Genomic DNA, 60,948 nt, shown 5'->3' on the forward strand with positions numbered 1-60,948 from the left:
CAGGCACACCCTGAGAGCTGCTGTTCTACACACCAAGGAGTCACTAGGGCAGGCACAGCCTGAGAGCTGCTGTACTACACACCATGGAGAAACTAGGGCAGGCACAGCCTGAGGACTGCTGTTCCACACACCATAAAGTCACTAGGGCAGGCACAGCCTGAGAGCTGCTGTTCTACACACCATGGAGTCACTAGGGCAGGAGCAGCCTGAGAGCTGCTGTTCTACACACCATGGAGTCACTAGGGCAGGCACAGCCTGAGGACTGCTGTTCCACACACCATAAAGTCACTAGGGCAGGCACAGCCTGAGAGCTGCTGTTCTACACACCATGGAGTCACTAGGGCAGGAGCAGCCTGAGAGCTGCTGTCCTACACACCATGGAGTCACTAGGGCAGGCACAGCCTGAGAGTTGCTATTCTACACACCATGGAGTCACTAGGGCAGGCACAGCCTGAGAGCTGCTGTTCTACACACCATGGAGTCACTAGGACAGGCACAGCCTGAGAGTTGCTATTCTACACACCATGGAGTCACTCAGGGCAGGCACAGCCTGAGGACTGCTGTTCTACACACCATGGAGTCACTAGGGCAGGCACATCCTGAGAGCTGCTGTTCTACACACCATGGAGTCACTAGGGCAGGCACAGCCTGAGGACTGCTGTTCTACACACCATAGAGTCACTAGGGCAGGAACAGCCTGAGAGTTGCTATTCTACACACCATGGAGTCACTAGGGCAGGTGCAGCCTGAGGACTGCTGTTCTACACACCATAGAGTCACTAGGGCAGGCACAGCCTGAGGACTGCTGTTCTACAAACCATGGAGTCACTCAGGGCAGGCACAGTCTGAGAGCTGCTGTTCTACACACCATGGAGTCACTAGGGCAGGTGCAGCCTGAGAGTTGCTATTCTACACACCATGGAGTCACTAGGGCAGGCACAGCCTGAGGACTGCTGTTCCACACACCATGGAGTCACTAGGGCAGGCACATCCTGAGAGCTGCTGTTCTACACACCATGGAGTCACTAGGGCAGGCACAGCCTGAGGACTGCTGTTCTACACACCATAGAGTCACTAGGACAGGCACAGCCTGAGAGTTGCTATTCTACACACCATGGAGTCACTAGGGCAGGCACATCCTGAGAGCTGCTGTTCTACACACCATGGAGTCACTAGGGCAGACACAGCCTGAGGACTGCTGTTCTACACACCATAGAGTCACTAGGGCAGGTGCAGCCTGAGGACTGCTGTTCTACACACCATAGAGTCACTAGGGCAGGCACAGCCTGAGGACTGCTGTTCTACAAACCATGGAGTCACTCAGGGCAGGCACAGTCTGAGAGCTGCTGTTCTACACACCATGGAGTCACTAGGGCAGGTGCAGCCTGAGGACTGCTGTTCTACACACCATGGAGTCACTCAGGGCAGGCACAGCCTGAGAGCTGCTGTTCCACACACCATGGAGTCACTAGGGGAGGCACAGCCTGAGAGCTGCTGTCCTACACACCATGGAGTCACTAGGGCAGGCACAGCCTGAGAGCTGCTGTCCTACACACCATGGAGTCACTAGGGCAGGCACAGCCTGAGAGTTGCTGTTCTACACACCATGGAGTCACTAGGGCAGGCACAGCCTGAAAGTTGCTGTTCTACACACCATGGAGTCACTCAGGGCAGGCACAGTCTGAGAGCTGCTGTTCCACACACCATGGAGTCACTCAGGGCAGGGACAGCCTGAGAGCTGCTGTTCTACACACCATGGAGTCACTAGGGCAGGCACAGCCTGAGAGCTGCTGTCCTACACACCATGGAGTCACCAGGGCAGGCACAGCCTGAGAGCTGCTGTTCTACACACCATGGAGTCACTAGGGCAGGCACAGCCTGAGAGCTGCTGTTCTACACACCACAGAGTCACTAGGGCAGGCACAGCCTGAGAGCTGCTATTCTACACACCATGGAGTCACTAGGGCAGGTGCAGCCTGAGAGCTGCTGTCCTACACACCATGGAGTCACTCAGGACAGGTGCAGCCTGACGACTGCTGTCCTACATACCATGGAGTCACTAGGGCAGGCACAGCCTGAGAGCTGCTGTTCTACACACCATGGAGTCACTAGGACAGGCACAGCCTAAGAACTGCTGTTCTACACACCATGGAGTCACCAGGGCAGGCACAGCCTGAGAGCTGCTGTTCTACACACCATGGAGTCACTAGGGCAGGTGCAGCCTGAGAACTGCTGTCCTACACACCATGGAGTCACTAGGGCAGGCACAGCCTGAGAGCTGCTGTCCTACACACCATGGAGTCACTCAGGACAGTTGCAGCCTGAGAGCTGCTGTTGTACACACCATGGAGTCACTAGGGCAGGAGCAGCCTGAGAGCTGCTGTTCTACACACCATGGAGTCACTAGGGCAGGAGCAGCCTGAGAGCTGCTGTCCTACACACCATGGAGTCACTAGGGCAGGTGCAGCCTGAGAGCTGCTGTTCTACACACCATGGAGTCACTAGGGCAGGTGCAGCCTGAGAGCTGCTGTTCTACACACCATGGAGTCACTAGGGCAGGTGCAGCCTGAGAACTGCTGTTCTACACACCATGGAGTCACTAGGGCAGGCACAGCCTGAGAGCTGCTATTCTACACACCATGGAGTCACTAGGGCAGGTGCAGACTGAGGACTGCTGTTCCACACACCATGGAGTCACTAGGGCAGGTGCAGCCTGAGAGCTGCTGTCCTACACACCATGGAGTCACTAGGGCAGGAGCAGCCTGAGAGCTGCTGTTCCACACACCATGGAGTCACTAGGGGAGGCACAGCCTGAGAGCTGCTGTCCTACACACCATGGAGTCACTAGGGCAGGCACAGCCTGAGAGCTGCTGTCCTACACACCATGGAGTCACTAGGGCAGGCACAGCCTGAGAGTTGCTGTTCTACACACCATGGAGTCACTAGGGCAGGCACAGCCTGAAAGTTGCTGTTCTACACACCATGGAGTCACTCAGGGCAGGCACAGTCTGAGAGCTGCTGTTCCACACACCATGGAGTCACTCAGGGCAGGGACAGCCTGAGAGCTGCTGTTCTACACACCATGGAGTCACTAGGGCAGGCACAGCCTGAGAGCTGCTGTCCTACACACCATGGAGTCACCAGGGCAGGCACAGCCTGAGAGCTGCTGTTCTACACACCATGGAGTCACTAGGGCAGGCACAGCCTGAGAGCTGCTGTTCTACACACCACAGAGTCACTAGGGCAGGCACAGCCTGAGAGCTGCTATTCTACACACCATGGAGTCACTAGGGCAGGTGCAGCCTGAGAGCTGCTGTCCTACACACCATGGAGTCACTCAGGACAGGTGCAGCCTGACGACTGCTGTCCTACATACCATGGAGTCACTAGGGCAGGCACAGCCTGAGAGCTGCTGTTCTACACACCATGGAGTCACTAGGACAGGCACAGCCTAAGAACTGCTGTTCTACACACCATGGAGTCACCAGGGCAGGCACAGCCTGAGAGCTGCTGTTCTACACACCATGGAGTCACTAGGGCAGGTGCAGCCTGAGAACTGCTGTCCTACACACCATGGAGTCACTAGGGCAGGCACAGCCTGAGAGCTGCTGTCCTACACACCATGGAGTCACTCAGGACAGTTGCAGCCTGAGAGCTGCTGTTGTACACACCATGGAGTCACTAGGGCAGGAGCAGCCTGAGAGCTGCTGTTCTACACACCATGGAGTCACTAGGGCAGGAGCAGCCTGAGAGCTGCTGTCCTACACACCATGGAGTCACTAGGGCAGGTGCAGCCTGAGAGCTGCTGTTCTACACACCATGGAGTCACTAGGGCAGGTGCAGCCTGAGAGCTGCTATTCTACACACCATGGAGTCACTAGGGCAGGTGCAGCCTGAGAACTGCTGTTCTACACACCATGGAGTCACTAGGGCAGGCACAGCCTGAGAGCTGCTATTCTACACACCATGGAGTCACTAGGGCAGGTGCAGACTGAGGACTGCTGTTCCACACACCATGGAGTCACTAGGGCAGGTGCAGCCTGAGAGCTGCTGTCCTACACACCATGGAGTCACTAGGGCAGGAGCAGCCTGAGAGCTGCTGTTCTACACACCATGGAGTCACCAGGGCAGGCACAGCCTGAGAGCTGCTGTCCTACACACCATGGAGTCACCAGGGCAGGCACAGCCTGAGAGTTGCTATTCTACACACCATGGAGTCACTCAGGACAGGTGCAGCCTGAGAGCTGCTGTCCTACACACCATGGAGTCACCAGGGCAGGCACAGCCTGAGGACTGCTGTTCTACACACCATGGAGTCACTAGGGCAGGAGCAGCCTGAGGACTGCTGTTCTACACACCATGGAGTCACCAGGGCAGGCACAGCCTGAGGACTGCTGTCCTACACACCATGGAGTCACTCAGGACAGGTGCAGCTTGAGAGCTGCTGTCCTACACACCATGGAGTCACTAGGGCAGGAGCAGCCTGAGAGCTGCTGTTCTACACACCATGGAGTCACTCAGGACAGGTGCAGCCTGAGGACTGCTGTCCTACACACCATGGAGTCACTAGGGCAGGCACAGCCTGAGAGTTGCTGTTCTACACACCATGGAGTCACTCAGGACAGGTGCAGCCTGAGAGCTGATGTCCTACACACCATGGAGTCACTAGGGCAGGCACAGCCCGAGGACTGCTGTCCCACACACCATGGAGTCACCAGGGCAGAGGTGCACAGCTCTATCCCCACATGCCCCACCTGGTCTCCTCTCCATATGAACATCCCCTCATGGATGCCCCCACATGAACTTCCCTCATGTTGGCTCTGGTCCTCAGGAATCTGGAGTAAGTTCCCCTGAGAGGAGTAGGACAGGGGCAGGCTTTTCCCAAGCACCCAAGGTGGAATGACACCGAAGCCCTGAACTCTGGAGCCTGGTGGTGAAGTGTGGCCCAGGTTCATTCTGCTGGACACAGGCTGGGTGTGGTACAGTCAGGCATCTGGTGCTGCCCGAGGCAAGGCCTGTATCCAGAGGGAGTTTGCAACCCACCCTGGCCTAGCCTTCCACCAGCCAGGGCTCAGCTCAGTGCCAGTGGGTGGTGAGGACACAGAAATGGCAGATCCCCTCCCCTCCAGGAGGAGGCAGTGCCACCAGCAGGCATGTGCCCACATTCCGTGGTCTGCTGCAGGGCAGTAGTACTGGTCCGAGGAGAGTGGGGGTGCTGGCAGCACTCTGCTGAGGCCCCTCCAGGAGGAAGCACACGGGCACTTTTCCGCACACGCCTGGCCACAGCTTGACAAATCAGGGGCCTGCCCATCGCCTGCTGGGCCCTGGTTCTCCCAGCCAAGCTTCTCTGAGCCTGGATGGATTGAGTTGTCCAAATTTTATCCCCATGCGAACTCATTTCATCCGAATGCAAATTTTAACGGATGATATTCCTTAACAGTGACTTTTAGCCTTTCTTAATGAGAAAAAGATATTTTCTTGCCTTGTAATGTTCTAAAATTTACTCATGAGACATTTTTAGAGCCCACAGAATCTAGGAGGCTGGAAGAAGCTGGTCCATCATCCTGTCCAGGGACCAAGACTGGATTATCACCTGTCCAGTGCCCAAAGCTAGATCGTGACCTTGTCCAGTGCCCCACTGGTTACACAAGGTCCACTCCCCTCCCTCACCCACCTCCCAGAGCACTCCCTTCCCCTGCCCACCTCCAGGATCACGCCCCTCCCTTGCCTCCCCACCTCCACTCCAGGCCGGGCTATCACCCTGTCCAGTACCCTGGACATCACCCATCCAAGGCCCTAGACTAGGCACCCAGAAGTTCCACACCTCACTCACCTCCTGGAGCCCTCCCCTCCCTCCCCTCCCCTGCCCCTCCCACCTCTTGGAGCACTCCCCTCCCTCCCCTCCCCTCCACCTCTGCCTCCTGGAGCACTCCCCTCCCTCCTCTCCCCCTCTCATCTCCTGGAGCACTCCCCTCCCTCAACACCCCACAGCCAGGAGCACTCTCCTCCCTTGCCCCTCACCTCCCAGAGCACTCCCCTCCCTCGCCCACCTCCCAGAGCACTCCCCTCCCTCACCCACCTCCCAGAGCACTCCCCTCCCTCACCCACCTCCCAAACCACTCCCCTCCCTCACCCATCTCCTAGAGCACTCCCCTCCCCTTCCCCTCCCACCTCCCAGAGCCCTTCCCTCCCTCACCCACCTCCCAGAGCACTCCCCTCCCTCACCCACCTCCCAAACCACTCCCCTCCCTCACCCATCTCCTAGAGCACTCCCCTCCCTCCCCTTCCCCTCCAACCTCCCAGAGCCCTTCCCTCCCTCACCCACCTCCCAGAGCCCTCCCCTCCCTCACCCACCTCCTAGAGCCCTCCCCTCCCTCACCCACCTCCCAGAGCACTCCCCTCCCTCACCCATCTCCTAGAGCACTCCCCTCCCCTTCCCCTCCCACCTCCCAGAGCCCTTCCCTCCCTCACCCACCTCCCAGAGCACTCCCCTCCCTCACCCACCTCCCAAACCACTCCCCTCCCTCACCCATCTCCTAGAGCACTCCCCTCCCTCCCCTTCCCCTCCCACCTCCCAGAGCCCTTCCCTCCCTCGCCCACCTCCCAGAGCCCTCCCCTCCCTCACCCACCTCCCAGAGCACTCCCCTCCCTCACCCATCTCCTAGAGCACTCCCCTCCCCTTCCCCTCCCACCTCCCAGAGCCCTTCCCTCCCTCACCCACCTCCCAGAGCACTCCCCTCCCTCGCCCACCTCCCAGAGCCCTTCCCTCCCTCGCCCACCTCCCAGAGCCCTCCCCTCCCTCACCCACCTCCCAGAGCACTCCCCTCCCTCACCCATGTCCTAGAGCACTCCCCTCCCCTTCCCCTCCCACCTCCCAGAGCCCTTCCCTCCCTCGCCCACCTCCCAGAGCCCTCCCCTCCCTCGCCCACCTCCCAGAGCCCTTCCCTCCCTCGCCCACCTCCCAGAGCACTCCCCTCCCTGGGCCCCCTCACCCACCTGCTGGAGTATCCCCTAGTGATTCCTGGTGCTTCCTCAGGTCTTATCTCACCTGCATCTCAGGATGCAATCTGTGCAGGCCTCTTTCTGAGCAGGTCCTGATTCATTGCTGCAGTGTGAGCTGGTGGAAGCATGTTAGTGATTGGTAAGGACATCACTGTCCATCATCCCTCCTCTGGGAGGCCTATGGCTAGCAGCAGCAGGTGTGTTTCGAGCTCTCAGAGATGGCCTCAGTGGCCTTGGTGGCCTCCATGGGCTCCACAGGTGCTGAGCTGTGGTGCTGAGTCATGGCCCAGTTGTGGCCATGCAACAGGAGACTCAGCTCCAGCTCTGAGATCATGGAAGCCCCAGCTGGGGCACAGGGCTCTTCCTGCCTGTCCCTGCAGGCATTGACCGGCCTAGCTGCCCTGCACCTGCCACTGGTTCCATCTAGAGTTTTCTAATTGCAGGTGAATGATCCAGAGGCCACTGGGAAAGTGTCAACAAGAGGGAGGGAGGTACCAGCTGGGGAGCTTCTTATTCCAATTCTGAGAATCGCTTTCATGCCGGCATAGTCTGGGTACGTATTTTCATGCGTCCTTGGTGATCTGTCCCCCTGTTCCTGGTGCTGTGCTTCAGGGCTCAGAGACAGGTCTCCTACAAGCTCAGAGGCACTCGGGATCCCCATGTGGTCAGCAGCTGCCAGGAGCCTGCGCAGCACCCAAGCCCCACGGATACCCCCAGAAGGGCCACTGGCCCTAGGCTGGCAGCAAGAGCCTTGCCTCAAAGGATGGCCAGGCTCAAGTTGGATCTCTCCACCCAGAAGCTGCAGCTGCAGGGGCACCTCAAGGACACTGACCACCACAGACCTGCCCAAACCAACCCGCCCTCACACCCTGCTCTGAGACATGTCCATTGGCCTTCTCTGCCCTTTGTTAACTTGTGCTCTCTCCAGTTCAGAAGGCCAAGGAGAGGCAGCCGTCCTCTGGGGCTGCTCTGGGAACCAGGCCCCCCCCCTCCTCTTGGCCTGCAGTTCCTGCCCAGGGCTGGGGGCAAGGAGGGCTTGACCAGGACTTCACTGCAGACCCTGGCCTTTCCACAGCCCACAACCTCACTCCTGCCCTACCCCACACCCCACCCAGGCAGGGACCAGCAAGTTTGGCCAGTATTCCCAGCCCAGTCCCTCCCAGAGTCCACTGCCCACAGTCCTGAAGCCATGGAACCTGAGCCATTGGGGTCTGACACCAGGAGGGACACAGCCCCATTTCCCCCTAGTTTCTCTCAACTGCAGGACTCCCATGTTGCTCTAACAGCACAGATCCAGTCTCTTGATTCCCCTGAGCCAGGACTGCAGCGCCCTGCTCCTCCTGGGCCAGGGGACAGCATTCAAGATGGCTCTGATGTCCACTGCCTCTTCATTGCTCATGGTGTGGCCAGGGTCAGCCACACCCACTGGCCGTGTGGCAGTCTCAGTGACCACATGCTGATGGCCACTGGTCCCTGGGGGTGGCTGATGGTCTGGTCCTGAAGCTCATCACACAGGAGGAGCTGAGGCCCCTTGAGCCCTGTAGCCCTGAAGAAGCAGCTGGATGCCAGGTTCCTGCAGGAAGAAAGTGGCAGGAAGGGGCACTGCCACACACTGCTGCCTCCCTGCACAGAGGGGCAGGCTCTGTGATAGCCGGTCAACAGCTGATGGAAGGTGACCGTGCGTCCTGTCGGGAGCTGAAGGACGAGCTGCAGGTGATGCCAGGCCCCTCACGCAGCTGGACGTGTCTGAGGGCCCCACCTGCCACCTCTGAGGCAAGAGTACCACCTGGACATCCTCCTGGCCCCTCTGTAGACTGCCATCCCTAAGGACACCACAAAGCAAAGCACAGGGGAACAAGGGGACAGTGGGTAACACAGAATGGCAGACAAAAAACAGCCAGTCGATGCAGTCTTTGGCCACTCAGGCCAACAGTACTCACCTTTCAGGTCCCCAGGGCTCAGCATGGGGCCAGGGCCGCGGCTCTGGGTGCACAGGTGGGAACCCTCAGGCTGCCTGAGCAGGCAGGACACAGGCTGCAGGAGGAGCAGGCACCTAGAACCCAGCCCAGAAGGACTGCCTCTGTGGCCAGGCTGGGGAGCATCAACCTGCCCTCACCTGTGCTGGGGCAGGGACCAGCTCCTCCCTGGCCTGATTTCCAGAGGGCAAAGCGGCAGGTTAGAAAGTCACCTAACTGCAGGGTGGGCACATTTTCAGGGAATGTCAGGCTCACTCAGCACGACTGCTCTCCACCCTCCCTGTGCTATAGTGGGGTCAAGAAACAGGGTTGCCTCCACCAAGGCCCTCCCGTCACAATCCAGCCACCAGGCCTGAAGTCACCGTGGGTGCACAGGCAGTCTTCCCGGCAAACACCCGCCAAGCAGAGAACCAGGAGCAACGACGTACCCAGCAGCCAACGTTGCAGGCCAGCCCCGCTCAGCGGAGCCTCAGGCTCCCAGGTACCAGGATGGGCCCGGCACGACCAGGCACCAGGCAGCCGTCTGCACACAGTCGACGTGGTGCATTAGCATGGTTGACAGGGCCAAGCGCTGGAGACTCAGGTGATTTCATTGTGGCCACACTGGACTTTCCTACAAAGGCCTAGGAAGCCCAAGGCACCTGGGTGCCTAGGGCTCAGGGCTGTACCCGGAACCCCACCCACCTGAGCTGCTCCCACCTCTGGGAAGTCCTCCCTGACCACAACACCATCACCCAAGGCAGCAGGACTGAGGACAGTGCAATCTCCTCAGGGAGCCGCCCCTAAGAGCTGGGGATCCCAGGCTGATGCCCCACACTCCAGTGTCCATGCCAGGCTGCTGCTTCTTGGGGAAGAGGTCACATCTAGGGCACAGTGCCTGAGCCCTGACTCACTCACGGGGTCATCCACAGCAGGTCAGGTAGGCACCTGTCACCCTCTGTCCTGCCACACACCTGAGTATGTGTCCCATCCCTGAGGGTCTAAGCCCAGAACTGCCGTCCCCTACACCCAGCTGGGTAACTCCCTGCTCAGGGATCAGGTCAAGCTTCTGCCAGGATCTCACAGCACCTGCCCTTACCTGTCGGCAGCAGAGCCTCGGCCCTCCAGGCCTGCACTAATCTTCCTCTTGCCTGCACAAGGGGTGGATGTCTGTGATTCAGATGTTCTGCATGGTTGATAGGACAGTGTCTGGAGCCCAAGGGAAGAAAAGCTCTCTGAGAGACGAGGCCTGGGTCACTGCAGCTAGAGTGAACACAGGCCCCCATCAGGAGGCCAGTCACTTCTAAAGGTTAAATATGATGGTGCCTGAAAAATCATTCTGGCTGCTCAGATTTAGGGCACTGAAAAAAGTACAAAGAATGTTCCGGGCAAGAGGCAGGCAGCACCTCCCTTGATGGTGAAGCAGGTGCTCTGGCCACTCCCACTCCCCCTGGGGAGGCTGGATGCAAAGACACGGTTCCAACTGAGGGGTGCCTAGCCCCCGACTCACACCATCAGCAGGCAGACGTCCCTGATGGCAAGCACAACCTGGACCAGCCTGGGAGGCTCCTGACCACTGTCTGCCTCCCGCTGCTTCCTCTCTGCCTTCTGAACTGACCATTTCTTGCCCAGGACCCCATCTGGGGAAAGGTGCCTGGTCCTCATTTGGAGGAGGAGCTGTCCCCAGCCCAGTTGTTGTCTGAGAGTAACACAGGTCACCTAGCAGTAGTGAGTCATTCCACAGACACCCTGAGAAAGCCCTGGTCCAGAATCCCCAGGCCTCTCTGCCCTGAGCCAGGGATGCCCTTGAGCCCCACATAAAAGGAACTTGTACCACGCGTCTCTTCTTCAGTGAAAGTCAATGCTGGATGGGATTCCTAATGTGAACCCACCACGGTTCACCCATTCTAACACCAAGGAGAACAGAGACGGCTTCCAGAGTTGCGTTCTTAGGGAAAATACTGAGGAGAATATTCTGTGCCTTTCTTTAGGAGACATGAGATCTCATTTCTCTTGGGTTGAAATGTTTTGGATGGAAAGATGGATGGGTCGGTGGATGGACAGGATGGTGAGTGGGTGGACAACAGTGTGGATGATGGGCAGATGAGGGATGAGGGAATGGGTGGATGGGTGGATGGACAGAAGGGCAGGTGAGTGGACGGATAAAGGTATAAATGCATAGTCAGATGAATGGGTGGGAGAACTGAGGGAAGTGTGGGCAACTAATAGGTGGGGGAACTAATAGGTGGATGGGTGGATGGGTGGATGGATATTTGCATGCATCATAAGGAAATGAGTGAATGGATGAGTGGGTGGGTTGATGAATGGATTGATGGGTAGGTAGGTGGGTGGGTGGGTGGATGGATGGATGGATGGATTGACAGGTGGACGGACAGGTGAGTGGATGGATAAATGTATGAATTCTTAGGCAGATAAAGAATGAGTGGGAGAATTGATGGAAGTGTGAGTATGTGGATGAGTGGATAGAAGGAATGGACAAGAGGAAGGAAGAAAGATCAAATCAATGGCTGGAGAGTTTGCATGGCAACAAAGGTCAGGAATATAAGATTATTTCACCTTTCACACAAAAAGAGGAAGGTTGTCCCTCAGGAACACAAGTTGAGTTCCAGCAACTTCTTTTACCCCTGAAATTTATTATACCTCTGTGAGTGCAACAACACATGGGGCAGATGTTTATCGATCTATTTATTTTCCAAGGAGATTTTTCTTTAAATTCAAGAACTGGATGAAATACAAGGAAACACACTCATATCTCAACCCCCCTAAAAGAAAGCTCTAAGCAATGAACACAGGACTTAGAGGAATACTCTCCATTCCCTCACGTGAGATCAGGGGCTAGACGTAGCTAGAGATGGAGATGCTCCTCCCAAAAGCTGGGCTCGAGTGGCTCGAGCGCCCCAAGGAAGACCTCTACAAAAGCTTGTTGCATCCATGAGGCTGAGAGGGGGCTCCACAAACAGGAGACAAATGGTGCTTTTGCAGTAATTTTTAAGTAAGATAAGCATAATAAACATGCAAATTAACAAAAACATATTTGTGAGTTTCTCAGCTACTGTATAAAATTATACCTCCATATGTAAAGAAATTACAAGCTTAGTGCTGCCTCCAAAAACTGTCCTTCCTGTACCTGTCTAATGGCTGTGGCCAAGCAGTGGGCCAGCTGCTGTCGTTCACAGACCAGCTGGAGAGAGCTGGTCAGCTGTGGGTGTGTAAGACAGAGACACAGACAGTGGACATGTGGACAGGAGATGCAGCCGGGTCCAGCACACAAGAGTGCAAAGGCCCAGGTTCAGGCTGCAGAGGAACAGCTCTGCAGATAATCCGCCGTGCAGGGGGAGGTGGTGGCCACCTCCTCTGCACTAGGCCACCTCCCTGCTGGCCACCTCCTACCAGGGGCCTGTACCTCAGAATTCCACAGAAACCTGTCACCGTGTCCCTGTAGTGTCAGATTTGGTGTCCCAGAACTTCCTGCCCCCTTCCCTCTTCTTGTTCAGTGTTGGCCTTGACGCCAGCGTGAGGCCAACTTGGAGACAGACCAATAGTGTGAGAGGGACGCTGACCCATGGGGTGAGCAGAGGCCAGCAGGGCACACTGGGTCTAAATACCTGCCTATCAGGTGGACTCCAGGCCTCCTGGGTCTTCAAGAGGGGCTTCTCTGCCCTCTGTTCAGCTGGAGACCCAATCAGCACTGTGAGCAGGTCTTTGGGTAGCATGGGTTGAAGGGCCTCAGGGTCAGAGCAGTGTCCAGCTCCTTAGCCCACTGGCTAAGCTGGAAGCTGGGGGAGGCTCTAGCATGTTCTGCACTGAGGGGCAGGCATCTGTAAGTGAAAGACCATCCAGTCCATGTCTCTGTGGTCATGGCCAGGTCAGGGACCCTGGCAGACCCACTGCAGTGGCACAGCTCAAAGAGCAGCCCTTGCCCATCTCATAGCCAGCAGTGCACAGTGTTTGTCTGAGCCACCTCCCCTAGACCCATCACCCTTACAATCTGGACAGCACCCCCCCGGCTCTTGAGATTCCCCAGGGAGCCCCTTACCTAGGATGGCACACCCACAAGGCCAGGGCTCTGCCAGGCTGTATCCAGAGCTCCTGACTGCAGATGTCCGCCACGGTGCTATAATACTGCCTGTGCCATGGCAGCCAAGGACTGCCAGACTGCAGCCCTGGTGCAGCACCTCACCCAACGCTAGCTTTCAGCACTCCAGAGGCCTGGTCACTCGCAGCTCACAGGGAGCACTGTCACTCTCAGCTCACAGGGAGCACTGTCACTCTCAGCTCACAGGGAGCACTGTCACTCTCAGCTCACAGGGAGCACTGTCACTCTCAGCTCACAGGGAGCACGGTCACTCACAGATCACAGGGAGCACGGTCACTCGCAGCTCACAGGGAGCACTACCACTCTCAGCTCACAGGGAGCACGGTCACTCTCAGCTCACAGGGAGCACTGTCACTCTCAGCTCACAGGGAGCACGGTCACTCTCAGCTCACAGGGAGCACGGTCACTCTCAGCTCACAGGGAGCACTGTCACTCTCAGCTCACAGGGAGCACGGTCACTCTCAGCTCACAGGGAGCACAGTCACTCGCAGTTCACAGGGAGCACTGTCACTCTCAGCTCACAGGGAGCACGGTCACTCTCAGCTCACAGGGAGCACGGTCACTCGCAGCTCACAGGGAGCACAGTCACTCGCAGCTCACAGGGAGCACGGTCACTCTCAGCTCACAGGGAGCACTGTCACTCTCAGCTCACAGGGAGCACGGTCACTCTCAGCTCACAGGGAGCACAGTCACTTGCAGCTCACAGGGAGCACAGTCACTCGCAGCTCACAGGGAGCACGGTCACTCTCAGCTCACAGGGAGCACTGTCACAGTTCACAGGGAGCACGGTCACTCTCAGCTCACAGGGAGCACTACCACTCTCAGCTCACAGGGAGCACGATCACTCTCAGCTCACAGGGAGCACAGTCACTCTCAGCTCACAGGGAGCACTGTCACTCTCAGCTCACAGGGAGCACGGTCACTCTCAGCTCACAGGGAGCACTACCACTCTCAGCTCACAGGGAGCACGGTCACTCTCAGCTCACAGGGAGCACAGTCACTCTCAGCTCACAGGGAGCACTGTCACTCTCAGCTCACAGGGAGCACAGTCACTCTCAGCTCACAGGGAGCACTGTCACAGTTCACAGGGAGCACTATCGCTGTCAGCTCACAAGGAGCACTGTCACGCTCAGCTCACAGGGAGCACGGTCACTCTCAGCTCACAGGGAGCACTACCACTCTCAGCTCACAGGGAGTACTACCACTCTCAGCTCACAGGGAGCACGGTCACTCTCAGCTCACAGGGAGCACAGTCACTCTCAGCTCACAGGGAGCACTGTCACTCTCAGCTCACAGGGAGCACGGTCACTCTCAGCTCACAGGGAGCACTGTCACAGTTCACAGGGAGCACTATCGCTGTCAGCTCACAAGGAGCACTGTCACGCTCAGCTCACAGGGAGCACGGTCACTCTCAGCTCACAGGGAGCACTACCACTCTCAGCTCACAGGGAGCACTACCACTCTCAGCTCACAGGGAGCACTGTCACAGTTCACAGGGAGCACTATCGCTGTCAGCTCACAAGGAGCACTGTCACGCTCAGCTCACAGGGAGCACTACCACTCTCAGCTCACAGGGAGCACGGTCACTCTCAGCTCACAGGGAGCACTGTCACAGTTCACAGGGAGCACTATCGCTGTCAGCTCACAAGGAGCACTGTCACGCTCAGCTCACAGGGAGCACTGTCACTCTCAGCTCACAGGGAGCACTGTCACTCTCAGCTCACAGGGAGCACGGTCACTCTCAGCTCACAGGGAGCACTGTCACTCTCAGCTCACAGGGAGCACTACCACTCTCAGCTCACAGGGAGCACGGTCACTCTCAGCTCACAGGGAGCACAGTCACTCTCAGCTCACAGGGAGCACTGTCACTCTCAGCTCACAGGGAGCACGGTCACTCTCAGCTCACAGGGAGCACTGTCACAGTTCACAGGGAGCACTATCGCTGTCAGCTCACAAGGAGCACTGTCACGCTCAGCTCACAGGGAGCACTGTCACTCTCAGCTCACAGGGAGCACGGTCACTCTCAGCTCACAGGGAGCACGGTCACTCTCAGCTCACAGGGAGCACTACCACTCTCAGCTCACAGGGAGCACTACCACTCTCAGCTCACAGGGAGCACTGTCACAGTTCACAGGGAGCACTATCGCTGTCAGCTCACAAGGAGGACTGTCACTCTCAGCTCACAGGGAGCACTGTCACGCTCAGCTCACAGGGAGCACGGTCACTCTCAGCTCACAGGGAGCACGGTCACTTTCAGCTCACAGGGAGCACTACCACTCTCAGCTCACAGGGAGCACGGTCACTCTCAGCTCACAGGGAGCACAGTCACTCTCAGCTCACAGGGAGCACTGTCACTCTCAGCTCACAGGGAGCACGGTCACTCGCAGCTCACAGGGAGCACTGTTCAGCTCCACCTCACTCAGTTTTGAGCAGAAAGGCATCTGAGGTGTCTGGGATCTCTCTTTCTCAAGCAGCTTGAGCTCATGGAGGGGGGACAGAGAGTCCTTCAGGAGTACAACAAATGTCCTCATTAGCCATTGCAGAAGAAAGGCCACCATGAAGTGGGAGGGCTTTGCAGATATCCAGGACTGGGCAAGAATGTGACTCAGCACTGGTTACTGTGCCTGGTGCCACAGTCCAGCTTGGGCAGAGTGGAAGGGGCACTGGCTCCCCCTCTCTGACCTAGGCCTCCTCTTCCTGAACATGGTCAGGACACTGCCATGCACAGATGCTCCCGGTGTGAGGGGACTTTGTTTGCTGACCCTGCCAGGTTGCTGCCTCTTGCTGTCTCTCTGGGAATGACCCAGGGGGTGTGTCCTGTGCCACCTGAAGGTGGCTGAGCACAGACACGTGATGATCTCAGGGTGGAGAGTCCGGCCTGGTCCCTATCTGGGCCACCAAGGGCCTAGAGATCTGTCTAGGTGGGAAGCCCTGGGCCCATCCTGACAGGAAGGCTTGTGACCCGTGGTGGCCTCTGGTGCTCCAGGCTGCCCCTGAGCAGCTCCAAGAAGGCAGCACAGACAAGCCCCCTCCTTGGTGTGTTGGGGCTAAATCCTGGCCCATGGGGCTGGGGATGTGGCTCAAGCGGTAGCGCGCTCGCCTGGCATGCGTGCGGCCCGGGTTCGATCCTCAGCACCACATACCAACAAAGATGTTGTGTCCGCCGAGAACTAAAAATAAATATTAAAAATTCTCTTCTCTCTCTCTCTCTCCTCTCTCACTCTCTCTTTAAAAAATAAATAAATAAATAAATAAATCCTGGCCCATGGCCCCTCTGTGCAGACCCAGCTTGAGGCCCGGGTTCCAAATCTGCCATTTTCTGGAGTTCTTCAAGACTCCTGGGGTTTCTGGCACTTCATCCTTTTAATTAACGCACAAGAACTGTGACCTTCGGTCCCCTCTGTGAAGCGGCTCAGGCTCCGTCAGGAGACAAGAGAGATTGCCTCACTGTGGGAACCGCAGCTCCACTACCCTGCGGCTGGCCTGGTTTTAATTATTGCAAAACCCTTCGGTGACTTTTCATCTGTTTCAGATCAAAACCAATAAACACATTCATTTGTGGGACACCAGCCAGGGCTCTGCACAATCCTGAGGCAGAACCTTGGGGAGATCCGACCTGTCTGTCCTTCCCTGCCCCAAGCCAGGAGGATCGCCCCATGGACCCGACTCACCTCCGGCCCCTGGTGCCTGTGGCTGGGAAGCCCTGGTGTGGCAGCCTGGTGTGGTGGCCTGGTGTGGTGGCCCTGTGCAGTCTGAAACAGGCCCTGGTGCTCACACCCACCCGTCAGGGGCTCAGCCTCTGCAGATAGCTCGGAACACCAGCAGAGCAGGGAAATGCCCCTCATGCTTTTCTAAGCTACAGAGAAACGTCCTCGACGGTTCCAGTGTGTTGGCAGGACCAGAACAGAAAGGATGGGCAGCCGGTGGGCAGTGCCGACAGCCCTTTTCCTGGACCCCTCTGGCAATGCTGGCCACACAGCCTGGGACAGTTGGTTCGTCTCCAGTGCCCAGGCTCCTCTTCTTCAGAGAGGGCTTGTCAGGTGGAGCAGAGCCAGGAGGAGGAGGACAGGGAGGTGGGATGAAGAAGGGCAGGCCCATGTGGGTCCCCAGAGCAGGCTGCCTCTCCTCGGGCTCTTGGCTTTGTGGGACATACGGTCTCTGCCTTGGCCGCTCTGTCCGCCTAAGCCCACCTGGACTCCAATAAGATCTTACATGGAACCTGCAGGTGGGCTGCACCTTCCAGCTGCTCCAGGGCCCTGTGTACTTGTGGAGGGAGAGGGTCATGAGCCCAAACGTCCATTTCTCTGGCCTTTGCTGCCACTTAGGCATCTCAGCTGGGGCTGGACAATGTCAGGGACTCGTGAGCCGGGCCAATGGGGAGATGGATGGGGGATGCTGGGAAGGAGAGGTCAGCAGGCCTTCCCTTGGTACTGGACAGAGCTAGAACACTCTTGCCCTTGGGGAGGAGCACAGTGCAGCTGGGACCTCAGAGGCTCCCTCTTGGCCCAAGACACAAGAAGAGAGGCCCGCTGCTGGCCCAAGTTCCAGACCACCTCATGCAGCCCCAGGCCCTGCGTCCCTCCCACCAGAGCTCAGGCCTTGCCCCCAACCTCTGAGGCCTTCTCTCCTGCCTGCCATCTCGCTGCTAGCATCTGTGAGACCTCCCACCCACCCCCGCTTCCTGCTCTGCCTCTTCCCACCAGCCTCTGAGGCTCCCCGACCACCTTGTTCCTTCCCCAGCACGGCCTCTCCCCACTCATGGGCCTCTATCTATTCAATACACAGTTCAAAGGCTGCCTCCTCCTGGAAGCCCCACCTGCTTGGTCCTCCCTTTGGGATGGATGACCCCTATGCCTCAGATTGGCTCCATCCCCAGCTGCCTAAAGCCACGGTTACACCCACCCTGTTTCTAAGTCCACACAGCTCCATGGCCCCCGGCAGCTGTTTGCACACACACACACCCATAGGACTTGGAGCTGTCCAGAGGCCCTGAGCAATTGGGGAAATACTAGGTCCTCTTTCTCTCTGCACCCCTTGGTCTAGGCACAGACCCCAGCTGGGGGTAGATCACTCCAGAGGGGACCATCTGTTGATGACTGCATCGCCATGGAAACCATAGAGGGTTGACACTCAGGTGTGCTTTAGGGTGACATGTCTCCCTACACACAAGCAGGCACCATGAAGGCGTGACTCAGGCTCACCTGTGTGGTGGGCACACTTGGTGGGGGTGCCTGGGGACAGAGAGGTAGACAGCCTCCCGAGGACCATGGTCTCGTCTGCTTTTCCAGACAAACATGCCAGAGATTTCTGCTCTGTGCCAACTTTTCGGAGCCTCTGGAATTTCCAGGCCTGGGATAGCTCCTGCTTCATGCACAGGGCCAGCCTCCCACCCTGAGGACCCCTTGGCAGTGAGGCCCTGCAGGTCAGGGAGGGGCCAGCTGAGGGAGGCTCCCCAGGAGGTCCTTCGGGAAGGGCCTGGAGTGGCAGGGAGAGGCTGTAGCCCAGGCAGCAGCAGTAGCCTGAGATTATCCTCCCTGACCAAACCCCAAGAGGGGCTGCCAGAGAGTTCTTGGTGAAGAAGGGGAGAATGGCCCACAGAGGCTGTCCACCGCAGGACGTCCACCTGAGGGCCAGGTGTGGCAGGTGCTGGGAGGGAGGCAGAGGAATCAGCTCAGGGCTGAGCCCCCAGGGTTGGACACACCCCAGGGGAGCGGAGCCCACTGAGGCTGCAGTCAATAGCTCCTGGGCTGTGGCTAGGCCCTGGATGTCCGCCCCTGGGCACCAAGGAGTGGCTGTGGGCTCCAGCTGAGCAGCTCCATCCTGCGCCTGGGGTGTCCCTGCAGCCTTCTTTTCGGCTTCAAGGCAAAGTTTGGAATCTCCATGTGTGTTACACCTGGTTGAGTTTAAGAAATGTGGTTTCACATTTACACTCACATCAAGCTTTTAAATTCCATTTCCAATTTAATATCATCTGCTTGAAAGTGTCTTCCTCCAGCTGTCGTCAACACCAAGTGGGAGACAGTGCTCCTTCAACAGCTCCTCCCGCCACACCCATTTTGAGTGAGGGCAGCTGGCCCCAGCCTGGACCGACCCCTTAACCTGCCCAGGTGGCTTTGGTGGCATTAACCTGCCCAGGTGGCCTTGGTGGCAGTAACCACCCAGGTGGCCTTGGTGGTGTACAGATGGAAATGCAGCTGCTCAGGGATGGACCTTTGTTCCCTGATTTCCTAGGCAACACATCACGAGGCCACCAACTCTCCTGGGAAATCGTCTTCTAAGACCGTTATTTTTACTTCCGTCTTGTACCTGGGGCACACCACGTCCACCCCACCACCCGGCGACGTGTGGACCGCCAGCCATTGAGCTGAGTAAATGTCCAAGTTGGGGCAGGGCTGCCAGTCAGGGAGCCCAAGGGTGGCCAGGAACTTGGACAACTCTGCCCCAGGCCCGAGGCAGGGACAGCAGGGCACAAGGCTCCTGTGGCCAGGGCTGAAGCTGCACAGCTGGCCCACAGCAGGTGGGGTCTGCTCCACATCTCAGTGGATGGCAAAGGCCTGGTGGCTAGGAGGCAAGTGGGGGGATTGTGACCCTGGAGGCTGCAGTCAGGAGTCACCTGGACAGTTGGCAGCACGTCTCTAGGCACACACCCACATCTGCTGTCCTCAGGACCTTTTGGTCTGGTCCAATGAATGTCAACACCAGTCCTCCCAGCGCCACGCGCAGCCCCCTGCACGTCAGCAGCGCCTCCCTCTGCTCCAAACCCCAGACACGTCACTGTCTATAAATACTCAGCCTGACAGTTGGCAGATAATGGCTGTTGTGTAAATATGGCCTGGAACCACCGAGCAGCCTGTGCACGTGAGCGGTGGGACCCTCTCTTCACTCCAGCGGCAGGCCCGGCTCTGCTCTCTGGATGGTCCTCATCTCTGGCCAGCACCTGATATGTGTCCTCCGGCACCTCTGCCTGGGTCCCTGGTTGTGACCCCCTGCGCCTTTCCTTCATCTGCCATTCCACCTCCTGGGCTTTGTCCCTGTCCTGGGTCCCCGTGTGTCCCATTTGTGGGAAGCTGTGTCTGAGACCCCAGCGGCTGGGAGCTCCTGTGCACAGCTGGCGGGGTCCCACCTGTCCACTTCTCCTGAAGGTCACGCCCAACGTCAGCAGACCACTAGGGTTGAATCCCAGCTCCAACGTTTCTCTTCCTTTTGCTGGAAAGTGTCTGTAAAGAGGCTTCCTCGCCCTGCCTGGGGACCCCAAGGCACTCACACAGAGGAACGCAGAACCCGGTCCTGCACTCCCGGGCCGGGTGCAACCTGGTACAACCTGTTCTGCATGTGTGGGTCCCATGGACAGAACCAGCCCATCTGCCACAGCCGTGTCCTTGCTGACGCCCATGGCCCCATCCAGGTCCAGTGACTCCTGGGTCCTCTCGACACCTCTGGTCTCTGGTGCCACAAGATACCCCAGGCCCCTTTCCTGCCCTCCCTGCCCCAGGCCTAGAACAGCCCTTCCCCGGGAGGCCTGGCTGCCATGTGAGGAGCAGACACCTGGAGAACTCAGCCTGAGCACTTGGCGTGAGCACTCAGCATGAGCACTCAGTGTTGAAGAAATGGGTTGGTTGTGTTTGTTTCTTGACTTCTCTTACTGTGCGGATTAGTAAGTGAGACGTCCAGCCTGGGGGTTACCAGGGGCGAGGAGGGGAGGCAGGAGTGCCCGTGGAGCTGCCTGGCATCCCCGATAGGGGAGCTGTTGAAGGCCCCAGGCTGGAGGTAGCTGACCTACATGCACCTGAGCAGCCCTGGTGAGGGGGAGGGGGAGGGCGAAGGACTCAGGAGCAGGGACCCAGTTGGCCAGGGACTCAGCAAGGCCTGGTGACCTGGTGTCATGAGCAGCCCCTCTGCACAGGGCCAGGACACCTGCCAGGCTGGGAGCCCTGGGCCGTCGAGGCAGCCGTCGGTCCACACCAGATCCTCTCACTGAACTGCTGTTTGGAACATTTCACAGTAAGACATTTCTAATGAAGCTGTGGTGCAGGAGACCCAGGGTGTTTCCATCTCAGTTCAGAGCAGAATGTGATCCAGTCTTCAGAGGACCCTCACCCAGGGGCCAGCCAAGCGTCCAGAGCAGGCTCTCCTCATTCCTCCGTCTCCCCAAAGTGGACAGGTCTGCAGGTCTTGTTCACAGCTCACCTGGAAGGGCATTCCAGAGGAACCTGCTCTTCTGGGGCCCTGCCTGCCTGTGGCCACTGCAGGGAGTAGGCCACAGGCCCCACACCTCCATGTATTCTCTCGGCACCTCCCAGGGGAGGCCTGGCCAGCGGTTGCCCTCTGCGCCCACGGCTTTGCCGATGGCAGCACGTCCTGCACCTCCTAGCCCGGCCAGCTGCAACTCCCTGTCTGTGCACCCCGGATGGAGCTGTCTGGGAGCCTCGGGCCAGACACCTGTCACACAGCGAGGGATCCCAGACAGGAGTCCCACCACAGCTCCTGGATGCCCCTCACCAAACCAGTGTCCAGTCAGACAAGCACTGGGGCAGGCCACTAGGGGCCAGAGACTGTCAGAGGCTGGCCTGTGGGCAGGAGCCGTGGGGAGGCCAGGAGGGCTCTGGTGAGAAAGAAGCTGGCACTGCCCTGCCCTACACCTGGGCCACCCAGGGACCCCAGAGAATCCTCTGTTGGAGCCCCTGGTCAGGAAGGCCCCAGCAGGGGACATAGCAGGTGCCTCCTAGTACCCGGCTGCTCCTGCACGCTGGCCCCAGGAGGGCTGGCTCCTCTGGTCCTCTGTAGGATCCACTGCCCACCTGGCCGGTCTCACCCAGTCAGGGCTGTCAGGTAGCATGGTGCAGCCTCTTGTCCCCTTCAGCTCCCCAGGTCCTGGGTGCCCAGCTGGGGCAGCTTGGCGGGAGTGAGCCCAGGTAAGGGCAAAGGCAGGAGTCGGGGGGAACCTGAAGGTTGACCTGAAGGCCAAATGGAGGGTCTGCAGCATGCAGGTCACGTCTGGAAAGACCACTAGTCAGGAACCCTCCTTTACACTGGGACTCAGCCAGGCCTGGTGACAGAGGGGCAGGGTGTGATGACGCTCCAGAAGCTCAACCCTCAACCCATGGGGCCTCAGGGGCTGGTGGGGCCGGGACAGGCGGAGCAGGTGTGCGGCCCACAGGGGTCCTAGACAACAGGGGTACATGTGGCAGGTGGCAGGGTCAAGTCACGGGAGCCCTGGTTCTGGCTTCCCTGGGCCCATCCCCTCCTGGTCCTTGCCTGCCACTGCCCTTCGCCCTCCTGCTGCCACTTGGAATCAGAACCCAGGGTCCAGGCTTCAGGGCCTCTGAGGCTGGCTGCCCACCCACCCACCCTGGAAGCACCGAGACTGGTGCTTGCCTGGCCTCTCTCTGCCCCTCCGCCCTCCACGGCCTCCGAGTTCCTCTTTTGCTGACTGCACTAGCTGTGAAACTGCGGAACCTACGGCGGCACAGCTCAAATATCTGGAGTTTCAAGCTACATTTTTAAATTAATGAGAATTTTTAGCTTTTATAGACAGATTATGTCCCTTAGGAGAAGCCGCTCTACCTAACCTGTTCTCTGCTGGGCAGGCTCTGGAAGCCCAGTGGCTCCCTGATCCTGAGACTGTGGACGTGCGCGAGCCCCTGGCCCTGGGTGTTGGACCTGCTGTTGATTCTCCTGATGGTGTGCTTGAGGTCTCTCCTGCCACAGGCACCAGGCCCGCCACAGCCCAGCTGCCCTGGCCCTGTCCAGGAAGGTGCTGGCCTCTGGGAGCCTGGAGCAGGCCGTGTTCAAGGTTGGCTGGCTGAGCTGCACTTCCCCCAGGAGTCCGGGGCCCCTGCCTCTGCTCCTGTCCTGTTGTGCCGTCCTTTTCTCCTGACTTGGTTGTTGGGATTCATTTAGTTATTTTCCCTGTGCTGTACCTCAGGTGAGTGTTGCAACCATGCACCTGATCATGACTAAGAAATCAATCGCGAATCATTACTGTCGCCCCACGTAGATCTCCTTTTTTATTGTTAAACTTATTTGGGGATTTTAAGGAAACAATACACAGTGAAGAAAGTAAAGCCCAAACCAGAGATGCAAGACATCAGGTGATGAGTTCTCATGGTGCCACCAACCACTCCACACTCAGGCCCCACCAGCGGCATGTAGTTCACACTCTCACACTCACATGCTCATACATGCTCGAGCTCACACTCTTGAATGTTCACACACTCATGCTCACACTCACACACTCAAGCTAACATGCTCAAAAGTTCACACTCACCCATGTTCACACACACTTGTGCCTACACACTCATACTCACATGCTCACACACACTCAAGCTCATGCACTCAAATGTTCACACCATTCACACGCACACACTCACATACTGTGGTTTGCATGCACATGACCCCCATATCCACATACTCGCACACAGGTTTGTGCACACCCACAGTCTCCTAGCTCATCACTGTCTGTGAGCTGAGACTTGGCTGCTCTCCTGATGTGCTGACCAGTCCCAGCAGACGGCATGTGGCTTACTCCAGCTCAGCCCTTCTATTAGTTATCTACATCATTCCAGATTTCTGCTATCACCAACAACTCAAAGCAGGAATAACTGACTGAAAATTATTGGAAATTTTAAAATAAAAAGATCATCTTTAGGCTCAAAGACATTTTGAAAGGAGGGAAAGAAATATTTCAAGATTTGAAGAGGACCAGGCATAGTGGCACATGCCTGTAATCCCAGTGTCACAGGAGGTTGAGGCAGGAGGATCGCAAGTTCAAGGCCAGCCTCAGCAAGTTAGTGAGGCCCTAAGCAACTTAGCAAGACCCTGACTCAAAATAGAAAATAAAACAGGGGAGCTGGGATGTGGCTTACTGGTTCAGCACACTTTGGTGAAAGCCCCAGTAACTCCCTGCCAAAAAAAAAAAAAAAAAAGATGCAAAGAGGCAGAAGCTGTCCCATGGTGTGCCAAAATCCTAACCCTAGAAAAATCGGTGCCTGAGTACTATTTATACCCCCAAAATCACCACTTTAACAACACGCCAGGTGGAACCACTTGTTTCCACATCTAATCTGGAAAATTGCTTTGGCACAGTTGCCAGAAACCTTGGCAGGAGCCAGGCCAGTGGGCAGGGCAGAGAGCTGGGAGGGGCCAAGCATGGGATGGGCCCCTGGGAGCAGAGCTCAGGCAGCAGCACCCAGGCTGGGCTGGTCAGAGGGTGGAGGCTGAGGCTGCGGCCGGATGGGAGTCTCCAGCAGGTCAGTGGGGACAGGGACCAGGCCCAGCTGCCACAGCCCAGCAGCTCCAGGCAGCACCAGGGACGACCCCCAAGAAGCAGATTCCAGGAGGGGCTGTCCAGGTACTTGTGCAAAGTCTCCAGCCATACGGCCCCATGGGCTGACCCTCAATCTCCACGGCTGGTAGGTGGTCAGGAGCTGTGATTTGGGTCTCAACCCCGCCCCCCATAGCCCATGTGTTGAAAGTTTGATTGCCAGCTGGCAGCGTCATGGGAAGGTAGTGGAAACTTGAGTAGGGGGAGATGGGTCCCCGGCTATGCCCTGATAGGGACATCTTGTCCTGAACCCTTCCCTCCTCCTCTCTGGCTCTGCTTCCTGGCTGTCATGAGGTGAGCAGTTTCTTCTACCACTCACTCCCTGCCATTGTTCTTCCTTGCTAAGACCCCAGAGCCACAGGGCCAACCCAATCATGGACTGAAACCTCCAGAACCATGAGTCAGAATAAATCTTTCCTCATTCTAAGTGATTTACCTCAAGCATTTTGTCACAGTGATGAAAAGCTGACTAGCACACCAGGAAGGTGTGAGGTGTATAATCTGGGATGGGGGCATGAGTTGGCAGGGGATAGCAGATGGGCCATGAGCTAGGACCAAGGGGTGGGCAGCTGGCAGGGGCATGTGAGATGGGATGGGGAGGAAGGGTCTGGGCCACCACCCCTTCTCCCTAGGCCTCCTTTTGCTCGGCCTGTGCATGGCCCTGATGGATGGAGTAAGGGCCAGGACCTGGTTCTCCCTGAGTTCTCCTCTCTGTATCTGCCTCCCCAGGACAGCAGGCCAAACAGAGTGGTGTCCTGGTCTTGAGAGCAGGGGAAGGACACAGGCTGCCCAGCAGCCTGAGGTCCACTCCTGGGAGGACCTCAAAATGGAATTCTTGCCCAAAGAGCACCAGACCCCCCAGGACACAGGCTCCCATCCCATGAGGACAAATATTTTCACTAAAAAGCAGGTCACTCGGTTGATTATTTGGGTCTGAAAACCAAAAGGTCCCTAAAATTTGGAGCTACCTGAACACCTGGATGCTTCTGCTCCGTCTTCACCCCACACTTGAGGAGCAGGGGCCGGCTTCCAGGCCACAGGTGGGAAGACCCGCTCTGCTGCAGGAAGGCCGCAGCCACTCTGGAGGCAAAGGCCCTGGTGCACCCCTGCTCCTGAGAAGCCGCGTCGACTCCAGAGGCCAGCGGGAACTGTCTGCATGAAGTGGGAACTTCATTCAGTGCATCCCTGCGTCTGGGGAGCCGGCACCTGGCGGCCGTGGGCCTTGTGGGCCGGAGTGGTGGCCCGTTCATGGCAGCGGCATCTGCTGTGACAGGAGCCGGGCTCTCCGTGTGCCGCTCATCTCCCTGTGATCAGCCCTCATTAAAACTCTGAGCTGCGTCTGAAGCTTCTGCAGTGAGCTCATGGGCTGCTCCTTGTTTCCGTCTGCAGGGAGGCCAGGCCACGCTTTGGCCAGGAGGGGCTGGTGGGGGTGGGTTGAGGGTGGCCAGCTGCCCAGCGTGGCCACTGTGCCCGGTGCTGCATCTACTCTATTCTCTACCAGGCACCAACAGTCCCCCTGAGGCCACAGAACCCCAACTCCATGGCAAGGGGTCAGGCCTCTCCAGGGTCCTCCATGTGGAGGACAGCTGGAGGTCAGAGCAAGCTTCCTTACTGCCCAGGCCATCGACAGGCAGGTGTGTGTTCTTGTAAACACAGGAATGCCCCTGTGTGGAGCTGGGTGAGCCCGAGGCCCGGGAGGCAAGCAGGCAGCGGGGACACTGCCAGGACCCTGCTCCCGGGAGGCCACTGGAACCTCCAGCTGTAGGCGAAGGCACAAGAGGCACACCCCACATCACCAGACACCTGGGGGCAAACCTGCTTCTCACCCTCTCTCCAGGCCCCTGCTATGGTCCCCAGGGCCTGCAAAACAAGCACAAATCTGCATATGTCAAGCCCTGCCCACCCGGACCCCCAGCACCTCCCAGGCTCGCTCAGACCAGGCCTGGGTGGGTGTCACAGACCATATGGCTCCTCAGTGACCCTCCACAGAGCTGGCAAGGTGAGAGGAGGTCACTCCCAGGGCCTCCATCATGCTGGCAGGGCAGGGTCAGTTTCTCAGGGACCACCAGGTCGGTGCCGCTTCCTCCTCCTGCCACCCTCCACCAACCCCCACAAACTGAGGCTCTGAGGCCCAGAAGGCCGGCAAGACCACCATGGCTCTGGCCTGGGCACGTGGAGGCAAGGACGCCCCTTTCCCAGCCTGAGCCGTGGCCTGCAGAGGCCCCGTAGCTCAAGCGAGCCACGGGGCCGGAGTTGTCCCACCCAGAGCCCGGACACAGCAGGGCCTGCGCCTCGCCGAGAGGGCTCAAGGCTTGAGAGGACATGGACCTCACGAAACAAACACCCTTCAGAGGTGAAACCCACCTAAGAACCTAAAGGAAGTGTGGTCGGCATGAGATGGGCAGAGACAGCAAGAGAGCCACCACGGCTGTGGGCACAGCTGGAGCCCAAGGCGTCTCTCTGGCTGGACAGTGCTGGCTAAAGGACCAGCGGCAGCAGAAGGCTTTAAGCTTATTAATTTTATTATCTGGTCCTTGAGCTCAGCCTCCCCTCAGGGTAAACATGCGTTCGTTGGCTTGAATCTGTTAGAAATGGTCGGCACAGGTTCAGATGGGTGTCGTGGGGAGACGCTGGTTGCCATGGCAACCAGAGAGGGCTTTAGTTCCGCCCAGAGAGCAGAGATGCTCACAGGCAAGCAGGCCATGGCCCCACACCCTCCAGGCAGGCACAAGCCCTGCAGGCCACCATCTCCACGTTCAAGCGGCTCCTGGTTTGTTTCTCAGTCTCCTCCAAATGGCTGGTCGCCATCAGTCCGACTTCAGCCTCGGGAAGAAGCCCGGGGCCTGGGCGACCTGCAGGCTGCAGCCATCCTTCCTCCAGGGACGTGCATTCTCACAAGTGCCAGTTGCCATCCTCAGCACCTTGGCCCGTTCCGGGTGGGAAGATGCTCAGTCACTGCCAGAAGTCCCCTGAGCCATCGGTCTGATGGACCTGCACCCCTTTAGTGGGGGGTAAGCCCATCTCTAGGCCAGCTTCATGGCCAGACAGTTTCCTGGAGTCCATGAATAGCCTGTAGATTCGGAGGCCACAAGGTGCAGAAGGAAGCATGGTCTCCGTGGGCCCTGGACCTGGCCCCTCAGCTGTGGCAGGGTAGCCCGGCCTGCTCTTGCTCAGCGGGGGTGGCTTGGCCCCAGCTGGGTTCCCATCCCTAACAAGACAGGACCCACCAGCACCCTGGGCAGGGGCAGCCAACTTCCAGCAGCCCACTCTAGGACTGTGCCAACGACCTTCCCATCAGCCAGACAGACACTCGGAATTGCTGAGGAGGCCAGGTCTGTCGAGGCCAGTGTTCTGCTAGTGAGACCTGCTGGTCCATCTCACGAGATGTCCAGTACACTGACCTTTCCAGGAGGCAGGCAGAGACAGCCCTGTCTGCCTCCTGGAGAAAGCTTTGGGCTGGGTGAAGTCTGGCCCCAGCAGTACGTCAACTGCAAACGCCCCCCAGAAGGACTAGGGTCTGCATGTGTCCGTGGCGGCCCTGTCCCACCAGCTCTGGGCAGAAGGTCCAGGGAAGCTCTGCTGGCCAGGCGACTCCCACTCCTGCCGTGGTGGGGCAGACAGTGTGCAGAGCGAGCAGAACGTTCCTCCTGAGTGGTTGAAACAATCAGAAGAAAAACGTTTCAAGACACGTGAAAATTATGTGGTACTCAGAGTTGGTGCCCACGATCAGCTTCCCAGCACCCCCCACGTCTACTTGCGGGCAGCTCGTCTGCTGGACAGGATTAAGTACCATGAGGGGGCACCCTGCCAGAGAAGCCCGAGGAGCTGTGGTCTGGCCCTTACAGAGAGGTGGTCTGTGGCTGTGTCCCCCATTTTTTCTCTAAACACAGATCCAGGTGTTGCTGAGAAGGGATTCTACAGATAATCCACTGACCATATCCTATGGGTAAAGGGATTGTCCTGGATGACCAGGTGGGTGGCCCTGCAATGGTCAATGGACCAGCCTGAAGACTAGAGCTGCTGGCTGAGGAAGAAGGAGTCCCACAATGGACAGCAGCTCACCTCGTGCCCAAGATTTCCTGCCGATGGCCTCCACTCCGTCTACCCGCCCTGAGCCTCTCCAGCCAGTGGCTGTGCCCAGCGTGGGCAGCAATTCACCCCTGCTCTGCTGCTCTGCAGGTGTCAGGTGCAGACCCAAGAAGCACCTCAGAAAATGTGTGCATGAGCCCACCTGGAGTGAGCACCCCACCACAGGCAGAGTGGCTGCCTTGCACCCAGGGGCTCCCCTCCCACTCTTGGTCTGCCGTTTTCCTGGCCTGGTCCGGTCCTTTCACCTTCCTCATCTGGCCAGTGAAGAGAGGGGGCCATGTGCCTCTGTGACACCTGGTGGAGAAATCTCCTTGCGGCAGACATGGGAATCGTGGGCACTGTGGTGGGACCGTGTCTGTGCTCAGTCCTGAGCCCACCAAGCAGAGCCTTGAGATGGGCAGCATGGAAAGAGTGCAGGGCTGGCCCTGCACATGTCACCTGGGAGTAGCATCCCAAAACTTCAGGTGGAGGAACCCTGGCCTGCTGTGCTCAGGGCCAGGCGCCCCCTGAGGGCCAGCTTCTCCAGCCTGCCCCTGGCCACTCCAGCAGTCCTAGAGAGGAGGAAAGGAGGCCTGAGGCGGGAGGCTTGCTGAGAGCTCAGGGCAGCCACAGAACAGCTGCACCCAGGGCCTGGGTTTCGCCTGCCCAGCAGATGGGGGGGGGGGGGCCACAGCAGGCTGGGCCATGCGCAGCTGACTGCTCCAGGTCTCAGCTTCCCAGGCCATGATGTCCTGCCCTGTGGGACAGCAGAGCAGAGGCACCATGCAGGACACAGGCCAGGTCTACAGCAGCTCTGAGGCCTGCTCTCCAGGTCGGGGCGGCTTCTGGCTCCAGCTCCTCTGGGAGGAGGCGGGGGTGGGGGAGACAGTCTCAGCCAGGCTCAAGGCCAGACACTCGCAGCCAGGGCCTCCTCTGCCCCCACTAGGGCCCTGGGACCCCCACCCCCAGGCTGAGGGCCCCCCAGGGGAGACAGGCCATCTGTGCTCACTTGGCACTGCACAGTAGGTCTGTCTCTGGAGCCTGTGGGGCACGGGTGTCAAGCAGCCCTCAGGGCCCAGGGTCCCTCTCTGCCCATTTGTCTAGATCGCCCAGCCCTGTGGGAGCCACCTGAGAAGTCAGGATATCTGGGGGTCTCCAGGACTCCTGGGGGGCTGCAGGCAGATGAAGCCCACCAGGGCCTCGCATCTTCAGGACCACCTCCACCAGGAGTTCCAGTTTGGGGGCCCTCAAAATCCAGGGCAGCAGGAGCCTGGAGATGCTCTGGAGCAGGCACCAGGGCCTGAGTACAGGGAAGTAAAGCCGAGGAGATGGGGGCCCCCAGTGGGCGTGGCTCAGTCACATTTGCTGGGCTTTGCCCCCAGGCGTCCCCCCAGGGGAGCTAACCTTGTAACCCTGTAAAGAGGTAGAGACCCTCCCAGGCCTGCCGAGGGGTGGCAGTGGGGCCCATCATGCTCCCCAGGCACCTTCCTTCACAGGCCCAGCTCCGCCACCCAGACTGCAGGAGAGGGAGGCACCCCCCGGGGCGAGGGGGCACTTTCTGCCCGACCAGGCGTCCACAGGAGGAGCAGCCTGCTGACTCACGCTGGGATGGCTCGCCTTCACCTCAGTCTTAGCATATCTGGATTTAAGGATATTTTAATACAAAGACCATGAAAATTCCTCCCAAGTCAGTTTCCTGGTTCACGTTTCTGTTCTTGGAGTCCTGAATGACAGGTATTTCCCTTATAAACTGAGTGCCACTGTCTGGTCCTCCTTCCAGGATGGGCTCTGACATAGGCTGTCTGAACCTGCTGGAGGGAGCAGCAAACCCTGGGCGGTTGTCTCTTTAAATCGGCTCTGCAGTGTGACGGGCGGGTGGCTGGCCGCCTAGCTGGGAAGAACCATTCCACCCTGCGGCAGGAGCTGGCCACCGCGCCCCGCCATCCGCGCCTCCCCCAGTCCCCATGGTTACGGCTCCTGCTTCCTGGCCGGTCCCTGGTCCCTGCCCGCCGCCGCGCGGAAGACAGGCAGGCACAGGCGGCTGGCGCCCCCCACCTGAGCCCTGGAAGCCGCCCGCTGAGACGCGGTGAATGCCTGCTCTTCCTGGCTCTGACTCATCCTCTCCCGGTGCAGAGCGCCGTCACCGCTGTGCCTGGCCACAGCTCCGGGCAGACTGCAGCCCTGCAATCTGTTGATAACTGCACTTGCGAGCTCCAGGCCACTAGTGATGGAAATCTGTTCCCCAGTGCTGAGAACCCGCCACTCCGCACCTGCACAGGGGAGCACGAGACCAGGACCCCTCCAGCTGTCTCTGCCAAAATAGGTGAGAAGTTAGTGCTGCTCCTGGGGTCTGAGTGGTGGGCGGGGCCTCCTGCAGGGAGGCAGGGGACACGCGGCAAAGGCGATGGATGAGCTGCTGGCAGCAGGGTCCACTCATCAGGACCATTTCTTGGGCAGACGTGCCAACTGGGGGAGAGGTGACTCCGCCACTGGAGAAGCAGGTTCTGGATAACTTTGGGTGAGCGGAGGCATGGAGCCCGATGAAGCCCCAGCCTCTTTGCAGAGAGTGGCTGTGGGAGGGCGCCAGCCCTGTCCAGCCACACCAGGCAGCCCAAGCTTCCGCTGGCAGGGTCTGGCTGTGCGCCGGGAGATTCATTCAGGTTTATTTGATTCTCTTGATTTAAACTGACAGACATGTTTATTTGGCTTTGTGCAGCCTGAAACGATTGAGTTTGGTTCTTGTATTGGATGGTGAGCAAAGATTGATTTTTAAATAAGGACAGGAATGCTGCCCAGGAGGGCAATAACAGGCTGAAGGCTCTTCCCTTCTTCCCCTTGAAGTCCCCAAGGCTCATGAACCAGGTTGTCACCCAGCTCCCTTCATGCCCCAGACAGAGCCTGAGCCAGCAACTCCAACAGGCTGGGCTGTTGAGAGGAGTCCAGAGGGGGCAAACTTCCAGAAGAGCCACTGCTCCCTGCCTGAGCCTGGGCACTGACCAGGGGTCTGCCAGCCGCAGACCAGGGAGGACCCTCCTCTAGGGCCACTGACCATATGCTGTCTTCACAGATGGGTGCAGCCTGCAGACCCCCGCCCACCCTGTCACAGCCACCTTGGCGCCCTGAGGCGTACTTGTCCGGAAGCTCCACCCGTGGCTGTGGGATCTTGACCTTCTGGACAGCCATGGAGGCTGGCAGGGAGAAGGGCGCGACATAACCTTCCCCGCCACATCTCGGCCCCCTCCGGTGCTCCTGCCTGGGTAACTCTGCAGGGCTCATGGTGAGTACTGGACCCCCCAGGCCATGGACTGGGTGCAGCCAAGCATGGCCGATCCCTTTTCAAGGAGGCCTGGTCAGGAAAGTTGGTTGAGGAGTGCCAACCAGTTAAGGGCAGCCCTCCACGTGCTCTGTCCTGGCATGGGGAAGCTCTGTGGGCAGAGACCCACGACCTCTGGCTGCCTGGGTCTCGCTGCCTGCCCAGGTCCTTCTGCGCTGGCTGGCTCAGTGCTGTTCATACTGATTAGCTGCAGGCGTGTGGAGACGTTGTAGGTCCTGTGGGGATAAAGCCTAGGCCCCAGGGAGGCCCCCTGGGGTCCCTCCCCATCAGGGCCTCAGCCCAGCCACAGGCCCTACCCCCACCCCTGCTGTCTGGGGCATTTCTTTTGCCAGAAGGGAGCACCATGTGCCCAGCTGGCTGGAGCAGGTACCACGGGGGTACCCTGGGAGCCCATCCGGGCTTGCTGGGTTGCCATGGCCTCAGGAAGGCTGACGGCGGAGTGCATAATGCTTTGTGTGTGCTCTTGAGGGACAGAGACGGGCAGCCGCGGCCGGGCATGTGCAGGGAATGCTGATGGCATCAGGCAGGGCTCCATGGCCCAGAGCCGGCAGGCGCGCCCTGTGCCGACCCAGCATCTGCCTCGTGAGTGGCATTCTTTCTGAGTCACCACCTTGTTTTCTTGTTTGACTCAAAAGGTCCAAATAAGAAAGACACTTTCTGCCAAATCCCGCATCTCCTCAACCTGCACAGGCCCCAAGGCTGAAGGTCACGGGCCACATGCCCTCTGGGACCCCCGGCCAGGCTGTGTCCAAGGCTTGGGTGGCTCTCAGAGGATGGCAGGTGGGCACTGGGCCCTGGCTTCCTTTCCATCCACCAGCTGCTCCCCAAGTGCCACGCCCAGCGTGGCTGTCACCTACATTTGGCATTATTCAGGGTTTTCTGTCCTCAGATTCAGAATGTTTGCAAAATGGAAGCTTGCCCTTGGCAGACGCCAAGAGAGCCAACAGGTGCTTCCAGAGGCAGCACTGGGCAGGGTCTGGCCACGGCTCAGTCCCACCTACCCCCTCCCAGTGCACCCTCAGCCCCTCCTGGCACGAATGCAGGGCTCCCAGCTTCTCAGTCCCCACGTGGAACCTGCCTCTCTCCCAGTGGCCCTGTGGAGCTCTTTGTGTGCTCCCTGCTGCTCCCTGCTGCTGGGGAGGAACCCTCCTGCTCCCACACTGCAGACTGCCGGGGCACTCTGCCTGAGCCGTCGTTCAGCAGTCTGCAGGGTTGTTCTCAACAAATGACATCCACACCTGAGGATTCCAAAAGGCACGTGTGTGGCCGCCCTGCAGACGGCCTTGCCGGGTTCCACCTCTTCTGTGTGTCTAGAGGCTGTGGTGCAGGTGCGCGCACAGGTCCACTTGGGAGCCCAGACGGGGGCCCCTGAAGCACCATGGCGCCTGCACAGTGCCCTCTGGAGCTTCCCCAGCAGCTGCCCAGGAGTGAGCAGCCTCCTCTGCTCCCAGTGTCAGCAGCATCTGGTCTTCCAAACCACAACCCTGAAGCAGCGCTGGATGCAGCCTTGTGCCAGCAGGCTGTACCACCCCTGGCCAGGCTCCCTCCCTGGACAGAGCTGACCTGAGCTCTGACAAGACAAGTTGCTCCCTGCCAGAGGGGACACGTCCTGCAGGACCTAGGTCCGCTAAGAAGCTGAGGCCACCTCCACTCCCCAGGGCAGCTCTGTATCCCTGACTGTAACAAGCACAGCGGACGAGGCCCAGCTGCTTCTCCAACAGGTGCCATGATCTTGGAAGCCAGCAGACACTAAGAAGCATGTGACTGCTCGGTCACCTGTGGCCCTCACCCTTGACTCCAAGAAGGCCTGTTCCTAAGGGAATGAGTGACACCTGAAGTTGCAGTAAACACTGCGCAGACCTGGGTGCTCCCTCTGCCTCCTGTGAGCGTCTGGGCTGAGGTCGAGAGGGTGCTTCTCAGGCGCACGACTCTGGCCTTCCACCCACGCTGCTCGCTGCTCGAGGAGCCAGGAGTTGGGCAGGGTGACTTGGTGGGGTGCGCTGGCATTGCCTGATGAATACCTGTGTGTCCAGGGATGCAATAGGATGGTATGTGGGGTGGCATGGGGTGGAGCTGTGTGGAGGGCCCTGAGGGTGGAAGGGCATGGCACGTAGGGCCCTGCGGCCTGCATTGGACGGTGTCTGTGGGCCCTCGGGGCTGGGGGCCAGCAGTGGGGGTTAGGGGGCGGGCCATGGGCTGCGTGCAGTCAGCGTGGTGTACAGGCAACAGTGCTGCGTGTGCTGGTGGGGAATATGAGGAGGCTTTGCTGGGGTGGGCTGGTGAGGCGCAGCCACAGGATTTACTGGCACCGTCAGGTGGGGCCTTTGGACCGGCTCGTTCTCTCATCCGATTTTCGTCTGCTGCTGGTGGCACAGCATCTGGTGTCAGTGGCTTTGCTTTGGTTTTGGCACCAAGAATTGAAGCAGCAGCAGGACTCACTCTACCCCCACTGCTCGGGATTCGGGGCTGTCATTGGAAGGGTCCTCTGCCACATTCATCAGGGCCCCTAGAGCCATGACGGACCTGCCCAGCCCCTGCCTGGAGTGGAGGATCCAGCACATGGTGCTTTTGAAGCACCTCTTGGAGTCTTTCTTCCCCTCCATGCAGAAGTGCCCAGTCCCAAACAGACTTGATGGGGTCAAGACCCCAAAGGCAGGGGATGGAGCACAGAAGCCTTCAACTCAGCCCTGCAGTGAAGCCCAGGGTAATGCCTCTTTCCCTGCTGTGCCCCAGGTGGATGGGGAACTCTGAAGCTGCCTGAGGCCTTCTCTGCATGAAGTCAGCTCTGGGAGAAATCGAGAATTAGGACGGGGGCCACAGTAGGTGGTGGGAGGTGGTAGCTCTAAGCTCCTAAAAGGTGTGAGCTACACCTGTGATGGTATGTCCCCCTCTGGCGCTGAGGGGGTGGGAAGGAGCCTGGACAGGCTCATAAAAGACCCTCTGTCAGTGTCACAGACCTTCCGAGTGCTTCCCCTCCCCAACCCAGCAGCAGCAGACTGAGCCCAGCCGGGGTGCAAGGAAAGCCTCCCCGCTCCTGCCACACCCCGCCAACGTTCCAGAACTCTGGCAAGTTCTTTTTGTCTTGCTGCTTTTTGTTCTCTCCAGTCTAAAAACTTCAAAATGTACCTTGATCTCAGGTGGAGAGTGTCATCCCACCTCACTCTGCCCCTTAAATTCTGAACTTTAAGCAAGTATCCACCAGTCCAGGAGGAAAGTCTCCACGGTGTTGTCCACCTGTTTTTTGTGATCTCAGAGTCCCGTGTACCCCTCCAACATGAAACCATGACAAACGATACCTATATAACGTTCAGGCAGGGTGATCTGTGTTAAGAACAAACAAATTACTCATCTTCCAGCTTTCGCCAAAACCTTTTCATGAAAATGTGATCGCTCAATAAGATGCAGTTGTCATTAAAAAGACACACGGGACACGTCAGGTCCTGATGACCATGGTCTGAGTCTGCACAGACCCAGGAAAAGCTAGGAAGAGGAAGAGGAAAGGGTGGAAGAAGGACAGGAAGCTGACAGAAGGCCTGGCCTCGGTGCTCGCCGCACAGGAAGGGTGCCTGGAGAGGGGCCTTGTCCCCAGGTGTGGTGCTCACTTCCCCACCGGTCACCAAAAGGGTGCAGTTGGAGCAGGGGATTGGCATGTGCCTGACTGAGGTCTTCCTCCCGTCCTCGCCCTTCTTCCTGCTTTCCTCAGCACCCTACGCCGTCCAACACAGAACACACCAAAAAGGCTGTGTCCGCCTACATAAGGGGACTTGAAGAGGTTGAGAAAGGGGTACAATCTGCTCACGACAGGGCAGGCACGTCCCTGAGACTGTCAGGAAGGCAGCACACTGGGCCAGGGGACTCCGTGTTTCCCAGGGAACAGAGGTACCTCCTCGGTGGCCTCTGAAGCAGCCTGCCCTCCTTCAGGCACAGAAACCAGCAGACTTCCAGGCCTCTCGTCAGGGCCGAGAAGGCTGGGGGCCTTGGTCCCTCCCCTCCCGGCCCAGAGGCTCTCCCGCTGTCCCCCAGTCTCTGACCTGAGAGCTGAGCTGGCTCACTGTCACTGCACCAAGAGGGCTCCAGCTTCCTGGCATCAGAGGACTTAGGCACCCAAGCCGTGCAGATTCCAACGCACGTGGGATCGGCGTCATGGTTGTGCCCAGAGAACATTTGCACAGTAAACTCTTCCAAGAGGAACTTGCCCATGTGTGAACTTTGAAATATAAAATGTTACTCTATTTTGCATTAGCTACTTTGAATTTTAAATGCCAACTCTAAACATGTAGAAAGCACTGCCGTAACTAATTTGGAGAAAGAAAAACACAGGAAACCAAATCAAATCCTAGTTCCTCAGGAAATTCACTGTTGACCCCAGTGAGCTGCCTGCAGTGTCAGCCCAAGGTGATATCCTGGGGCCCTGGGGCCGCTCCTGTGCTATGCCTCACCCGCTGGGTCCCCAGGTGAGAGGCCGGCCCCCACCCCAGGCCTGGTGGCCTCCAAGCTACAGGGCCCAGCCTAGTTGATGTTTCTACAAACACCTCCATGTCCTGCGCTGGCTCACTGAGAGGTCAGGCTGTCCAATTTCTAACGTGGCCTGCCATAGCCATGTGACCTGAAACCACAGATAAGGTGTGTTCAAATGCAAGTGCCTCATGGGCCCTGGGGACAGATGTGATGGGACAGGAAAGGGACAGGAGGCACGCTGCTTCAGATGCCAAAATGAGCCCTCTGCCTGCTGTGACTGTTCCCCTCCCCCAACACAGCCGAGCAGGGGTCTGAAACCAGCAGGCAGGCTGGCCCACCACATGTCCCACTGCAGTGACAGTGGCCCCTGAGGAAGGCCGTGGAGGACTCAAGAGCCCCCAGACATGGGTGTGAAGCCAGCCACAGCGGCCCAGGGGCCCTGTCATGGGAGGGAAGAGCCAGCCGCCCTGGTGCCCAAGCGGACCTCTTGTTCCCCAGCCCTCAGGGGCAGCCCCCTCTCAGCAGGGAACTCATCAGACAACTTCACAGGATGTCTCCAGGATGGAGCTGTCTGCACTTCACAGGAAGTAGGTGAACTGTGACAGGCACAGGGGAACAGCCTTGGCCTTCCCAAGATGGCAGGAGGGTCCCCAACACTCACAGCCAGCTCAGAGGCTGGGCACCAAGAGATGTGTGAGCTTCCCAGAGGAGGCCGCTCTCCACCCTGATGGATCCTGACCGGGCCCTCAGCCCTCTGAGCTACAGGAGGTTCCTGACACTTGGGCCCAGGGAATCAGAAGACCCAGGTGGCCCTTCCACCTCTGCTTTCCTCAGAGGGGACGGGGAGGCCAGGAGTCTCCAGCCAGCCTTCCCTTTTCAACCCTCAGGGCCAAGTGTCCAGACCCATCTCAGAGCTGAGTCTGATCAGTGTCTAGGAAGAGAGGACCAGCTACAAACTGCCTGGGGAAACAGCCGGCCCCACTGCTCCTCCAACCACTTCCTCCTCCCACACCCACACCCAGCAAGTGCCAGACCCACTCAGGCAGAGTGTGGCCAGGTCCTGGAACAGCCTTCTGGGGTGAGGGTACGTGAAGGCCAGGATGGGGCTTACCCCCCTTTCTTGGTCAGTCAGGAGCAGGTGAGCCTTGAGGCCTCCAGTGGAGATGGTACAGGCCACAGTGGCCCTGTCCTGAGGCCGGAGTGTCCAGGTCATCTCATGAGCTTGCCATCTGGCAGGACGACAGCTGCACAGAGCCAAGAGTTCTACAGCCTGAGCCCCCAGAGTCATGGGTGTTCTGCCCCATCTACACCTGTGCCTCGACAGACTCCCGTCTGGGAGGCAGGGGCCAGGACAGTGAGCACCAGGGGCAGCTGCCACCCGGCCAGCGTGTAGCCCCCTAGAGATGCCTTGAGACTTGCCCAGAACAGGATGCCACATGGGGGCCAAGGAGAACGAAACCTCCATCAGCTCCAAATATTTCTACCAGGACAGTCAGTTCTACTCCAGCACAGGCACGTCACGCTCGCCTGGGAACTGCACCGTGAGCCCTTGGCTCTGTGGCCATGCACAGTAGAGTCAGGGACACCAGATGAGCGAGGGCCTCGGTCCCCTGTGTATTTGTCCACAGGAACATTCCTTCCTCCATGTACTTGGGGTGGATACTACACAGACCTATGGACACGTGCACCCAACTCCTGAGGGATGGTTAAGAACAGAGCGTTGGTGGGTGTGAGTCCAGGAGTGGGTTGGGGTAGCCTCTCTGTAAGGTCCACTGAGACACAGTGGGCGTCTGCCAGGAGACGCATGCTGGGGAGGCCAGCACCATGCCTGTGTCACTCAGTTCTGCATCGCTATGACCAAAAGAGAACAATGCAGAGGAGGAAGCATTTATTTGGGCTCAGGGTTTCAGAGGTTCTGTCCAGGTTGGCCGACTCCATGGCTCTGGGCCCCAGTGAGGCAGAACATCGTATCAGAAGGGCGAGGCCAAGGAGAGCAGCTCAGGGCACGGCAGCAGGAAGCAGAGACAAAATATAAACCCCAAACACGCGCCCCAGGGGCCCACTTTCTCCAGACACAACCCACCTGCTGTGTTCACCACCCAGCTGGTCTGCGTCAGTGGATTAGGTCAGACCTCTCTGAACATTCTTGCACTGTCTCACACCTGAGCTTCTGGGGGACACCCCATGTCTGGACTGTCACACTTCACCTTTGCCAGTCACCTTGGACAGAACGGGATGCACGCATTGGCTCTGGAGAAATGCCACCCTCTGGGAGCCACTGTCAAAGACATAGGATGCCGCAGCCCAGCAGAGCTAGGGAGACAAAGATCTAGCCCGTGGGCAGCAGGCAGCTATAGAACTCTTTCATGAGCCTCTGGGCAGGGTCTTCTCAGCTACCATCGACCCCTTAGCAGACATACTGGGGGTCAGTCAAATGCCTGAGCCATAGGCATGGGAGGCTGACTCGTGACCAGCCACTCGCAGACGCTGGGCCTCGGGTCACATGGGTCTCCTCTGCTTCCTCTCCAGGATTTGAAGACTGTCCTCTCCCTGCCCCAGTTCCCAGGGGAGTTCCTGCACCCCGTGGTGTATGCCTGCACTGCCGTCATGCTGCTCTGCCTTCTCGCCTCTGCAGTCACCTACATCGTGCACCGGAGGTAAGGCTGGCAGGCCACCTGTCCCTCCATGCCCACCCTCAGATGCAAGCCCTGGGCTGGGCTCACCGCCCTTCCGGTGGCAGGACACCCTCCAGCACCCAGGACCACCACAGTGGCTCAGGGAGAGCCCAGCCTTCTGGGCTCCTGCCAGATCTTGAGAAGGCAGGCCTTCCTGAGTGCCTGTGGGTCAGCACCCCAGAGCACATGCCTAGAGGCCAGCAGCACCCCCTTGCTTATTGGTGCTGAGGCTTTTTACCTGGGAAGAGCAGTCTGGTCAGATTTCTACTTCTGAGCTGGGTTTTGGCCACCTTGTCTGGGAATGGGGAATGTCCTGGAGTCTGTGTCACCTGCAGAGGCACTGAGGTGTGAGCAGGGTGCTGACATAGTCAGGCCTACCCACAACCAAGGCACAGGTCAAGCTGGGCCTTGGCAATGGTCACAGCCCAGGAGCAGATGGGGACACATTCAAGGCTATAGCAATCAGCTCAGGCATCGGCAGCCACAGCCAAAGAAGGAGGTCTGGAGAGCCAAGGTCATGGTCATGGAGAGGAAGAGAGGCCATGGCATGGGAGAGGCTGGGGCAGGAAGAGAGGCCATGGCCACGGGAGAGACTGGGGCAGGAAGAGAGGCTATGGCCACAGGAGAGGCTGGGGCAGGAAGAGAGGCTATGGCCACAGGAGAGGCTGGGGCAGGAAGAGAGGCCATGGCCACGGAGAGGCTGGGGCAGGAAGAGAAGCTATGGCCACAGGAGAGGCTGGGGCAGGAAGAGAAGCTATGGCCATGGGAGAGACTAGGCAGGAAGAGAGGCTATGGCCACAGGAGAGGCTGGGGCAGGAAGAGAGGCTATGGCCACAGGAGAGGCTGGGGCAGGAAGAGAGGCTATGGCCACAGGAGAGGCTGGGGCAGGAAGAGAGGCCACGGCCACAGGAGAGACTGGGGCAGGAAGAGAGGCTATGGCCACGGGAGAGGCTGGGGCAGGAAGAGAGGCTATGGCCACAGGAAAGACTGGGGCAGGAAGAGAGGCCACATCATGGAAGAGGCTGGGGCAGGAAGAGAGGCTATGGCCACGGGAGAGGCTGGGGCAGGAAGAGAGGCTATGGCCACAGGAAAGACTGGGGCAGGAAGAGAGGGCATGGCCACGGGAAGGGGCTGGGGCAGGAAGAGAGGCTATGGCCACGGGAGAGACTGGGGCAGGAACAGGGGCCATGGCCATGGGAGAGACTGGGGCAGGAAGAGAGGCCACGTCATAGAAGAGGCTGGGGCAGGAAGAGAGGCCATGGCCACGGGACAGACTGGGGCAGGAAGAGGGGCCATCGCCACGGGAGAGGCTGGGGTAGGAAGAGAGGCCACGGCCACAGGAGAGACTGGAGCAGGAAGAGAGGCCACGGCCACAGGAGAGGCTGGGGCAGGAAGAGAGGCTGTGGCCACGGGAGAGATTGGGGCAGGGAGAGAGGCCACAGCCACAGGAGAGGCTGGGGCAGAAAGAGAGGCCATGGCCACGGGAAGGGGCTGGGGCAGTCTGAAGTTCTTGTCTTCGTCAGTCTGGGATGCTAGAACAAATGACCAGAGATTGGGTGGCTTACCAACAGTAATTTACAATAGAAGTTGATTTCTCACAATTCTGGAGGCTGGGAAGTTCCAAATCGGTGCCCTGGCAGATTTGGTGCCTGGTGAGGCCCATTCCCTGGCCCACAGGGGGCACCTGCTCACTGAGGCTTCTCGTGGTTGAAGAGGCAGGCAGCTCCCTGAGCTGGCCTTTGCAGGGACATGGATGCCCTTCTTTAGGTCTCTGCCAGAACACACACTTCCCGGTACCATCCCTTGGTGGTTTGGGCTCAGCGTAGGAACAGGGGCACACACATGCAGACCTCAGCCCTGGGATCATGGGAAGAGAAGTAGATGTGTTCAGGGCCGTGGCAAATTCCAAGACATGACTGAGCACCAAACCCTGGCCCCAGCTGGTCAGGCAGAGCCTCGACCCACCTTGTCATGAGACGGTCCCAGCCCAGAGGATGTCCATTCCAGGTTGCAGGCACTGACCGACCGTTACATGACCACATCGTCCCCAGGGTCAGACACCTGCTGGAGAGGGAGAAACCCATCTTGGGAACCAGGGGATGATGTCCCTTTGTCCATCACATGGTCAGATTGGTGAACTCTGCAGAGCCCTTCCGGGTTCACTATCCAAGTGATCTTGCACAGAGTTGCTGGAACAGCAGCAAGAGATGGGGACGGCATGGGACCTGCTAGAGCAAGTCGGCAGGGCCGTGGCCCCACGGATGGTGTCCAGCTCCCCCAAGGGTGATCCGGGAAGAGTGCTCTTACGGGCTTTTCCATGAAGTGCCAGTTCCTAACCTGAGATCCCCGTCTCCCGCAGTGCCATCAGGATCAGCCGGAAAGGCCGGCACACACTCCTCAACTTCTGCTTCCACGCCGCCCTGACCTTCACCGTGTTCGCCGGCGGCATCAACCGCACCAAGCACCCAATCCTGTGCCAGGGGGTGAGTGTCACTGTCTTCCCCTGCTGCAGATGCCAGTATCCTCCATGTCCCTGGGGTGGGAGTGGGGCCCTGCCTCCTGTGGCTGGAAAGGGAGTCAGGCATCCGTCTGGCAGTCCACGTGACAGCTGTGTTCCACCTGAAGCCTGCCGTCTGCTCAGCTTTCAATCATGCGGAACAACATATCTCCCACTGGCGGGCCTGCTCTGAGGCCTCCCTCCCAGGAATCGGGCTAGGCTGCCCCTCCTGAAGAGACAGTCGGGTGGGGCTCAGGGGAGGGACCAGTCAGATTCCCAGATGCCACCAGCCTGGAGTCAGCTTTGCCACGTGCAGGCCACGTGTGGTTCTATTCTCTCAGGGAAGGTAAAGCCCATGGCAGAGGATGTTCCCCAAGAGCCAGGCCTAGTCCTCTTCACGTTGGGCTGTGGCTCTGGCCAAGGAGCCCCGCTGCAGTTCCAGGGTGGCCTCTGTGTACACACACAAACCCCCAACCTGCTCTGAACCCAGGCTCCAGGGGTGGGGCTGTTCCAGGACCCAGAGCCACATGACAAGGACCCATGCAGTCTGTCACTTCTTGGGCCAGCGTCTGTCTGGGCCCCTGGGGCCTCAGGCTAACACCTATTGATGGGCAGAGGCGGAACCTCAGCCCCATTCCTCAGGCCCCTATGACCCACACGGCCCTTAGTGGCTGCTGGCCTCCCCTGACCTGTCCAGCTGCAGGTGAGATGCGCCCCAGGCCTCTGTGTGCCTCAGGAGCCACCCAGGCTGTGAGTGAAACTCTCCTCCGCTGAGGCACCCACTGGCACGTCCCAGCACCCTCGGGGCTGCCTTCTTTCCCAGCACTGACATGGGTTGGGTCCTAGGGAGTTCCATGGGCCGGGCCCCCACACCTGGGAGACAGAGCCCTCCCACCAGACGTTCTGAATGTGTCATGTCAGACCCAGGAGGCCGGCCCGATGCCCAGGCCTAGGCAGGAGAGTTGGAGATGTGTGCCTGAGGATGCCCCCGGGGGGACAGGCTCTAGCACTCCTCTCCATGAGCTGGAGCCATAGCCAGCGCCTGGGAAGTCCCGATCGTGTGCTGCTGTAAATGCACCTGGGGCCATCCGAGAAGTAGTCAAGTGGGTCATTATCTCTATGTCCACACGTGGCCTCCGATTGCTGCCCAGCTGGGACCTGCCAGCCACAGAGCCCATGGGAATCACCTTGGGGACTTGGGGACCCTGCCAGGCCTCCCAGAAACCTGTACCAGTCCCCAAGCTCAAGCCAGTCTGGACCAGCCCCTGGAGCTTGAAACCACCCTACTCCAGCAGAGGTCTTGGCCCACGGGGATGGATCAGGTCTGGAAATCTCAGTCATGGTCTATAGAGGTCATGTCGTATGGTCAATGCTCCGCCATCGTGACAGCCGCAGGAACCTCTGGGAGGGAATGACCCTCTGCAGGCTGACAGAGGGAAGACCATGACCCCTGCAGATGCCGTCCCCATGTCTTGCTATGGTTCCAGAAGGGGCAGGCCTCGTCACTCACTCACCCATTCACTTGGCCAACATGCCTGCCAGGTGCCAGGCCATACCATGGGTGTGGAAGCAGCCAGAAACACTCCTGCCGCACTCAAGTGGTAGAACTTGACTCTGGGCAGCAGCAGGCCAGACAAGCCCAGCTACAAGCCAGTAGCACCCTGGGAGTGGCTAAGCTGCTGGCCGGAGGAGCAGAGCCTGGCACTGCAGCTCAGGACGCGCCCGTGCAGGCCGCAAGGTGTAAGACCCACAGCCTGACCTCAACCCCTTGCCTGTGGACCCACATGGCTGCACATTGCGGGGCCCTCGAGAGGGAGCTAGGGGTTCTGATGTGCAGTCAAGCAGGAGGAAGGGGGCCAACCTGGGCATTCACACAGCATGGCAACTCCCACACCAGCTGCAGGGGAGAACCCAGGGGCCAATGCCTCCAGCTCGCCATTCACCTGTGACCACAGCCCGACATGGGAGCAAGGGCTCCTGGCCCCCTCCCGAGCAACACAGCAGAATGCCTGGAGAAGTGGTCCAGCCCTCTGAGTGGCTGGAGAGAAGAGACGGTTGCTATGGTGACAGCGATGACCCTGAGCCTCTTGGAAGTCTTAAGTGACATCATAAGTGAAACGGGCCACCGCGTGCATCAGTGCTGGCCCTGGGCCCAGAAGCGAGGGCGTGAGCGCTGCTGTGTGCTGCCTCCTTTCCCGCAGTAACCGGCTGTGCTTTGGCCTCCCCACGTGTCCAGCATACAGCTGGCGTTCAGGAGACAGAGTCCTTCCATTCATATACTTCCTGGCCAGGCCAGCCCTGAGCTCACCTCCCTCCCTGAGCTCTGTCACCTTCCTCGGCGCCCTGGACTGACAGTTGGGCTCCTTCTGAGGATGTCTCTGAGTTTCTGTGTGCACATGACAATGACGGCCACACGGGGATTCCTGAGGAGCAAGAGGGACCCTCCTTCAAGCCAGGGCCAGGCCCAGGTGGCCACTGATGCCCATACTCTTGGGTGCAGAGAGCTCAGCGCCTCACATTCTTGTCCGGGCTGGGGGCCCCCTTAGTCCTTCAGATGTGCACACCAGCCCCCACCCCAGCCAGGGGCCCGGAAGGCACAGGAAAACGCGGAGCCACGCAGAGGGAGCTCCTGCAAAATCACAAACAGAATTCTTTGACCTTTCCACCCCCACAAAATCCACATCAATCATTACAGAGTTTGCTCATAAGTAAAAATTGAACTCCGGATTTGATAAATCATTTTAATGGTGCAACATTAGCTTTTTCGGGGAATCTCTGTATTCCTTAAACGTTTATGTCCTTCCCAATTATAGCAATATTTTACTTGTCATTTTGAAATGTCAGGTTATTACCTTGAAGGTAACCTCGTTTCATGAAATGAGATGGAAATGAAGTAGTGCAGAATGTGTAATTAGCTAGCGCACAAGGGCCGGGGATGGGATGCAGCTCCCGCGGCCGTTTCCATAGTAATGAGTCACTCTGACGCGGGTGGCTGTCCAAACCTCTCCGGCAGGGCTTTTCTTACGTAATGCCACAGACGGCAGCACACAGAGAGTCCCGCAGTGCAGCTGCCTCCCCTTCCACTGGGCACCCCTTGTCATGGGACTGCAGAGGAGATGCGTGGGGCTGGCGTGGATGCTGCCCAGGAAGGGTACTTAGGCCACGGGCTGCCTTGGGTGCCCGCCAGCTTCTCTACAAGAGATCAAAGTGGCACAGTCAAGGGTCTCTGCCACCCTTGCTAGTGCCCCCACACCCTGAGCCTTGTTTCTTGAGGCTCACGGGCTGTAGGAGCTGCTGGGTAGAGGGTGTGGTCCCAGCCCACCTGGTGCTCCTGGGAGGCTGGCCGCCCGTGGTGGGGGCGGGGGCTGCAGCTGACACCTCTCCCCCTCCAGGTGGGCATCCTGCTGCACTACTCCACACTGTCCACCATACTGTGGGTCGGAGTGACTGCGAGGAACATCTACAAGCAGGTGACCAAGAAGGCCCTGCCGTGCCCGGGTGCAGACCAACCGCCGTACCCCAAGCAGCCCCTGCTCAGGTACACAAGCCCACTCACTGGCACAGCCCCCCACCACCTGAGACCTGCCCAGGATGTGCCTTCCACAGGTCTGGGAAACTGCTCTCTAGGCAACTCCAAGCCTGAGAATTATCAGATCTTCCTGGGTCACTTGGGGCCGGAGGGGACTGGGGACTGGGCAGCATGAGGTGGGGCTGGGGACAGTCGCTGGGTGGGCTGGGAGTAGCATGGGAGCATCAGGGGCCCCCGTGCTGGGTGCTAGAGTGAGGCCCTCTGGGCGGGGGGCCGGGCGTGGAGGCTGGACGGCTGTGGCTCACTCCCTGGTCTCAGCGGCTCTTTAGCTGGAAAGCCATCACTCACCCAGGCAGTGATTTTAAGGTGACTGTGGCCTGGCCTGTGGGACTGGGAGGAGGGGTCAAGGGGCACTGCTCCTTTCTCAGGGGACTCACAGTTGATGTGGCAGGAACCACTGTGTGCTGGGGCCCTGGGGACAGCCTGAGGACAAGGGCAAGGTAGTGGCCTCCCTCTCGTGGGGCAGAGCAGGGAAGTCCCACAGGACCAGAGGTCCCCAGCTCCTCACACCACAACCCTAACAGGAGAGCAACAGGAGCTCTGCCATCCACTCTTGCAAGTGCAGACTGAGCCTCCGCTCTGCAGCTGCACCTTCCAGCTCTAAGCAGGCCTCGGCTCTCCTGTCTGAAGGTCACTGGTCTCCACCTTGAGCCTCTGACTGAGTTTTCCTGGAATGACCTACATGTGGTTCTTGTGAGAGCCACCTGCTGCTGTGAGGAGCGATTCAGGGGCTGTGGAAGCCCAGGCCCTGATACAGCTCCCTCTGGCCCTGACCTCGAAGGGCTACTCCAAACTCCACCATGGTCTAGCACCATTGGAAGAGCATCTGGGGGCAGGCTACCCAGGGCAACCAGAGCCCCTCTGCAGCTCCGTGGCCTGGCCTATGCTGGTGGGAGTGTGCGGCACCTGCCCCTCCCCAAGGGTCTAAAGCTGGAGTCTTTCCTCTCAGAGGGCCCGAGGGCCCTGAGCCCACTTGACAACAGCCTTGGCCACGTCCTCTTTGACCCAGCATTCCACTCAGAAGTGGCTCTTCAATGGATGGCTAGGCAATGGGCATCCTGGGTCTGCACTGCTGGCCCCAGGCCCAGAACTCACATGCCGTCCAGGCCTTTCAATAACAGAAAGCAGGTCTGAGCCCCAGGAGCTGTTCGGCCCCAGGAGGCAGGAGCACATCCTGCTCAACAGCCCCCTTCTTGTTGGACCCTTGGCCACAGCAGCTGGGCAGCCTGTTCCTATGGGCAGCAGGCCCTACTTCTCTCCGAGCTTGAAGGAGCCTGAGTGTCCTGGCCCCACCTGAAGTTCTCCAATGGGATAAAAGAAAATGACGTCCCAAATGCTCTGCAGGATGCCCAGTGGTGCTCTGGGGCCCCCTGCATCCTGAGAAGCCTCTTCCTGAGGCCACACGGGGTGCTGTGGCACTCCACACCCCTCACTGGACGTGGGGAAACCCAGCGCAGTCCAGGAGAGCACAGGAAAGTACAGCCGTGGGAGATGTTGCAGGACTCAAGTGGATGAACCCAGGATCAGCCTGCCTCCTCTTTCTGCATGAGCCTGCGCACCCCGTGGCTGGGTCAACTTGGGTGCCTCCTCTCTCTGTGAGACCACCTGGTGAACAGAGGGTGCTGACCTTTCTGCCCCAACATATGGATCAGGAGCCTGCCCTTGGGTCAGCTGGGTGGCAGAGCAGGAAGGTTCAGTGGAGGCCTGGAAGAATGAGGCCTCAGCCTCTTGCAGCTGGAAACTTCCTGCTAAGTGGACTCACTGCCAAGGTCAAAGTCATGTCTACCTGCTCCCAATGGTTATGGAGGTCTGTGGTTTCCCCAACAGCAGGCGCCTAGGCTCAGCAGACATTTGGCAACTTTAGATGGTAATTTGCCTGGTCTCGCCTCCCCTCACTCTTGGACGTGCCCTTGCTGCACATGGTCTGTACTGAGGCAAGGCTCCCGAGCACCCTGTTTGGAAGCATCACATGGGTGTCCAGGCCCTCAGAGATCAGCCTGCTGGGCGTGTGCAGAAGCTGCAAAGCAGTGACCCACCCCGGTCTCCCTGATGACAGAGCCCACACCAGCATGCGTTTCTGGGACATGAGCCAAACTGGAGCACCAAGGAGGGGGCCGTGGCCACTACAGCAGTCCCCAGGCCCAGTCCTGTGTGGGGCCAGGTGAGTGCCCAGACATGGGCATGGGGACAGGCCATCAGAGGCCAAAGGCCCTCAGGTGAAGGCAGGCCATGGGCCACCACAGCTCAGAGCCCAGCTCCACTGGGTCACACAGACACGCAGTTCACAGCAGAGGAGGGGCTGCACTCTCACGGGACTGAGTCCTGTACCTGCAGCTCCTGGTTCCTCCCAGCAACTCCGTCGTCTGCAGTGCACAAGTCCTGTCTCTCCTGGGTCAGGCCTCTCCTGGGTCTTCTTTCTTCTCACTGTCAGTGTACACAGGGTTTTCCCATCTGCATCCCACCTTTCAATGTGTAGAAATACAATTCCTACCCACAGCTTTGCTAATTCCTCATGTCAACTGTGCCTGGGGACGGTGCTGCCCCTTCCACAGCAGCCCATGCCCTCCAGGGGACGGTGCTGCCCCTTCCACAGCAGCCCATGCCCTCCAGCTCCTCTTTCTGCCTGACGGCTCTGAGCCATGCCTCAAGCCCACCAGAGGTCATCACTGTTTTTCTTCCTAAAATCTAGCTCTTGTTTTATCTGTTTCCCTATTTCTCTATGATTTCTGCTCTGGTCTTGATGCCCTTTCTCCCCGGCCTTTGTCTGGTTTTCTCTTCCTTCTGGTTCTACAGCATAAACTCCATCATTGGTTTGAAACCTTTCTCCTATAAGGTGGACATTTCCCTCCAACTGCACCGCTGTGTCCCCAGGTGTGTTGTGGGGCTTTTGGTCGAGCTCTGAGCATCTTCAACTTTCCCTTGGGGTTTCTTCCTTGGCCACTGATGACTTAAGAGTATATAGTTACATTCTCACAGATCATTAGACATTCAAGGGGAAACACCTCCCTAGAAATGTGTGGGACTTTGGGTGGTGGGTCATGGAGATTCCCGTCTGATCGAATGGTTGTGGCTGGCCAGTCTCTGTGGAGAGATCTCCGCAGGGATGAGACATATCTGTTCCTTCCCCGTGTTTGGAAAATCCACATCTGCCATGTGGTTCTGCAGCTGCAGCAGGGCCACAGAAGGGCCAGGAGGGGGGTAATCTGTGCATTCTGCTGTGGGGCCAGCGGCAGCCAGGTTGGCCAATACCTGCTTTCCTGGGATTTCAGGAGATCTAGGGCTGTTGGCCATGTGTCCAGGAGAGCTGCCACCTCTAGAGAGGGCCAGGGTTAGGCCCCTGAGCAGGCTTCACCCAGACCTCACTGGGCAGAACCAAGGGCCTGGAGTCTCTGGCCCAGGCATAGCTATAAATTCAGTGTGAGTCAGGCCTGGCACTTTGGTCCTGCAGGTGAGATACAAGAACTGAGTATCAGCCTCGGCCAACACAAGTGCTGCCCTTATCCTTAGAGAAGGGGTTTAGGAGGGACATCCTCAGGGCCTGGAGCCCTGTCCTCAGCATGAGGACTGGTCTGGATTTCCCAAAGGAGTGAGGGTGACCTTGGGAAGAGCCAGCAGACACCAGAACAGAGCACAAAGTGAAGAAAGATGGTGCTGGGAAAGAAGAGGATGGAAGGGACACCAGGAGGCAAGGGAAGAGACACCAAGAGGGCAGTGGCCCAGGTGAAAGGGACAGGACTGCACTGAACATGGTCCATCCAGCTCCTGGGAGACACTGCCCAGACAACACAGACCCACAGGGCCTCTTGTGACTGTGAGATAGGTGACTAGCCCCACCATTGTCACATCTGACACCCTGAACTCCTGCCCATGGATCTCTGTCTCCTTGCTAGACAGACTTCCCATGGTCAGACACATGGTTCCACCACCTACAGAGGAAATCAACTGCCTCAAGTGTGAACGTAAGGCACTATGACAGCCCTCCCACTGACCACAGAAAACCAGGACCTCTCTCCACTGTCCACAGGGAACCAGGACCTCTCTCCACTGTCCACAGGGAACCAGGAACTCTCTCCACTGACCACAGGGAACCAGGACCTCTCTCCACTGACCACAGGGAACCAGGACCTCTCTCCACTGTCCACAGGGAACCAGGACCTCTCTCCACTGTCCACAGGGAACCAGGACATCTCTCCACTGACCACAGGGAACCAGGACCTCTCTCCACTGTCCACAGGGAACCAGGACCTCTCTCCACTGACCACAGGGAACCAGGACCTCTCTCCACTGTCCACAGGGAACCAGGACCTCTCTCCACTGTCCACAGGGAACCAGGACCTCTCTCCACTGTCCATAGGGAACCAGGACCTCACTCCACTGTCCACAGGGAACCAGGACCTCACTCCACTCTCCACATGGAACCAGGACCTCTCTCCACTGTCCACAGGGAACCAGGACCTCACTCCACTGTCCACAGGGAACCAGGACCTCTCTCCACTGTCCACAGGGAACCAGGACCTCTCTCCACTGTCCACAGGGAACCAGGACTTCTCTCCACTGTCCACAGGAAACCAGGACCTCACTCCACTCTCCACATGGAACCAGGACCTCTCTCCACTGTCCACATGGAACAAGGACTTCTCTCCACTGTCCACAGGAAACCAGGACCTCACTCCACTGTCCACATGGAACCAGGACCTCACTCCACTGTCCACAGGGAACCAGGACTTCTCTCCACTGTCCACAGGGAACCAGGACCTCACTCCACTATCCACAGGGAACCAGGACCTCTCTCCACTGTCCACAGGGAACCAGGACCTCACTCCACTGTCCACATGGAACCAGGACCTCTCTCCACACTCCACATGGAACCAGGACTTCACTCCACTGTCCACAGGGAACCAGGACCTCTCTCCACTGTCCACAGGGAACCAGGACCTCTCTCCACTGTCCACAGGGAACCAGGACCTCTCTCCACTGTCCACATGGAACCAGGACTTCTCTCCACTGTCCACAGGGAACCAGGACCTCACTCCACTGTCCACATGGAACCAGGACCTCTCTCCACTGTCCACAGGGAACCAGGACCTCTCTCCACTGTCCACAGGGAACCAGACCTCTCTCCACTGTCCACAGGGAACCAGGACCTCTCTCCACTCTCCACAGGGAACCAGGACCTCTCTCCACTGTCCACAGGGAACCAGGACCTCACTCCACTGTCCACAGGGAACCAGGACCTCACTCCACTGTCCACAGGGAACCAGGACCTCACTCCACTATCCACAGGGAACCAGGACCTCTCTCCACTGTCCACAGGGAACCAGGACCTCTCTCCACTGTCCACATGGAACCAGGACCTCTCTCCACACTCCACACGGAACCAGGACTTCACTCCACTGTCCACAGGGAACCAGGACCTCTCTCCACTGTCCACAGGGAACCAGGACCTCTCTCCACTGTCCACAGGGAACCAGGACCTCTCTCCACTGTCCACAGGGAACCAGGACCTCTCTCCACTGTCCACAGGGAACCAGGACCTCTCTCCACTGTCCACAGGGAACCAGGACCTCTCTCCACTGTCCACAGGGAACCAGGACCTCTCTCCACTCTCCACATGGAACCAGGACCTCTCTCCACTGTCCACAGGGAACCAGGACCTCTCTCCACTGTCCACAGGGAACCAGGACTTCTCTCCACTGTCCACAGGGAACCAGGACCTCTCTCCACTGTCCACATGGAACCAGGACCTCTCTCCACTGTCCACAGGGAACCAGGACCTCTCTCCACTGTCCACAGGGAACCAGGACCTCACTCCACTGTCCACAGGGAACCAGGACCTCTCTCCACTGTCCACAGGGAACCAGGACCTGACTCCACTATCCACAGGGAACCAGGACCTCTCTCCACTGTCCACAGGGAACCAGGACCTCTCTCCACTGTCCACATGGAACCAGGACTTCTCTCCACTGTCCACAGGGAACCAGGACCTCACTCCACTGTCCACGTGGAACCAGGACCTCTCTCCACTGTCAACAGGGAACCAGGACCTCTCTCCACTGTCCACAGGGAACCAGACCTCTCTCCACTGTCCACAGGGAACCAGGACCTCTCTCCACTCTCCACAGGGAACCAGGACCTCTCTCCACTGTCCACAGGGAACCAGGACCTCTCTCCACTGTCCACATGGAACCAGGACCTCTCTCCACTGTCCACAGGGAACCAGGACCTCTCTCCACTGTCCACATGGAACCAGGACCTCTCTCCACTGTCCACAGGGAGCCAGGACCTCTCTCCACTGTCCACAGGGAACCAGGACCTCTCTCCACTGTCCACAGGGAACCAGGACCTCTCTCCACTGTCCACATGGAACCAGGACCTCTCTCCACTGTCCACAGGGAACCAGGAGCTCACTCCACTGTCCAAAGGGAACCAGGACCTCTCTCCACTGTCCACAGGGAACCAGGACCTCTCTCCACTGTCCACAGGGAACCAGGACCTCTCTCCACTGTCCACAGGGAACCAGGACCTCACTCCACTGTCCACAGGGAACCAGGACCTCTCTCCACTGTCCACAGGGAACCAGGACCTCTCTCCACTGTCCACATGGAACCAGGACTTCTCTCCACTGTCCACAGGGAACCAGGACCTCACTCCACTGTCCACATGGAACCAGGACCTCTCTCCACTGTCAACAGGGAACCAGGACCTCTCTCCACTGTCCACAGGGAACCAGACCTCTCTCCACTGTCCACAGGGAACCAGGACCTCTCTCCACTCTCCACAGGGAACCAGGACCTCTCTCCACTGTCCACAGGGAACCAGGACCTCTCTCCACTGTCCAAAGGGAACCAGGACCTCTCTCCACTGTCCACATGGAACCAGGACCTCTCTCCACTGTCCACAGGGAACCAGGACCTCTCTCCACTGTCCACATGGAACCAGGACCTCTCTCCACTGTCCACAGGGAGCCAGGACCTCTCTCCACTCTCCACATGGAACCAGGACCTCTCTCCACTGTCCACAGGGAACCAGGAGCTCACTCCACTGTCCAAAGGGAACCAGGACCCCTCTACACTGTCCACAGTGAACCAGGACCTCTCTCCACTGTCCACAGGGAACCAGGACCTCTCTCCACTGTCCACAAGGAACCAGGACCTCTCTCCACTGTCCACATGGAACCAGGACCTCACTCCACTGACCACAGGGAACCAGGACCTCTCTCCACTGTCCACAGGGAACCAGGACTTCTCTCCACTGTCCACAGGGAACCAGGACCTCTCTCCACTGTCCACAGGGAACCAGGACCTCTCTCCACTGACCACAGGGAACCAGGACCTCTCTCAACTCTCCACAGGGAACCAGGAACTCTCTCCACTGTCCACATGGAAACAGGACCTCTCTCCACTCTCCACAGGGAACCAGGAGCTCTCTCCACTCTCCACAGGGAACCAGGACCTCTCTCCACTGACCACAGGGAACCAGGATCTCTCTCCACTGACCACAGGGAACCAGGACTTCTCTCCACTCTCCACAGGGAACCAGGACCTCTCTCCACTGTCCACATGGAACCAGGACCTCTCTCCACTGTCCACAGGGAAACAGGAACTCACTCCACTCTCCACATGGAACCAGGACCTCTCTCCACTCTCCACATGGAACCAGGACCTCACTCCAATGTCCACAAGGAACCAGGACCTCTCTCCACTGTCCACAGGGAACCAGGACCTCTCTCCACTGTCCACAGGGAACCAGGACCTCTCTCCACTGTCCACAGGGAACCAGGACCTCACTCCACTCTCCACAGGGAACCAGGACCTCTCTCCACTGTCCACAGGGAACCAGGACCTCTCTCCACTGTCCACAGGGAACCAGGACCTCTCTCCACTGTCCACAGGGAACCAGGACCTCTCTCCACTGTCCACAGGGAACCAGGACCTCTCTCCATTGTCCACATGGAACCAGGACCTCTCTCCACTGTCCACAGGGAACCAGGACCTCTCTCCACTGTCCACAGGGAACCAGGACCTCTCTCCACTGTCCACAGGGAACCAGGACCTCTCTCCACTGTCCACATGGAACCAGGACCTCTCTCCACTGTCCACAGGGAACCAGGACCTCTCTCCACTGTCCACAGGGAACCAGGACCTCACTCCACTGTCCACAGGGAACCAGGACTTCTCTCCACTGTCCACAGGGAACCAGGACATCACTCCACTCTCCACAGGGAACCAGGACCCCTCTCCACTGTCCACAGGGAACCAGGACCTCTCTCCACTGTCCACATGGAACCAGGACCTCTCTCCACTGTCCACAGGGAACCAGGACCTCTCTCCACTGTCCACATGGAACCAGGACCTCTCTCCACTGTCCACAGGGAACCAGGACCTCTCTCCACTGTCCACATGGAAACAGAACCTCTCTCCACTGTCCACAGGGAACCAGGACCTCTCTCCACTCTACACAGGGAACCAGGACCTCTCTCCACTGTCCACATGGAAACAGGACCTCTCTCCACTGTCCACATGGAACCAGGACCTCTCTCCACTGTCCACAGGGAACCAGGGCCTCTCTCCACTGTCCACAGGGAACCAGGACCTCTCTCCACTGTCCACATGGAACCAGGACCTCTCTCCACTGTCCACAGGGAACCAGGACCTCTCTCCACTGTCCACAGGGAACCAGGACCCCTCTCCACTGTCCACAGGGAACCAGGACCTCTCTCCACAGTCCACAGGGAACCAGGACCTCTCTCCACTGTCCACAGGGAACCGGGACCTCTCTCCACTCTACACAGGGAACCAGGACCTCTCTCCACTGTCCACATGGAACCAGGACCTCTCTCCACTGTCCACAGGGAACCAGGACCTCTCTCCACTGTCCACATGGAACCAGGACCTCTCTCCAGTGTCCACAGGGAGCCAGGACCTCTCTCCACTCTCCACATGGAACCAGGACCTCTCTCCACTGTCCACAGGGAACCAGGACCTCACTCCACTGTCCAAAGGGAACCAGGACCTCTCTCCACGGTCCACAGGGAACCAGGACCTCACTCCACTGTCCACTGGGAACCAGGACCTCTCTCCATTGTCCACTGGGAACCAGGACCTCTCTCCATTGTCCACTTGGAACCAGGACCTCTCTCCACTGTCCACAGGGAACCAGGACCTCTCTGCACTCTCCACAGGGAACCAGGACCTCTCTCCACTGTCCACATGGAACCAGGACCTCTCTCCACTCTCCACAGGGAACCAGGAAGTCACTCCACTGTCCACAGGGAACCAGGACCTCACTCCACTGTCCACAGGGAACCAGGACCTCTCTCCACTGTCCACAGGGAACCAGGACCTCACTCCACTCTCCACAGGGAACCAGGACCTCTCTCCACTGTCCACAGGGAACCAGGACCTCTCTCCACTGTCCACAGGGATCCAGGACCTCACTCCACTGTCCACAGGGAACCAGGACCTCTCTCCACTGTCCACAGGGAACCAGGACCTCTCTCCACTGTCCACATGGAACCAGGACCTCTCTCCACTGTCCACAGGGAACCAGGACCTCTCTCCACTGTCCACATGGAACCAGGACCTCTCTCCACTGTCCACATGGAACCAGGACTTCTCTCCACTGTCCACAGGGAACCAGGACCTCTCTCCACTGTCCACAGGGAACCAGGACCTCTCTCCACTGTCCACAGGGAACCAGGACCTCTCTCCACTGTCCACATGGAACCAGGACCTCACTCCACTGTCCACAGGGAACCAGGACCTCTCCACTGTCCACAGGGAATCAGGACCTCTCTCCAATGTCCACAGGGAACCAGTACCTCTCTCTACTGTCCACAGGGAACCAGGACCTCTCTCCACTGTCCACAGGGAACCAGGACCTCTCTCCACTGTCCACAGGGAACCAGGACCTCTCTCCACTGTCCACAGGGAACCAGGACCTCTCTCCACTGTCCACATGGAACCAGGACCTCACTCCACTGTCCACAGGGAACCAGGACCTCTCCATTGTCCACAGGGAACCAGGACCTCTCTCCAATGTCCACAGGGAACCAGGACCTCTCTCCACTGTCCACAGGGAACCAGGACCTCACTCCACTGTCCACATGGAACCAGGACCTCTCTCCAGTGTCCACAGGGAACCAGGACCTCTCTCCACTGTCCACAGGGAACCAGGACCTCTCTCCACTGTCCTTCACCCTCCACTGTCCTTCACCCTGCACTGTCCATCACCCTCCACCTGTCCTTCACCCTCCACTGTCCTTCACCCTCCACTGTCCTCACCCTCCACCTGTCCTTCACCCTCCACCTATCCATCACCCTCCACGTGTCCTTCACCCTCCACCTATCCATCACCCTCCACCTGTCCTTCACCCTCCAGTGTCCATCACCCTCCACTGTCCTTCACCCTCCACCTGTCCTTCACCCTCCACCTGCCCTTCACCCTCCAGTGTCCATCACCCTCCACTGTCCTTCACCCTCCACCTGTCCTTCACCCTCCACTGTCCTTCACCCTCCACCTGTCCTTCACCCTCCACTGTCCTTCACCCTCCACTGCCCTTCACCCTCCACTGTCCTTCACCCTCCACTGTCCTTCACCCTCCACCTGTCCTTCACCCTCCACGTGCCCTTCACCTTCCACTGTCCTTCACCCTCCACCTGTCCTTCACCCTCCACTGTCCTTCACCCTCCACTGCCCTTCACCCTGCACTGTCCTTCACCCTCCAGTGTCCATCACCCTCCACCTGTCCTTCACCCTCCACCTGCCCTTCACCCTCCACTGTCCTTCACCCTCCACTGCCCTTCATCCTCCACTGTCCTTCATCCTCCAGTGTCCATCACCCTCCACCTGTCCTTCACCCTCCACGTGCCCTTCACCTTCCACTGTCCTTCACCCTCCACCTGTCCTTCACCCTCCACCTGTCCTTCACCCTCCACTGCCCTTCCCCCTCCACCTGTCCTTCACCCTCCACCTGCCCTTCACCCTCCACTGTCCTTCACCCTCCACCTGCCCTTCACCCTCCAGTGTCCATCACCCTCCACTGTCCTTCACCCTCCACCTGTCCTTCACCCTCCACCTGTCCTTCACCCTCCACCTGCCCTTCACCCTCCAGTGTCCATCACCCTCCACTGTCCTTCACCGTCCACTGTCCTTCACCCTCCACTGTCCATCACCCTCCACTGTCCTTCACCCTCCACTGTCCTTCACCCTCCACTGTCCTTCACCCTCCCCCTGCCATTCACCCTCCAGTGTCCATCACCCTCTCCTCTCCTTCACTCTCTACCTGTCCTTCACCCTCCACTGCCCTTCACCCTCCAGTGTCCATCACCCTCCACTGTCCTTCACCGTCCACTGTCCTTCCCCCTCCACCTGTCCTTCACCCTCCACCTGTCTATCCATTCCACATCGTCTGCCTTATTTTTGTGCATTTTGTTCAGTAAATGCCCTCCAAGCTGGTCAGTCGGTGGGGGTGAAGGTTGTCTCTGGTTCCTGGTGTGTGAGTTTCACTTGCAGGGAATCACATGGGGCTCGCCCTCCCACATGACTGAGCGCAGCAGGACACACACCAAGTGACCACACCAACCCAGATGACCTAGGGAGATCCCAGGAAGACGGGGTACTGGGAATGTGTTGTCAGAGCGCACCGTGAGCGTGTCCAGGGGGGCCTGCGAGCGTGTCCCTCTATCAGGTGCTGCTCAGTGCCTTGGCAGAAAACCTGGAGCAGCCTCCGCTGTGCCTCTGGACAGTGTGCTGTCGCTCTCTTTGTTGTTTTTCATTCCGACTTCCCTCGTCAGTGCTGCTGTAGCACTTTTAACAATTTTGTGTTAATTAATTCATTGGCTGTGTTCCTATCGCCTTCTCGTGGTTGCCATCCACTCCTTCACACCTGTGTAAAGTCGTACCACTCACGTGAATCACCCAGAGCGCCTGGCGCCCCAGGCCCCCGGGCCCCTGTTCCAGTCCCAGGGGACCCCGATTCCCAAGCAGTGTTAAGGCCCTCCCTGAGGGAGTGACGGCCACCAGGCCTCCCAAGGTCCCCCATCTTCTCAGAAAATCTGATTTCTCTTTCATTCTCGAAGACTGCTTTCTTAGGTCCAGGGAGCTTCTGGGTGGCCTGGACTCCCCATGGGGCCTCCCAGTCCCAGCCCTTGGGTGGAGCTTGTGGGACACATGCCAGGCAGAGGGTCTGAAATACCCAGACGGGCGGCTGCCCATCTCTCAGCAGATGGCAGCTCTGTGGGGCCCCTTGCTGGCCCAGGGTGGTGTGCTGGCCTGCAGGTCAGACCCCTCTCTGCCCTGGGGGAGCTGTTGGCCAAGGGCTCTTTGAGGGGAGTGTCAGCCCACCAGGATGAACTGCTGTCCGGGAGGACCCTGGCTCCAAGTGACAGCTCTCCCAGCAGCCAGAGGTCTGGACGGGCAGAGGCCCTCACCCTGTGGCCAGGAGTGCACAGTCCCTGGACAAGGACAGGCAGGAGGGGCACCACCCAGGCCCTGCTGGGCAAGTCCAGAGGAGACTTGAGCCACCAGCGCCCAGCCCAGGGACTCTAGGGATGGTCCCAGTGGTGTCGCCGATAGCCTGTCCTCGCTGCCAGGAGTGAGCCTACCCAGACCCCCTCCACCCTGGGTTCCCTGGGGCCAGTGGTCTGCAGCCGACCAGAGCAGCCACAGGCCACTAGCAGCTCCCAAGGGGAGTGGCTGGGCTCCTGTGGCCATGCTCACTGTCCATGGGGGGCGCTGCTCCATGGGCCCCCTGGGCCTCCTCTCACTGCCCCAAAGATGGCTTGAAAACCAAGCTGCCCCTCTTGGAGGTGCAGCCTGGGCCCACGGCTGGCATTCAGCGCCCTCTGCTGGCCATCAGCGCCCTCTGCTCTCTGGCAGGTTCTACCTCATCAGTGGAGGCGTCCCCTTCGTCATCTGTGGGGTCACTGCTGCCACAAACATCAGGAATTATGGGACGGAAGATGAAGACACAGCCTAGTGAGTGCTGGCAGCCAGGAGAGTGGAGGGTGGGCACTTGCAGCCACTTTGCTGGCTCCCCCCAGGCAGGTGCCCACAGTGGTGTCCAGCTGTCAGTGACCAAGGTGCCTGGGTGAGGACCCCTGGAGAGGAGCTGCAAGTCCTGGTCCCTGAGCCCCGAGGGCACTCAGACCTGTACCCACGCCCCTCCTCTGGGTGTGCAGAGCCCTCGCTTCCCTGCAGACTCAGCTTCCCACGGAATTCTTTCCTTGGCCACCCAAGGCCTGGTTTTCTCTAGATAGGAAAAGTCTGGGGGACAGATAACAATTTGGCCACACCATCCATGTCACCTTCCCCAGCCTCTGACCCTGATCCCTCTCAGCACCCACCCCGAGCTTCTCCCTGGGCACAGGACATCCAGCCTGGCCAGGAAGCCCTGCTCTCAGGCCCCTTGTCCCCAAACCCTATCTACCCCAGCTCTGCCTCTGCCACCTCCCCACCCAGAACACAGTCCCACAGTCCCGCTAGCTCCCCGTGCATGCAGGACTACCAGTTGACCAGTCGGATCACAGCTGCCCATCCAAACTGTCTCAGTGTCACCAAGATGGGGTGGCAGTCAGCCAGGGCCCGCCTCCCAGCACTCACGGGCCTCAGTGCCCTGCACCTTCCCTTTTCTGTTCCCTTACCACAAAAGTAAAGCAGCCAGCTGAGGCCCCTGGCCCCAGGAGCTGGGGAGCCGGTGCCCGGGGCTGCGCTCACCCACGTCTCCCTGCAGCTGCTGGATGGCCTGGGAGCCTAGCCTGGGCGCATTCTATGGTCCCGCTGCCCTCATCGTCCTGGTCACCTGTGTGTACTTCCTCGGCACCTACATCCAGCTGAGACGCCACCCGGAGCGCAGGTACGAGCTCAGAGAGCGCTCAGAGGAGCAACAGCGTCTGGCAGTGCCCGAGGGGGGCCACCACCACGGGGCGCAGCCCTGCACCACGCCTGCCTGTGACCCCCTGGCCGCCTCGCAGCTGCAGAATGAGCACTCCTTCAAGGCCCAGCTGCGGGCGGTGGCCTTCACGCTGTTCCTGTTCATGGCCACCTGGGCCTTCGGAGCGCTGGCGGTGTCTCAGGGCCACTTCCTGGACATGGTCTTCAGCTGTCTGTATGGCGCCTTCTGCGTGACACTGGGGCTCTTCGTGCTCATCCACCACTGTGCCAAGCGGGAGGACGTGTGGCAGTGCTGGTGGTCCTGCTGCCCCTCCCGTGGGGACGTCCCCCAACAGCCCAGCACACACCCCACGCTCGATGCCAACGGGGATGTCCTGGGGCACATGGCCTGCCTGCAGGACTCACCGTGCCCTGGCCAGGCCAGGGGCTTCAGCCACCCAGCACCAGGCCACTGCAAGATGACCAACCTGCAGGCCGCCCAGGGCCACGCCAGCTGCCTGTCGCCGGCCACCCCCTGCTGTGCCAAGATGCACTGTGAGCAGCTGATGGAGGACGAGGCCCACAGTCACATGCCTGAGGGAGAGGCCTTCCTACACGAGCCCCACCTGCACAGGTGCCTCGAGGGCAGAACTAAGCCCCACTACTTCCACCCTGCTGCCTCGGCCCCACGGGAGTACGCCTACCACATCCCGTCCAGCCTGGACGGCAGCCCCCACAGCTCCCGCACAGACAGTCCCCCCAGCTCCCTCGAGGGCCCGATGGGGGTGCACACGCTGGCTTGCTGCACCCCAGGCGACCCCTTCCCCATGGTCAGCCAGCCCGAGGGCAGCGACGCCAGCTCTGCCCTCTATGGCTGCCCACCACGGCTGCCTCCAGGCCCAGCCCACTTGGAGATGCTCCACAGGACACAGTCCCTGCCCTTCGGAAGCCCTGGCCAGAACGGGCTGCTCAAGGGTGACATCCGAGAAGGCCTGCCGTTCAGCACTGATGGGACAGGCAACATCCGGACGGGGCCCTGGAAAAATGAAACCACAGTGTAACTGGAGTGGGAACACATCGGCCTCCCCAGAGCCACCGTGTCCCCCAGGAGCTTCAGCACTTACAGGGGCCACCTGCCATCTAACAGGGACTGGGGGTCCCCAGTGACTGGGCCTTTCAGATGTGGCTCAGACGCCATCACCAAGACCCTCTTTGTGAAGACCCCAGTGAGAAACACTCTGGGCCACAGCTGCACCAGCCCAGGTGGGCCTGGCTGTCCACGAACCGTCACCCACTCTCCGTCTGTAGAGTCCAGTCCCCAGGGCAGCCCAGAACACAGCACGGGATTCTATCAGAGGAGCCGCCCAGACCCCAGGCCGAAAAAGCCGGGCGGTGACCAGGAGCCCTCAGCAGGGCCCCTGTGGACATTCCCAGGTGTTCAGTGAGGGTGTTCTGAGTTCATTCCAGGGCTGGGGCTGCTGCTTCTCCGGAGCACGCTTATGCTGGGCACTGTCTTGCAGACCCCTCTGCCATCCTTATGTCTGTCAGCTACATGTGGGGCACCCACGGGAGCCCCTGCCCACTCCCCGCCTCCAAGCCAGCCCTGCCCTGGAGGTCGCCCACCCTGTAGCCCGAGAACACCTTGGGTGATGGAAGATGAGCCCCACTCTGGAGCTGTGGGGAGGAGCAGCTGATGGCTGCCGGCCTTCATGGGTGGGTCTCGAGGCCGTGCCTCTGGAAGATGCCCAGATCCTTATCGATGGACACTCAGCTTCCTCCACCAGCCACTGTCAGGCCTGGGTTCTGCTCCAGTGTGGGCACACACTAACAAGTTCCCTTGCACAAGGAAGAGGAGCTAACTGGCGGTGAGGTCACCAGACAAAATTTCTTTTTCTCTTTTGCATTTCCATGAACATCTAGGAACAAAGCCCCAAATCAAAGGACAGATGTTGATGACGAGGAGTCTGTTATGGAAGCAAGTGGCCCATCCCTGGGCAGTGTCCTCCCAAGGCAGGAGCCCATGGGTCCCACAGCCATTCCATTCTTCTTCTCCCCTCC

General features: G+C 59.0%; 1 protein-coding gene across 1 annotated transcript; it reads left to right on the forward strand.

Annotated features, from left to right (window-relative positions):
- Positions 1 to 30,368: 30,368 nt before the first annotated feature.
- ADGRA1 (adhesion G protein-coupled receptor A1) lies at positions 30,369 to 60,129 on the forward strand. The gene is made up of 7 exons (XM_081267290.1): positions 30,369 to 30,788; positions 31,533 to 31,742; positions 38,787 to 38,914; positions 41,292 to 41,415; positions 44,822 to 44,967; positions 57,898 to 57,996; positions 58,751 to 60,129. Exons 2-7 carry the CDS (start codon positions 31,740 to 31,742, stop codon positions 59,949 to 59,951), a joined length of 1,701 nt encoding a protein of 566 aa, XP_081123416.1. The 5' UTR covers positions 30,369 to 30,788; positions 31,533 to 31,739; the 3' UTR covers positions 59,952 to 60,129.
- The last annotated feature ends 819 nt before the right edge of the window (positions 60,130 to 60,948 follow it).

The sequence above is a fragment of the Spermophilus citellus genome (assembly GCF_964194105.1).
Source record: "Spermophilus citellus genome assembly, chromosome: 15".
In the NCBI taxonomy this organism is placed as follows: Eukaryota; Metazoa; Chordata; class Mammalia; order Rodentia; family Sciuridae; genus Spermophilus; species Spermophilus citellus.

Coding starts and splice junctions, on each gene's coding strand:
- ADGRA1 (XM_081267290.1), top strand. Junction 38,915..41,291: donor ACCTACATCGTGCACCGGAG/GTAAGGCTGGCA, acceptor CGTCTCCCGCAG/TGCCATCAGGATCAGCCGGA. Junction 44,968..57,897: donor CCCAAGCAGCCCCTGCTCAG/GTACACAAGCCC, acceptor GCTCTCTGGCAG/GTTCTACCTCATCAGTGGAG.